At 33.1% G+C, this 72,089-nt stretch overlaps 1 protein-coding gene across 1 annotated transcript; it reads right to left on the reverse strand.

Annotated features, from left to right (window-relative positions):
- Positions 1 to 27,110: 27,110 nt before the first annotated feature.
- Positions 27,111 to 28,349, reverse strand: LOC131037297 (secreted RxLR effector protein 161-like). Its single transcript, XM_057969376.1, has 3 exons — positions 27,902 to 28,349; positions 27,234 to 27,431; positions 27,111 to 27,136 (listed from the first exon to the last, which is right to left on the reverse strand). Exons 1-3 carry the CDS (start codon positions 28,347 to 28,349, stop codon positions 27,111 to 27,113), a joined length of 672 nt encoding a protein of 223 aa, XP_057825359.1.
- Between the last annotated feature and the right edge of the window lie 43,740 nt (positions 28,350 to 72,089).

Here is a 72,089-nt window from a genome sequence, read left to right on the forward strand (position 1 = left end):
GAAACATAATCATATAAGGAATCCAAGTAAAGATAGTCCATTCCTAACTTAACAATTATTTCCTTACGCATATAGAAAAATGCCAAATTAACTATTAATTAATATACGCATTTATTAATCCATGATTAATAAAATACAACAAATTAATAATTAATAACACTATTAACAAATCAAGTAATTAATTAGAAAAATATGTATTAATAATAAAATAGGATTTGAATATTAATTAATGTATATTTAACATTATCCAATTAATTAATAACAAATTAACTATTAATTATTACTTAATGAACAAATTAATCATAATTAAAAAACTTTATAAAAACACATTATTAAAAATACTGAATATATATATATATATATATATACATATATATATATATATATATGTATATACATATGTATATATACATATATATATACATATATATATATGTATATATACATATATATATACACACACACATATATATATATATATGTATATATATATATATATAAATATTAAAAAAACAATTTTAAAAAAAAAACAGAATAAAGAAAGGAGGAGGGTACCCACATGGACCCCCACGTGCCCCCCCCCTTGGTAGCTCACGCTACCCTTAGGCAATGCTGCTACCCAAAGGTAGCAGGCGCTACCAAGGGCAACGATGCTACCCTTGGAGCACACCCTACCCCTCCACGTCGTGGGGGAAACTTTGCCATGTGGGGGGGGGTATGATATATATATATATTTTTTAATATATTATATTCACTATTAAAAAAAATAGCTCCCAGCCAAAAACACAGTCTCAGCATAGACTAAAAATAGATAAATTTTGTTTTTCCAGCAAACGTGGGTATTCTCCCATTTGCAATTTCAAAATACCCAGACCCAGGAAAGGGAAAATTTCTTCCAATCAAACATCACATTGGCAAAATATGATTGATTAACATCCATATATTCAAACACAGGCAGATTTCTCTGATAAAAGCTTGAATTTGAAAGCATTTATTTGGAAATTTAACAAATTTTCATTGTAAACAGCCAATCTCAAGTTTATTTTTGATTTTAAAAACAACCAGAGCAACCAAAATCTAAACTTGGAATGGAAAAAAAATAAGAGAGGATCGAATTGGAATTACAATTACAACTCTTTCATTTTCCCCAAATAAATGAGATTTTTAATCTTCACAAACAGGTTTCTTCATAAATCCAAAATAATTTCTTTAAAACAAAGAAAACAATGAAATTAACCAGAGGCCTACCTGGCTTAGCAATCCTGGCAAAATTCAAGAAGAGCCCAATTCTACAGCTCACGAAATTCCCTCTCTTCCCAAAACCCTCAAATTTTCCATCCAAAAATATTTTCCAAAAAAATATTTTTCCAAAATATCCATCTCTCCCATATTTTTCCAAAAGCCTAGGTTAAATGGGAAAGGTTTGACCAAAAATTTAGTTTTTGGATTTAAAATTTTCATTTAAAATAATTCCTCAAAATCATTCTTTTAAGCTATATCAATAATTTAAACTTGCTCTTCAATTTAAAATTGATTTTCTTAATTAACTGAAATTAACCTTTCTATTTCAAAAATGCCAAAAAGATTAAATTAACTCTATTTCAATTAAATTTAAATCTTTCTTTTCCAACAACATAAACATATTAAGTTTAACATTAAAATTAACTATTTAATTGAACTTTCTCCCAATTTAAATCGATCAATTCAAATTAGTGATACTCGCATAAAGAAACCTTGTTAAATTTAGTCCCCAAAATATTAATGTGAAAACACACATTAAATCAAATTTAAAGATTAAGGATTAATTACTCAATTTAACCATACACACCAAACACGCAACCCAAGAGGACCACACAGACAGACGACCCGCATACCCAACCAGAGGGAATACCGATGACGACCAATGATGCTCACTTGAGCACGACTATGGTCAAACGAGGATCTTACGACCACCTAATCCAACTCTAAGGATTAAAGAGGTACACTCAAACCTGCAAAATCAGGCGGAGATGAACCATGCACCCATGCGGCACTATATCTGAAATGTCTTACAACCAAGAGTCATACATGCATACATATATAAACTTAATGAAAGTGTTATCCTGATATTAATAACACAAAATAGGAAAACTAATCAACTTGCATACCAACTGGTGCAAAAACCACATTAACAGGTATGCACTAAATCAAAACATTCGACCGTAACATTATATTATGATAAACTAACCAAGGTCAAACTGAGATTAGAAATTGATTAGGGTAGGGGTACTACAGAATGATTCATGTAGATGCATTACTAGAAAGGAAATTATGCATTGCATGTAAGGGATTGTTAAGTAAGAAGATTGCATTAAGATTCTTGCATCATGCATGTGGAATTAATGTTAAAATAAATGGTCATGTTAGGTAATTAGATGCAATTGAAGATTGAGTATACCTATGCATTCACATTGCATTATCATGGAAAAGGATAAACAGTATGTAGATAGGAAATGTTGGGTTAAATCACATTTAAAATTTGGTTCGTAGAAAAAATGTAGTTATAAGGGGGTTATTTTAGAATTGAAATGGTTAAATGTATCATCCTAGAAATATGTTAGAATAGTATGCATATCATATTGGATAAACATCATAGTAGATTGCATATCTCTTTAGGAAATGGATATAATGCATTAAGTTAGAATGGAATGTGATTATCATGTGATTAGGATGTCATTATGATAATTAATTAAGTAATAACATTGAATTACACTAGGGAAGGGTAAAAGCACAAACTTGTGTCTCACTTTCATAAAGGAAAAGGCTAACAACAACAAAACAATTCAACTTCAATGACACAAAAGTGATATTTCTATTTGGTATTTGAAGATGATATAAACTGATGAAATATGTAAAACCAGATAAAGTTTATGCCTATTATTTTTAAAACAAAATTGGAACAAGAATTGATATGTTTTTTAAATTATTAAAGTCAATTCTTTAATTATTTAAAAATACTACAAATCAGGGGTTTTACCTCCCACCACAAAACTATATGTAAATAATTCTTTTTTCATTTGATTTTGAAATATGTTTTAGATGACATCCATAGCCAATGCAAAAAAATAAAAAATCTGATTTTGATGTATATTTCTGTTGTTATAAAAAATCAAAGTCGAAGTTTCCTGAATTCAATAGTTTTTGTCTACCACCAAATTTCCCCCATCAAAACTATAGCAATCCAAAAAAAAACTATATATTCTTGAAGAGGACTCTCTCCTCTAGTGTTATATATAGTTTTTAAATTTTTCTGATATGATTTACTATTTTTTTTGTTTTTTCTGAATCAGAGTCTTCTCGTAGAGTTGTTGGGTGTTGATAATAGGAAAAGCTCAGGAGGTCATGTAAAATAAACAATAGTTGAAAATTTGCAAGATGCATTGTGTTGATGACTATGATATCTAGTAAGAGGTTGTCACATAAAAGACAAGTTACAACAATTTCTGAATTACTACATATATCTAGAAAAATTATTCAAAGATATATTAGGAGGAGAAATATGTTAGATGAAAACATTGAAATGAATTGGGTAAATATTTGTAGACTTCCTTGAAAAGACACAATTTTTGAAGATGTAAGAAGACTGGTCATTGAATATTGGACTAGGAACTCTTGTGTTTCTTCCAATAGAAGAGACACTATATAGATGAAAGATGAAGAGATTGGTATGAAAATTTCACATCCTAAACATTTTGTAGATACAACACAAAGAGAATTACTTGGAGTTTTCAAGGAAGAATTTTCAAATGTGAAAATATGTCAGAGAATGTTTGAAAGGTTGCACCCTTTCTTTGTATACATAAATAAGGTACGTTAAACTTGTTTTTCTCGAAATCATGTTGAGTTTCATCTATACTTTGAGTCATATGAAAAAGCTATGGTAGTACTTAATCCATATATGGTCATCCTTGGAAGGACGAAACAATTTGTGAAATCAATTTTATGTGATAAATTAGAAGATTTAGATGAATTCAATGTAAATTGTATAAAAAGTACATGCATTGATTGGGGAGATTTGCAAAAATTTCCATTACAAATTGAGAATATTGATGTTTCAATGCCAGTTTTATGGAAGAGATTTCAATATGAGACATATCTAACTAACATAGGAGATGGATCCAAAAAAATTGCATTGAAAGAGAGTGAATTTCCATACCTTGAATTTATGAATAGATTTTGTACTATGATTTATCCACACATCCAACATTGTCATGGTGCATGATGGCAAAATAAACAATTTTGTGATTCCAAAAATTGTTTTCCACTTGGTTGTATTCTTTCAATTTTAGATTTCTCTGAGAACTATACATTTGCCCCTCAATTGAAGATTCAAGCGTAATATTATCATTCTGATCAAATTGCAATATTTGTGCAAGTGACCTATCGACATGCACAATTTTATGTGGATGGGGTACAAAATTTTACTGATCCAAATGAATGCATTATCATCAAGGAGGTTCATTTATATATTAGTGCTGATATGGTTCATGATAGGAGTTATGTAGCTCATTGATTTGCAATGTTTTTTGGAGATCTTGTAAATCATGGGATAAATGTTTCACAACACTAGATTTGGTAGGATGATTGTGCAGGTGATTACATAAGTTTCAATTCATTTTCATTTATATCTAAATTTGTAGTTGATTTCAATTTGATAAATTTAATTTTAAATGTTCAATTGTACATGTACATGACATAGAAGTTTATGGAGAAGGACAATTTAAATTTGCAAATGCCTTTAATTGGCTATCCATGAAACATGGTATACACAATGTTAAGTTTCTGTTGAACTTCTTTGAAGGTGGACATGGAAAAGGAGAGCACAATGTAGTAGGAACATGTGTGAAGAATTCACTTCGCCAGCATGAACTTGCAGGTACTGTTAATTTTATTTTCGATTTGTTGGTATCTATTTCTTAATATAATTTCATATAAAAATAAATGCACATAACAACATCTCTAAGTTCTTTTATGTAGGTAATAGCATAGAGAATTCAAACAAAATTGTTGAATGGTGTCAAAGTCATTTTTCTAGTTAGGACATGTCATACAACAAACATTATTTTTGGGAAATGAAAGGTAAAATATTTTTGTTCTCAAGAATTCTTAAAAAATTTCATTAGCTCTGCATTTCACTTTTATCATAAAGTTGTTGATCTTAAAATGTGCAAATTTCATTTCATATTTGTAATAGGTATTGATCGATCTAATCCTTACAATTGTCAAACAATTGTTGGTATCAGAAGTTTACATCAAGTGATGACTACAGGACACCACAAGCCTCCATTGATTCAAGTAAGAGAAAATTCATGTTTTTTTGTTGACTAGGTTGAGGACGATCCAATGAGTCAATGCGATAATATTGCAAATGGATAAGTCTCACAATGGGATATGAAAGAGTTAATCAGAATGCCTCCTTATGAAGATGATTAATATGACATAGACATTCATGATCCTATATATTCAGTTGATTATGAACGTGTTTCTGATTTAGTCATTACAAGTGTGTGTGTGCATACATGTTCTTTTATTTAGTTTTAATTTAGATCATGTAGTCACATGTTCATATTTTATCTACATCTTAATTTTGTTTTAAATTTATATGGTGTCATGTGGATGTACATACGTGTAGGTCATATTTTTGTTGTGTATAAGGATCCTGACAATGTGGAAGGTGTAGATTATTATCTACCAAGTTGCATGAAAGCAAAATTGAAATTGTCAGAAGTAACTATAGATGGTGATGGACAATGAAATCCAACTGGTTCAGTTGTTATAGAAGGCGCCTATTATGAACAAACTAAGATAGACAAAACTGATGTTTAATTTATTGAATACATGCCTGGAAAAATAGTTCTACATTACAGTCAATTGGTTATAGTGACAAAGTTGCAATTTGAGACATTACCAAAAAAAGGATGTGGCAACCAAAAGTGGAGGTTACCTTTTGAAGAACATGAATTTTTTTTGGAGATAATAAAAGATAGAGAGGATCTAGACTATATGTATCAGAAGCTAACTTAGGCTATCTAAGTTGTTTTTGTAGCTCATACTTTTATATTTGAACTAGAATTTGAACTCATGTTTAATTTGAACTAGGACTGGATATATATTTTTGGACCATATTAAAACTTAGAGATGATTTTTTAATATTGGATCATATCTAGTTTTTTATTTTTGATATGGTGAACAATGGTTTTCATATATTGTTATGCATGCTCAAGGTTGAAATGCTTTTATATTTATGATTTTATGTATTCTTCAATTACATACATACATGCTTTTACATATTATATATCCCCTCCAGACATATGCTTTGGACATCCCCTTAACACATTATCTTTTGACCTCGCCTTAACACATCCCCTTATGTTAAGTATGCTAAATTATATAAATTGTTACATATGCATGCTTGGTTGAAAATCTTTTAAATGTATTGTTTTATGTTATACATCCCCTTAAGACATCCTCTTTTCCCATCCCCTTAAGATATCCTCTTTGGACATCCCCTTAAGACATCCTAATAGGTCCTAATTTTAGATCCCCTTATGAACTAATTATGATAAATTATATATACATTGTTATTTGATTTTTCATGCATTCACACACATGTAAATTCCTTTCTTTATTAAATTAGATTATTAGTGATTATTTATATTACTTGAATTATATTATTAGTAATTATTTATATTGCTCGATTAATAAATTATGTACATATTTTTTGAAGTTTTAAACTCAAGACTTTTTCTTGATTTAGAACATGGCACTAGTCATAATTGCATTATTCATATTTATTAGTGATTATTTATATTACTTAATTTAGAAAATACATTTTGATTTTTCATTGACATCCCCTTCAGACATCCTTTTCAAACATCCCCTTAAGACATCTACATAAGAAAAGTTAGGTATAGTCCTAGGATGTAGTTTTAAATAATGTTAGACTCTAGATTAATATCAAACTTATCTCTTAGATCAATACTAGTTGTGAAGAAAAGAAAGCATCCCATACTACTTGTGGTCATCACCATTTAAGTAAGTGTTACAACAAACACAACATATAATATTGTTAATAATATTTCCACAACCTACTGAAATGATCCATAAACCTATATAAATTAGGTCCCGTGGTTCTTGAGGTTAAGTTACAAGTACAAAAACTTAACAAATTGAATCCTCATAATTTGTCCTTTACTCAAACACAAATGCATAAAATAATACTAATTCTTAAAGATATCAAGGTCTATACAATTCAATCAATTTATATTTAGAGACTAATTATTTACAAGATAAATATTATCTCATAGTGGTCATATTAAATAATATCCTAATTATGAGTGCTAATTTTTTATAATACCAACCATAAAACCTAGTATATATCATCATCTACCAAACATATATAAAGATAAAACACCATACTATATCTTTTAATACTTACTATTAGTTAAGTAAATATGTCAAAGAAAGTCAAAACTAAACATGAGTTTGGCTACATATCTAGATTAGGTAGATTCTTTATACTTATTAAGATTTTCTAGTGCACCATCAATTTATAATGGTTGAATTCAACATTATCACTAAATAAAAAGTTATTAGGTTTCATTGAATCATTGTTACCTATGTTATGTTTATGTTTATCACACCCTTGAAATAATAGACCTCCCTAGCATGTATGGGAGAAGAAATGATTTGCACATATCCATCTAAATGAAATGTAGAAAATTTCTTCTTAGTTAATTTTAATAATAAAACATGTAGAAGTGTAGAAATAATTTGCATATCAATCTAACTGAAATGTAACACATGAAATTTGAACATTATAACACATATAATAAACATGTAAATCAGAATTATGAAATTTATATAAACATGTAACACAACTAAGTAGACAAATCCAATAATAATGAGTTCAAAGAAATTTAATACTAATTTAGTATGTATTATGATCCCCTTAAGACATCTTTTTCGACTAAATTATGCAGTAAATAATAAATTATAAATATTAAGGAAAGGTGTTGATGAATTAGGAGAGTGAGAGTGTGCACCTAATTCAAAGTGAGAGCACATTGTGACACATAAAATAAACATGTGAAACACATGAAATGTCTATAAATAGGTAACACATGAAATTTCTAGATAAACATGTAACATGTATGAAATCTCCAGGTATAATGTCTAAAATATGGGTAAAAATGCAATGACCATAGTTCATGTATAATATCTAAATGTCCACAACATGTATGATAGAAATCGAGTGCATAATAGAAATATAATGTTCACAACATGTATAATAGAAATGTCTACAACATGTATAATAGAAATGTCAGATATACATAATAAAAGAAGCAAGAATGTATATAACAATAATGAGCTATGTTGTGCCCTATCCCGATCCCCGATCTGATCCATCACCTGCTCCAGGGGCCTACACTATGTACATAATTTTCATGTTAAAAAAATTATATACATATAGTGGATCTTGATGAATGGGAAAAAAATAAGATGCATCAATTAAAATTTAAATTTAAATATAAATTTACCTATGTATCCTGATGAATAGGATCACCAGGTGCCTACAAATCTCCATATCTTGCAACCATCATAATCTCCTATAATATATATTTAAAATTAAAAAAGTATGGCAGTGGTAGTGAATACATAGAAACTTTATATATACAACTAAGTTAAAATTAAAATTTATTTAATTACCTTATTCCTCTGCTCGAATGCACACCTAATGCTAGATATCTCCAAAGAGTGTAATGACACAGCATTTGGATCAATAAAGTCATCCATAAGAAGAGATGAAAAACCTCATCATCGAGCTCCTAGATTGTATGGTGTAGGATGCACTGTAGTCTCAGGAGTTGTAGGAGGTATCAAAATATCCTCCTTCCTGGAACTACTAGGCTCTGCATCTCCTCCACCATGTCTGGTACTAGTCAAGGATCTCTGAAGTACTTGTCCAATGAACTTAGGAAGTTGATAAGGAGTGATCCCATGTAATGTAGAGAGAGCTTGATAAGCATCCACAAGATCACTCACTAAATAGGATCTTATCTAGCATAGATGATCTACCAGTAACCATGTGATCTCTATAGGAAACAGTAGCTCATAACAAATATATGGGTCACAAAATGGATCCGTCTCATCAAAAATAGGGGTAGTACGAGAACACAAAATATATCTCCCCACGTGATAAGAAGTTATCTCATCAACCTGAGTAGAAATGTTAGCAATGCTACAATACATGCAAACACGTGCCTCCTTAGCTGCCATATCACCAACACCACCTGTGACTAAATCCAAACCTTTCAAAAAAGGTCAAAGGTTCTGACCCACCATTGCCCTCTTACTAGGGTGTTGTGTATCATGCTATCTAAATCTGTCTACAAATCTACCCCTACCCTACCCACAATGTCATGGAAACTCTATGTAATCAACATCATATCCTAGATGAAATTATGCATACAATTATTTACATAAATATTGTGGTAGCTCATCTTTTTGTGACCACCTATGATGTGTCGCCAACCATCTAGGATATATGAATGGTGCAACAATAGGATCCTGACATCTAGTGACCCGATATCCTCTAACCACAACCATTTTCATGTAAAATGGGAACATGGATTTCACATTCACTGCAGAAACATCTCTATCTATTGTTTTCCATTTAACTATGCCATAGATAGTGTGAGATAAAGTCCTATAAAAATTTTCAATGTGAGGGTCATTATATGGGTTGTATGATTGAGCAAACTCAATCATACACATCAACTCATCTCTAATACATTCTAATTTATCCCTATCGGCCAGCACATGAGTGTTATTTAAATTCTATTGTAATTGTTCTAGAGAGTACTGCACTCTCAAAATAGTCTGAGTACGAGCAGTCTTTGAATTATTAGGAGTACTCTCAGGAGTCTTAGACCTATGTGAGGTCTAGTGAGGATCAGGATGCACACTCTTCTTAGAATAAAAATGTTGTAAACCACTAGAAGCCATATCTAGATGTGATGTGAAATGTATGAATGTGTGTGTGTGTTTGTGTGTGTGTGTGTGTGTGTGTGTGTGTGTGTGTGTGTGTGTGTGTGAATCTACATGTATACATTAAATTGAATTAAAAATAAGTTAATATAGAATGTATGCCACAAACAAGATGAAACATTGTACAAATATGCAAGTTAAACATTTTAAACAAATCGAATCAAATGAACCGCACCATATAGACATTGAAACTTAAAGATTACATTACAGAACAAATTACATGAACATACACATGAACTTATTTAACACAAAAATTATAATATACATATGTGAGTACAGCATTATAGATAATGATTATGATGATTTTATTAAACTAGAAAATTACACCAAATATCAATAATAATAATCATTCTAGCATAATTGAACTTCAAATATAAAATTTAGTAATAGGTATATAATGTTGGAGTAAAATAGAGAAACACCTAATTTATTAATAAATCATTAATTAGGTCTCCTTTTACTTTATCTAGGGTTTTCAAATTTTCTTTTATAAGCATTAGAAAAAAGCACATTTTAAAACTAGATATAAAATTTTACATTTCACATTTTTACACCATGTTAATGTTCTATCTATAAGTGCTTCAAATCTTTACCCAAACTATAGAAAATTCTCCCCTTTAGGATATTTGTTAAAAAAAATTCCCATTTTCTAGCCCATTACCATATAGTTATCCAATAAACCCACTAGCATACTCCCAAAACCATGGTAATATGACAAACCAAATCAAACTCACACAAAAGGATTGAAGAAAAGATCAAAGGACCAAAAACATTTAGGAAATGTCAATGAAGCTATTAAAATGTTCTAAGATTTATAATTAAAATAATGATTAATGGGAGGGAACCAACATTTAGAATCATGATTTGGGGGTATAACTTGAGAGAAGTAGGGGATATATGGAGCCAATATTTAAATAAATTTATCATTAGAAGTTTAAATGATGAAGCTGTTAGGATAACACAACTAAGAGGGGGGGTGAATCAGTTGTTAATAGATTATAACTTTGAATCCACAATACAACCTTAAAAAAATTAAGTATTGGTAAAGCACAAATAGATGGTGGTAGGAACAAATAGCGGTAAAAAATACAACTTAACAATTAACTAGATAATCAATGCAAAGAAACCATACCACATAAAACCATAATTTGTACGTGGAAAACCTGGAAAGGGAAAAACTATGGTGGGAAACCTATCCATGATCAGATGATACTTCTGCTGAAAGTATGTGTTACAAGAGGGGCCTGCACTTGCAGGAAGGCATACTGCCTAGAGCATACTGCTCATTACAAAAGAGTCTCACTGACTACAAAGAGGCGACAACCTTCTCAAGATAAATGGACAACAATCCAATAGAGTTAACTACTCGAAATAGTATCTACCATGCCTCATTACAGTCTCGGTTAAGCTCAATGCCAGATGACTAAATCCTCTTCTGAATCCAATTCGATCACCAATGATCAATCAACTCCTCTATCTGAATGATATTACAACATTCGCACATTACATTTCTTGACCATGACCTTTTCAATAAGCATGATACTTTACAAAGAGTTTCTACCTCTTATTTATACAAACCCTAAGGCTTAAACCAATTAGGTCGGCCACCTAAATATATTACAATAATTTCATTACATAATTCCATTTACAATGATATGCCATGTCGTCTTAAGACCAAAACAATAATAACAAATCCATAAAAATCTCGAATCATCCCGATAACGTGTAGAGTACACATTAGAATGATTCTAGTCTGTAACCTAGATAGGTACCAGACCTATTCTCGGTCCACCACACCAAAGAAAAGTCTTCAAGCATTTGAATCATGATCAAAGAACATCTTCAACATCCTAAAGTCCATGAAGAAGCTATACCAACACCAAGTATGCATCTTGTCACAATTCATCAATGAAAGTTCTATCAGTAAAGCCTTAAACCAGTGCTGGTAAGGGTTTACTAGAGTGTATGATAACATCCAATTACCAAGCCAATACCAACTGACCAGAACATGCTCATGGAGCATATAACACATGAAATCCAAAATACTTCACTGATCCAAACATGCCAGAAGTGTCAACTAACAATCTCTTATGTCGATAACACTAGATATTCTACCAATAACCAAAACGTGTCTATCGGTAACCATCCATATTAGCTAGTGTTGACATAAATGATAGAACATCAATGCAACACATAATCAATTCATCCATAATGCCAACAATCTCCCCTTTTGGCATTTATGGCAACACTAGATGTGAAAAACATCTAAGTACCAAGAGATTCCAAACAAATGTCCCCTTGTGGAAGATAACCTACAATAAATAGCTCTCCCCCTATGAATGATATCTCTATAAGGTTCAGAATTATTTTTCACATTACTATCTCTCCCCCTTTGACATCAATGCCAAAAATATGACAAACACATCAAAGGAATGATATAAACCTCTGAATCTCAAAGCTGACTACTCCCCCTAAGTAGTAGCACCACTCATCAATGCTAGAATGAATAATTTTTCTAATAATACATGTCCCACTGATGAGATACTTTATCAATCAATTCTCTGTCGAAGGGGCAAAAACTACTAACTTGTCTCTTAAATATTCAAATGATTCCTTAGACAACAATTTAGTGAATATGTCTACAATCTATTCTTTAGTGTTCACATAAACCAATTTGACTTCCTTTGCTTCTACCTTGTCCTTTAGAAAGTTATACTTTATTGAAATATGCTTAGTCTTAGAATGAAATACTAGATTCTTAGACATGTCAATAGTTGCAGATTTATCATAGTGGATAACTAATGGTTCACTACAATTTACTTTGATATCCTTCAACAATTACTTCATCCATAAAACTTGAGTGCAATTAGTTGTTGTTGCAACATACTTAGCTTCTATAGTAGATAAATAAATGCATGACTCTTTTTGGCTTATCCATGAAACCAATTTCTTTCCAAGAAAGAAAGCTCCACCACAAGTGCTCTTCCTGTCATTTGTATCACCTGCTCAATCTGAGTCAGTATATGCACATAAAGTGAAATCATCATCTCTGGAATACCATAAACCATATTCTATTGTTCCTTGAAAATACTGAAATATTCTCTTTACTACACATTCATGATTTTATTTAGGATTACTTTGATATCTTGAAATAATACTTGTTGCATTCATAATATCAGGTCTAGTTTGAGTTAGATATAATAGACCACCAATCATAGATTTATACTTTGTCAGATTTACCGGTATAGAATTATCCTTGATAGATAATTTCTCACTTTTAGCCATACGAGTACTTACTAGTTTGGAATTCTCCATACCAAAGTTTTTCAATAATTCCCTTAGTTACTTAGTTTGATAGATAAAAATGCCTTTGTCAGTTTGATTAATATGCAAACGTAAGAAAAATTTCATCTCACCAATCATGGACATATCAAATTCATTCTTCACATTGTTAGAAAATTCCATGCACACTTTATCTTCTCCTCCAAAAATGATATCATCAACAAAACTTCAATAATCAGAATATCATTATCAGAAATCTTATAATATAGATTACTATCAACGCTGCCTTTAGTAAAACCAAGCTTCAAAATATATTTATCCAACCTTGCATGCCAAGCTCTAGAAGCCTATTTCAAACCATATAAATATTTCTTCAATCTACAAACCATGTCTTTGTCATCTCTTGGTGAAAATACATCAGGTTGCTCAATGTAAACTTCTTCCTCAAGCTCACCATTCAGAAATGCACATTTGAGATCCGTTTGATAAACCTTATAGTTCTTATAAACTACATAGGCAAGAAAAAGTCTAACAACTTCAATTCTATCTACATGTGCAAATGTCTTACCATAATCAATTCCTTCCATTTGAGAATATCCTTTACAAACCAATCTAGCCTTGTTCCTTATAACTTGACCATCCTCATTTAGTTTATTTCTAAAAACCCACTTAGTTGCAACAACATTCTTATTTTTAGGTCGGGGAACTAAAGACCAAGTTTCATTCTTCTCTGTTTGATCTAATTCATCTTCCATATTTTTTAACCAATGTTTATCCTTACAAGATTCAATAACAGTTGCTAGTTCAAATTGAGAAATAACACATGCCTCTTCATTTTCCAATTTTCTTCTTGTCATAACTTCCTTGTTTCTATCTCCAATAATTTGATCTTCAGAATGATTTAATCTTACATACCTTAGCATCTTTTGAACTTCAAGTTCACCTCTCTGATCATTAGTCATAGTTGAATGTTCTAATTATGCCGATGTAGTTCTCTCAGCTTCCTATACCAGTTGAGGCATTGCCAGTTTAGTTATGATCATTTCCATTACTGGTTCCCTGTCATATGATATAGAATGATTTCTATATTGTTCATCCGCTTTCACATTAGCACTTTCTAAAATTTTTTGCAATCTTTTGTTATAACATCTATATGCTTTGCTTTGAATTGAATAACCAAGAAATATCCCTTCATCACATCTAGGATCAAAATTTTCAATTGTATCATCTTTTTTGATATAGCATTTACTTCCAAAAATTATAAAATACTTAACAATAAGTGTATCTCCAAACCATAGTTCATAAGGGGTCTTCCCGGTTTCACCTTTGATGTGAACTTTGTTGAATGTGTAGACTGTTGTACTCACTGCTTCTCTCTAGTAGACATGAGGCAATTTAGCTTCCATCATCATAGACACCAATTGACATTCCTTACATACCGGATTACGAGGCTTCATAATTCTTAGGTATATCTCTAACTGCCTTAGTTGAACTGATCTTAATAATGAAATCAAAATTAACATGACACAACCTCTTATGCCATAGAAAACTCTCATCAATATGAGAAATCAAACATGTCTTATTACCAGTGTTCAAGTGAAAATTATTAATTCCTTTCAGAATACTGGTTGCAATTTCCAAACCAGTCTTGTTAATGATTTTACATTTTCTATCTTTAAACTGAAGTTGAAAAGCCTTATCAACTAATTGACCAACACTCAAAAGATTATGCCTTAAACCCTCTACATAATAGACATTATCAGTGTTATGCTTGCCATCCAAAGAAATAATACCTCTACCTTTGATCATACATACCTTTTCATCTCCAAATCTAACTTTACCACCATTGTATTCTTGCAGGGACAAAAATTTCCCTTTATCTCCAGTCATATGATGTGAGAATCCACTATCAATTACTCATTCATCTTTATCTTCAACTTTTGCTGTCAGGACCTTTTCTTCATTTTTGATAGCCAATTCCAGTTCATATTCCTTCAAAGCATAGAAAACACATTATTTTCCATTTCTAGATCCACTAGTAGAGTCTTTTGTTGGTTCATCTCCAAAGGCATTAGTTACTCCATCCTCATCTACTATGGAGCATTGTTTACTTTTCTTAAATCTATATCTATTCGGGTTAGGCTTAAAAGTTTTCTTAACTCTTTCCCCAAACCTTGCATTCCTTTCAAGACATCTAGATGCAAAATGACCAATCTTATTACATGCTAAACATTTAAAAGGTGTTTTTCCTTCATACTTACTTCCAGTTGGTCCTTTAGGTATTCTTCTAGCAAATAAGGCTTCAAGTTTCTCAAGCTCTTCATCTTCTTTCCTCATGTCTTCCATTTCTTTTGCATATAGGGCTCTCTAATCACTCTTGCTAGTAGATGTTGATGATGATGCATGAAAAGAAGTTTCAGACTTTACAACTCCAAAAGATCCAAATTCTTCAAGCTCAAAAGTAGATAATTTTCCAATCAGAATGTCTCTATTGAGTGAAGTGTTTTCCTTTGTTCTTAAATAATTAATTGTAGTTGCCTTCATCTTGTAAGCTAGTGGAAGGGCTCTCAAGACTTTGGAAACTATTTCATCTTCAGTTAGAAATACTCTACAACATTTGATTCCCATAACAATCTCATTTACTCTTTCCATAAACACAACAATTATTTCACTATCTTCCATCTTCAAGTTTTCATATCTTGCTTGGTAACCATCAAGTTTAGAAATTTTGATAGTAGGTTCACCTTCATTCAGAGTTTGCATTTTGTCCCACATAACCTTAGTCGATGATTTGTCAGTCAATCCCATAATCTGTTGATCAGTAAGTGCACACAAGACGGCTTCTCTAGCTTTGCAATCATTTTCAATATTCTTATCCAGGTCTGCAGAAGCAGGATTGCCAGATGTCGGATCATAGGGAGTGTATCCTTTCTCAGTGACCTCCCAAATATCCTTATCAATATCTAAGATGAGTCTCCATTCGAATATTCTATATCCCATAATTTGTTCCATCAAGCTTAGGGATCTCTCTTATGAAAATAGCTAACGGTAGATTAGTAGTGTTAGTTGCCATAGGATCTACCTCAAGCGGTTAAGCTTCTACAAAAGAGGACCAAAGCTCTGATACCAATTGTTAAGATAACCTATGAAGAACTGAGAGTGGGGGTGAATCAGTTGTTAATAGATTATAACTTTTAATCCATAATATAACCTTAAACAAATCAAGTACCGATAAAGCACAAACAAATTCTAGTAGGAACAGATAGTGGTAAACAATACAACTTAAAAATTAACTAGATAATCAATGCAAAGCAACCATACCACATAAAACCATGATTTGTACATGGAAAATACAGAAAGGGAAAAACCAAGGTGGGAAACCTACCCATAATCAGAATATACTTTTGCAAAAAGTATGTGTTACAAGACAGGCCTGCACTAGGAGGAAGGCACACTACTTAGAGCATACTTCTCATTACAAAAGAGTCTCACTGACTACTGAGAGGCTACATCCTTCTTAAGATAAATGGACAACAATTCAATAGAGTGAACTGCTGGAAATAACATCTACCATGCCTAATTACACTCTTGTTTAAGCTCAATGTTAGAGGACTAAATCCTCTTCTGAATCCAATTCGATCACCAATGATCGATCAACTCCTTTGTCTGAATGGTATTGCAATATTCACACATTACATTACGTGACCATGACCTTTTCAATAACTATGATAGTTTAGAAAGATTTTCTACCTCTTATTTATACAAACCTAAAGGCCTAAACCAATTAGGTCAGCCACCTAAAGATATTACAATAATATCATTCCATAATTCCATTTACAATGATGTTCCATGTCATCTTAAGACCAAAACAATAATAATAAATCCATAAAATATCTCGAATCATCCCAGTAACATGTAGAGTATATGTTAGCATGATATTGGTCCATAACCCAGTTAGGTACCAGACCTATTCTGGGTCTGCCATGCCAAAGAAAAGTCTTCAGGCATTTAAAGCATGATCAAAGAACATCTTCAACATCCTGAAGTCCATGAAGAAGCTGCATGAACACTAATGATGCATCCTGTCACAATTCCTCAATGAAATTTTTGTCGGTAAAGCCTTAAACCAGTGTCAGTAAAGGTTTACCAGTGTATGATAACATCCAATTACCATGACAGTACCAACTTACCAAAACGTGCTCATGGATCATATAACACATGAAATCCAATATACTTCACTAATCTAAACATGTTGGAAGTGTCAACAGATAATCTCTTCTGTCGGTAACACTAGATCTTCTATCGGTAACCAAAACTTGTCTGTCGGTAACCATCCATGTCAGCTAGTGTTGACATCAATGACAAAACATCAATGAAACACATAATAAATTCAACCATAATGCCAACAGAAGTTCACTATATAGTATTTATCGCACCAAAGGGTTCTAGGATCTCAAAAGGTGCCACAAAGTGAGATGTAAGTTTGGAAGACAAAAATTAATCAAGCTTGTCAGTGGCTAATTTATTAGAAACACTCTCTGATACATGGCTATTTTGATGTATATATTTTTGTCATTTATAAATTTAATAAAAAACCACTACATTTCCCAATTGATAATCAATATAAGTTTGGTCTTTCCTGTTTTCTAGTTCATTTGTATCCACAACTACCATGTTCGAGCCTATTTGTTAGTCATACAATACTTGCTTAGGAACCTCCAATGAAGAAATGATAAGTGTGTTTATGGTTAGTGTTATCATACGAAAATTCAATTAATGGTAAGTAATTTCCCATCCTTATTATTGAGTCCTAGATTCTACATCAATAACAAGTCCTCAAGAATTTGGTTCACTCTCTTTTTGTTGATCAATCTTAAGGTCATGGGTTGATCTATAGTGGAATTTACTTCCAAATTCTATGTAAGGTTTTCCAAAACCTTGACATTATCTAGGTGTCTCAAATATGATCTTATCAAACTTACCTTTATTAAATATCATATTCTTTGGTACTCCATGAAACTAAAAGATATCCTAAATAAACTACCATTTCAAACAAACAAAGTATTGAAGGTTCTTGAAATAATTTTGCTAGGATTAAGGCACCATTGACTATACAAATGTACAAATGTTATGTATCTCCAAAACTCTTAGCTTGGAAGGTATACATGGATACCTGAATAAAGTTAGAGAGATTGTTTGTAAATTATATTCTCTTATATTGTTTGTAACTATATGTTTTTTTGGTTGTATTTTCCATTTGAGGATACATTGATTGAGCCATTTAAAATCCTTGAATGTATTTACTATTGTTAAAAGATGTTTTTGAAATCCCTCTAGACTTAATTTTAAAAAATTAAAATAATATATATACATATATTATTATTAAAATAATAAAAAAATTAAAAAATGTATACATATAAATTATTAAAACCTTAAAAACAAAAAAAAGTAAAAAAAAAAAAAAAGCCTTTCGGCCCTACCTTGCTCAGCTGAAAGATTTCTTATCCCCCTCCCGCTCCAGCTATTTTGGACTATGGAAATGGGGGGCTAAGTGTAGTCGACGAGTATATGTAGGGCTGAGTACTACTTGACAGAGTAGGACTCAGTCGAGTCCTACTCAACTAAGTATACCCCGCTAGCCATCATCCATGTAGGCACCACGTAGACTCAGTCGCGTCCTACTCAATGAATTAGGATTTTTTTTCGCTCACACGTAGCTAAAAGTGTGACACAACACTATACTTTCACCCAAAAATTCTGCTAAGACCAAAATCCAACATGCTTCACCAACCGGTAGAAACCCTTAGTGAAGTAACATAGAAAGTCTAACCAGATCCAAATAGGACCACCATAATAGCATGCCATCCAATGTAAAGTCACTAAAAACTCAAAATATCATCAAGAAGAACCTTTAGCATGATAAAAATTAATTCTATAAGCTGAACCAAAATCGACTAACAAAAACACCAAATATCACTTACTAGTAAAGCTAACCAGTATCAGGAAATACCAATAAGGAACATAAGAGATAGTTACCAGAGCACCAAAAGATGAACCAATAGAATTTGGAAAACAAATAACCATCGAAAACTACTTCCAGAGATATGATCATACCGGATCAAAATCATTGCCAAAACCAAGATGATCACCAGGACTAATCGAGACAGGTCCAACCAGGATAGCCTCCAACTAGGATACAATGTTGACATCAATGACAACACTTAACTAAATCCAACATATTGCTAACAATCTCCCCCTGTGGCATTGATGACAACACTGAGTGTGAAAAACATCCAAGTGTCAGGGAATGCCAATAATCTCCCTCAAAGTTATGACTGATTTTTACATGAATACCACCTCTCCCCCTTTGATATCAATGACAAAGGATGGATACCAGATCAAAAATATTGAACCAAATATTTCACTACTCCCCCTAAGTAGTAGCATCATCTCATAAACCTAGATCAAATAAAATATCTGATAAGATTACTAGATTGATGCATTCCTGCATCTCTAAGTCTCTTTCAGAGGGTTGGTAACCCCCAGCTAATCTATGAGATATTCAAAAGTATCTTTAGGCAATAGTTTAGTTAGAATATTTGCAATCTTCTCCTTAGTAGGCACATAAACCAATCTCACTTCCTTTGCTTCAACGTTTTCCTTCAAGAAATTGTACCTTCTAGAAATATGTGTTGATTTGGAATAAAATACCAGATTCTTTGACATATCAATAGTAGCAGTTTTATCAAAGTGGATAACAATAGGCTCATCATAACTTACCATTATATCTTTTAGCATTTGTTTCATCCAAAAAAATCTGAGTACAGTTGGTAGCAACAGCTACATATTCCGCTTCAGCAGTAGAAAATGAAGTACATGATCATTTCTTGCTATACCATGAAACTAATATAATCCATAAGAGGTCGTTAAACCATGTCACAAACTCGAGTCTTACTGTTGTCACCTTTTATGTGTACTCTATTGAAAGTGTATACAATTTTATTGACAACTTCCCTCCAAAAAATATTAGACGATTTAGCTTCTATCATCATAGTTCTTGCCGCATCCAATACAGTTATGTTCTTCCTTTCCACCAATCCATTCTGTTGTGCATTCCTAGGTGCAGAAAGTTGCCTTTTGATTCTATTCTTCTCAAACAATTTAGTCCTTTCTGGTCCACATAGATCAGTATGAATAAGATCAATAATTTCATTAGATTTATCATGCATGCTTCTAAAAGAAGTCTTGACTTACTTACCCATTTGACATTCTCTACATACCGAATTATGAGGGTTGACAATATTGGTCAAATTTCTAACAGCCTGTGTTGAACTGATCTTAATGATGAAATAAAATTTACATGAGACATCCTCTTATGCCATAACAAGATTTCATTAATCTAAGCGATCAAGAAACATTTCTCACGGGATTTCAAATGAAATATGTTTCCATTGGTTTGAGTTTTGGAAGCAATTTCCAATACAAATCTATTGATGGTCTTACATTTCCCAACCTTAAATTGTAAATGAAATCCTCTATCCACCATCTAAACTATACTTAAAATATTACACTTTAAGCCTTCAACATAATAAACATTATCAGTGTTAGCCTTACCATCCAATGATATTGTTCCCTAGCCTTTGATCCTACATGCCTTGTTGTCTCCAAATCCGACTAATCTGCCATCAAATTCTTGTAGTGATAGAAATTTTCTCTTGTCACCAGTCATGTGATGTGAGCATCCACTATCTATAACCCATTCATCCTTTTCTTCAATTTTAGTAGCTAAAACCTTTTCCTCAGTATGAGTTTCTTCAATGATAGGATTTGGAGAATCATCCTCAATAACAATAAAAATTCAATCCTTACTGAAGGAAACTCCATTACTATTTCCACTCATAGGTTCATCATCATTATCATCATCAGTAATACCAAAATCATCATCACCAACATAATAATATAATTTATCCTTATTCCGTCTGAATCTAGGTCTGTTCTAATATTGCAGATTGGGATTATAACTCTTCACAAATATTTCATGACTCCTAGTAGCTCTCTCAAGGCATATAAAAGTGAAATGACCTATCTTACTGCATGAAAAACATTTAAAAAGGATTTTTCCTTCATAATTAATTTCAGCTAATTGTTTAGAAATTCTTCTAGCAATCAGGGCTTCCAGCTCTTCAAGTTCTCTTTCTTTTATTTTAATGTCCTCCATATCTTTAGGATACAACTCCTTCCAATTTATCTTTTGTTTATTAGAGGCAGATGCTTTGAATGCAGTCTTAGTTTTAGTAGCAGTCTGATCTCCAAGTTCCTCAAGCTCAAAACTAGTCAATTTCCCAAGTAGAGTATCTTTGGTAATAGGGGTACTTGACATTGTCTGGAGTTCACTGATTGCAATAGCCTTCATCTTATAAGCCAGAGGTTGAACTCTTAGAACCTTTGACCATATCTCATCCTCACTAACTGATCGCTATAGTATTTGTTTCCCATAACAATCTCATTTACTCTATCCATGAAAGAACTTGTCTTGTCATCTTCTTCAATCTTCAAAGTTTCATTCCTTACCCAGAAACCTTCAATTTCTACAATTTTGTAGCCTGGTTGCCTTCGTAAAGAGTTTCAAGATTTGTCCAGATCAGCTTTGCATTCTCCAACTCTATTACATTCAATAGATTTTCATCAAATAGGGTGCTTAACAATTCTTCGTTTGCTTTGACATCTTTTCTAGCCTTCTTTTGTTGATCAGTAGGTGTCGGTGTTACATTACATAGTATCACTAGACCAATATTATGATTTACATTACATAGCATGGATATAAATCAAGTAACCAAACAATTCCATCCACCAGAAATTCTGCTAAAACTATAATCCAACACGCTTCACCAACTAGTAGAAACCCTTAGTGAAGTAACACAAAAAGTCTAATCAGATCCAAGTAGGACCACCATAACATCACGCTAGCCAATGCAAAGTCACCAAATACTCAAAATATGATCAAGAAGCACCTTCAGAATGATAGAAACTAATTCCATAAGCCAGAACAAAATCGACTGACCAAAACACCAAATATCACTTACCGGTAAAGCTAACCAGTACCGAGAAATACCAACCGAGAACATAAGTGATAGTAACTAGAGCACTAAAACATGAACCAATAATGAAAACAAATAACCATCCAGAGTAAGCATTCAAAATAGATTACAAAGATCTGATCATATTGGATCAAAATCATAGCCAAAACCAAGATGATCACCAAGACTAACTGAGATAGCCTCCAACCGGGATATAGTGTTGATATCAATGACAAAACTTAACCAAATCCAACATATTTGCAACATATACATCACCATCCTCTATTTTCTTCTCTTGGACTATGCTTTCCCTTACCTTTCCAATAGCTTGGGATATATATTTCTAGTTATCTTCTACCTAATACCTAACTTACCCAGGTTCTTGATGGTCTTGTCCATAATGTCAATACGCTCTTCACACTTCTTATCAAAATACCACCCTCCCCATCACTAATTTCACCTTATTCTATAGCCTTCAAAGGTCATATTATATCCATATCTAGAGAATAGGACGACCTCTATTTTGGAGGTCAATTTCATGCTACTTCTAGAATTGAGGATTAATTGTGTACGCGATAATGATATGTATCCCCTCAACTATAGTATTAATTCGAATATTGTTCTTTTCCTCTATCATGGCTAAATAAATCTTAGGCAGACTATTTTGTGAAGGCTCCCTAGAAATATCCTCTTTTCCTTTTATACAATCTCCTCCAAGAGCTTTCTTTTGGGTGATGACTTGATTTTTACTTTTCTAAGGATTCATATCATGATTTCTATATCTCTTTGTAGCAAAAGGATTAGTAATTAAGCTCACCAATATTGGGTGCCAATCGTTTCCATGTTAACCTTTTGTTTCCATCGCCCATTTCGTGTAATAATTTCACACCTCTCAAAAAACATCTTTCAAATAAATCTCCATAGAGAGTTTAATGTAGGATTTGAGCTTGCCTTTACAAAAATATTCATCAACCCTAACAAAGGACTCAAATTCATTTCAAAATATCTGGAGCAAATGCTCATTCCAATATTTAGAAGGAAGAATGTAAAGCCTAATACAAATTGGAGCCTTTCCTATCTCATGGCTAAGTGGATCAAAATTTGGCTCTCAATATTTGAGATATTGAGGAGCCCCGTCCTAACCATTTATGAAAAAAATCATACTCTCTATGTGAGCTATATTCAAATTCACACCTATTGCAAGAATCACAATATTTTTTCACTTAGGATGTTTCTTAATCCTTTATCCCCCCTACTAGTTGTATCATCACGTCTCCTTCCATAGTAAATCTCCTCTTGTCTAAAATTTCTAAGGACCCTAGATTGTCCATGTCCCTATATATATCTACCCTACAATCATATTAGGCTGAAACATGTCTCCTTCTTAGTTGGATAAAATAAGAGCTCATGTTGCAAAGGAAGGGACATATGAACCACCATTCCTTTAGTCTCCTTGATATTTGACTTGAAAACAATCCAAATTTTGCCCTCTACTCCCAAACATCCAATTTCAATTATATGGCATATCGCCACTGATTATGCCCTCTAATAAATATTAAAATTGAATGATATAAAATATTATATCAATATGATATATAGACATATAAACACCCTTGACATTAATTTATTTTTTTTATTTTTTATTTGACAATATAAATCTTAACACTACTAATGCAATAAATTTTGAATGCTTAGGTGGATAAGAATACTTATAATAGTACGAGATAGGTAATATTGTGTGTGGATAAAAATTAGTAGAAATAATTTTGAGGATCATATATATGTCAACAATTCAATTTTCTCTGGGTGAAAGGGGTGTTTCAGGAGTGTTGTAAGGAGATTGGTAGATGTCGGGTTTTCCTGTTCTGGCACATGTAGGTCTCCCCTCCAATGCAAGTTATCTGTGTTTAGGTTGTCTTGGGCAGCGAGGGTATAGACTTCAATATGGCATATATGATGTCTTCTAATGATATTTAAAGTCTGCTAGGCTATGTGTATTCATGCTCAGGTTATTGGCTTTTTGAATTCTGATATTCTTGATACATTGCATCGGATAGTGATTGATATAAGCCCTGTGTTAAATAGGGGTCTGATAGCACTGGTTTTTGTTTCGTTGATTGTGGTACAGCAGTGGATTTTATAGTGTATCATAGTATTGGATTTATCTTGTTTTTTAGATTCCCCTTATTTATCGGGTGGGGGTCATTCGAGTTATTACAATCTACTGAGCAATGGATGGTATGTTTTTTATTTTTGTAGTGGTTTGTGGATGGAAGTAGAGGTCAGTCCAGGCTTAATCATTGATTCAGATTTGTAGTAGGTTCTATTGGATTAGACTCTGTACAGGTCCTTTGCTCTTTTGTTGTTTTACTCCTATCTCCAAGCATATATATTTCTGTGTGCATTTTTACATATTCATGATCCTGGCAGACTCTATGATAATCTCGCACATTGACATTTAAATGTACATACATATATATATATGATTTTATTTATGTTTTGGAGTATCAGATGTCTGCTGTGTTAAAAGTAATTAAGGAACTGTTAGAAATTGATCCTTTCCATTTGTGTAGGCAGAATTGTAGCCTGGATAATCTCTTAATTTGAAACCTAAAAGGTTAAGATGGTTTCAAGCTAAGGGATATCCAGGCTACAATCCTCTTATATAAAATTAGAAAAGATGTTATTATTCATTGAATGTTTGTTACAAATTATCATGTTTACTATGCTACTAACAGTCTGGCAAAGTAAGTTGCAATAAGGTTTTGCAGATTCGGGATACAGCACAAAAGTTAAAGCTCGAAGTATTAGGGGATTCGCCATATTTGTGAAGATGGATCCAACCAGAAAGTGTTGCAATATTTTGTTGGAAGTGGAAAACACTCTGAGAGGGGGGGGTGAATCAGAGTGTGACAAATTTTAATGAGTTATACTTTTATGGACCTTGATAATTTTAATTCACTGTGTGCACAGATGGCTGAGACTTAACACATTGTTGAAACACATTAATGCAGTATGAAATATACCATTGAACCAACTAAAACATTTGATTCAGACCTTGTTTTAAAACAATGGTATTAAAATATTACACAAACTTGAAACACTAAAACAGTACTTTCAATATTGCATTACATAAATCCAACTAAACAGAGTATGAGATAAAGAGGACTAAAAATATGATGTATCAGAGCATACACTAGTAAAACAGAATGAAACACGACAATGCACATAACACAATATTTTTCATGAGTGGAAAACCCTCTTGGGGTAGAAAAACCACTCGGAAGATCCCTTATATTGATTCAAAAAGAGCACCAACTCAGTTCACATGTTTTAGAAACCACAAGGCCTCAAGGAGCACCAACCCCTCTTCTTATCAATGAATATTTCAACTCGAGCTTACAACCACTGGTGTTTTTATGCATGCATTTTATTCTTGCAGTCACAAAACCATCAGGGATTGAAGCGAGAATATTTTACCAGTCTGTACATATGAATAATTTTGCAAAAATATTCTTCAAGGATAAAATTAACACTATCCAATCTCTGACAAAAAATCTAGTTTCAAATCATTAAAGCCTCATATGCTCTGAACAATATGGTTTCGAAAAACCTTGAACAATATGGTTTCACATCAACAAAGTTTCATATACTCTGTAACAAAAACAGAGTATTGATTCTTAAGAAACCCCTCGGCTGTGACTGGTAATCTACTGCACTGTTTAAAATGTTATTACTTTCTTCACACTTGTCTCACTGTATCTCACTGTTTTTCACACATCATCTGTTCTGAGAATCAAACGTTTTATATATGCCAAAAACAACAGACAAGTCTTCATAAGAAACTCACGAAGTAGTTTGCAAAACCCATGTTAGGGTTGAGAGAAAGAAACTATTTTACGGTACATAGTTACAGCAACTGTTTTCCTTTCATTTTAAATAAACAACTCTTCTTCAACTAACAGAAGATAAACAACAATAACTCTTTCATTCTTTTTCATTTCCAAAATAAAACCGGAATGAACAAAACATTTACCATAACTGATTCAAAAAATCACCAGAGAGTAACAAGTTTTCTCCATTTCGTCCATTAATTTGCTCTTGTAAAAAATAAAGTTATAGAGAATACCTGTCATTGAAGACCATTAAAAAAACTGTAGAAAAGTGACGGCCGAATCCACATAATCTTCATTTTATGCCAACGAACAGAGTAAAAAATACTATCAATCGAAAGCTTGCACTGGACTGGTAAACATATCAAAAACCCATATGCAGATTTCAAGGAAACGTTCCACATTTTCCGCATAATATACAGTGATAGCTAGGGTTTGAAGAATGAAGAGATGAAATGCGAACAATCAAACTGCTTTTCCAAGCTTAACCAAGACTGAGCATCCGTAACAAATGAAAAAGAAACTTATTTGAAGTCCACATTACGTTGCCCACCACGTGGATCATTATTTCCAAGACATAAGTGCTTAGTCAAATAACATGTGCATTTATCCTTTACTGCCACGCAACCATCCATATTGCCCGATGGGAGTCAAAAACTTAACCATGATTAGGAATTAGCCACTACGTATACTTTTTGGCATCAAGGTCAAATCAGGGTCAACAAACTCCCCCTTTGTCCTTGATGACAAAAACCATACCAACAATGATCTAAACAGAATAGGCAATCTGGAAAACTGTAATCATTAAAAAGATCAAGTGTCAAAGAAAAAATGACACAATATACTGCCCATAAGACCTGTTAGATATCAAAATCTGTGATGCAATGATAACCTGTATAGCACCAAGCCCAAAAACTGTGCTGAGCAAACAATTGTCCAAAATCTGAGCTGAATACAAAAACTGTAACATGATCAAAACCTGTATAGCCTTTAATCCCAAAACTGTAACATGAATACAAAACTGTAACATCAAAACCTGTGTAGCCTGAATCCCAAATGATCAAAACCTGTATAGCCTTTAATCCCAAAACTGTAACATGAATACAAAACTGTAACATCAAAACCTATGTAGCCAGATGACAATTTTCTCCCCCTTTTTTGTCTCAAGGACAAAGAATATAGAGTACCAGATAACAACACATTGCTGCGCAGAAGAGAGCTATGCTCCCCCTTAATATGTGCAGGGACTAAGAATGGAAGACTGAGAGAAGACTCCCAACCGATCGCGAAGCCTCTCAAATGTGTCTTTAGATAAAGCTTTTGTAAATATATCAGCAACTTGAGCTTTTGAAGGAACAAACACTAATTGAAACTCATTAGCCAACACCTAATCTCGTAAAAAATGGAGTTTAATGGCAACATGTTTAGTACGAGAGTGCATAATAGGATTTTTTGAAAGATCAATTGCACTAGTATTGTCACAATAGATTGAAATGGGCTTAATAGTAGAAATGCCCATATCAGTAATTTGATGAGACATCCATATCAGTTGTGTGCAACATGCAGTGGCTGCTATATATTCTGACTCTGCGGTGGACAGAGTGACACAATCTTGCTTTTTACTGTGCCACGCAACAAGACAATCACCAAGAAAGAAGGCAGCTCCACTGGTGCTTTTACGATCATCTAGACAACCGGCCCAATCAGAATCAGTGAAGCCAACAAGAGTGAAGTCATTAGTACGGGGATACCAAAGACCATAATCTAGTGTGCCTTGAACATATCTAAAGATTCGTTTTACAGCATTCAAATGAGATTGTTGAGGTGCAGATTGAAAGCGAGAGACTAGACAAACTGCAAACATTAAATCTGGTCGAGATGCAGTTAAATATAATAGACTTCCTATCATTAACCTGTACTCAGATTGATTTACTGCAGGTGAGTCATCAGATTTGGTCAATTTACAGACTGTTTCCATTGGAGTGCTGACTGGTTTACACTCTGCCATATTAAATTTTCTAATCATCTCTTTGGCATATTTAGTTTGTGACAAGAAGATACCTTGCTGAAGTTGTAACACTTGAAGACCAAGAAAGAAATTCAGTTCCCCAAACATAGACATTTCAAACTCAGATTCCATAATTTTAGAGAACTTTTTGGATAAAGAGTCATTATTACAGCCAAAAATGATATCATCTACATATATCACAACCACTAGGACATCATTACCTTCGAGTTTAACATATAAGTTGCTATCTATAGCACCTCTAGTGAATCCATTTGCTTTAAGATGATTATCCAGTCTAGAGTACCAAGCTCTTGGAGCCTGTTTAAGGCCATAGAGTGCTTTCTTTAATCTGTATACATAATCAGATTTGTCTGCAACTTCAAAACCTTCCGGCTATTCCATATAAACTTCTTCATCAAGATAACCATTCAGAAAGGCAGTTTTGACATCCATCTGATAAACTTTAAATTTTTTATAGCAAGAGTATGCAAGAAAAATTCTGATGGATTCTAATCTAGCTACTGGTGCAAATGTTTCTCCAAAATCTATTCCTTCCTGCTGAGCATAACCTTTACACACAAAACGAGCTTTATTTCTAACAACCTTCCCAGATTCATCAAGCTTATTTCTAAATATCCATTTGCCTCCTATCACATTCTTATCATCTGGCCTAGGTACTAATTCCCAAGTTTGGTTTTTCTCTATTTGATTGATTTCATCTTTCATTGCATTTAACCAACATTCATCAGATAAAGCATCAGAAACATTTTTGGGTTCAAAATCAGTTACCAAACAAAAATGTTCAGCCAGTTGAGCTTGTTCAGTTGTTTTTGCCCTTCTCCTAGTCAAAATACCTGCATCTATATTGCCAATAACTTGACTTTGAGGATGTCTCTTTGTTATAATTTTTGAGGGTGTATAATGAAGAGTACCTGTCTCTGCATTTGAATTCTCTGTATTTTCTTCATCAGAACTTGATGAATTATTTTTCTTTTCTGTTTCTGCAGGTTTAGGAACTTGATCAACCTTTGTTAAAGTAATTTCCTCTTCCTCAATATCCTGCAAATCATTACTTAACAAAAATTGTTCATCAAACCTTACATTTATTGTTTCAACAATTTTATTCAGTCTATTATTGAAACATCTATAGGCTTTGCTATGAGTAGAGTATCCAAGAAAGATACCCTCATCAGTTTTAGCCTCAAAATTTCCTAGATTTTCTTCATCTCTTTTTAGATAACATTTGGCACCAAAAATCTTGAAATATTTGATAGAAGCAGCTTTTCCATACCAAAGTTCATAAGGAGTAAAGGTAGATTTTACCCTAATTTGTACACGATTCAAAATGTAAACAGCTGTGTGTACAGCTTCTTTCCAATACCTATCTGGTAGATTTGCTTCATTAAGCATTGTGCGAGCCATTTCTTTGATTGTTCTATTTTTTCTCTCAACTACTCCATTCTGTTGAGGTGTACGAGTAGCAGCATATTGTCTCTTAATACCATGTCTTTCACAGTAACCAATGAATTCTTGTGAAGTGAATTCACCACCCTTGTCTGATCTCAAGCATTTCAATTTTAGATCAGATTCTCGTTCAACCATTTTTCTGAAAATCTTAAACCTATCAAATGCTTCGGATTTGTGTTTAAGGAAAGTGACCCATACCATTCTGGTATAGTCATCAACAAAAAGCATAAAATATTTTTCACCATTTATAGACTGTGTCCTTGTAGGACCACATAAGTCTGTGTGAACAAGCTGTAATGGTCTAGTAGAAGAATGTTCTTTAGGTTTGAAAGACACTTTTGTTTGCTTTCCTTTCAAACATGCTTTACAAACTGAATTGAATGGTTTATTCAAAATAGGCAAACCTCTAACATTCTGATTTTTACTGATTCTAACCAGATTGTCAAAATTTATATGTCCTAGGCGTTTATGCCATAACCAATTTTCTTCTATTTGACCCATAAGACAAATGCCTTCATTATTCTCATAGTCAGTGGAATCAAGCAGACTATAGACATTGCCAATTGTTCTCAAACCAGCAGCAACAGTTTTACCAGATTTATTTTTGATAGTACAGTCTTGAGAACTAAAAGATACACTATAACCACTATCACAAATTTGACTGACACTCAATAAATTGTGCTTTAACCCTTCAACAAAGTACACATCATGAATAGGAGTATCATCATTTAGCAATAATGTACCTTTACCTCGTACATAAGCTCCTGAATTATCCCCAAAGCGTACAAAGCCACCATTAAAGTCTTCAAGATGCAGAAATTTATTTCTATCTCCTGTCATATGGTGTGAACAGCCACTGTCCAACACCCATAAAGATTTCTTATTTGAGAAAAGTGCAGTTTGCACTATCATTGATTGCTCAATACCAGGTACAAACTTAGGTTTCCATATTTTATTAGGACTTGCCTTTGTTTTGCACTGTATAGTAGTATGCCCAAAAGTATTACACTTATTACACTTTAACGTGTTTGGAAAGTCATACCCTTGATTGTAACCAAACATAGGAGATCTTTGTTGCAGAAATCTGCAAGTATTAACCTTATGACCAAACCTATTGCAATAAAAACAGTATCCATGAAAGAAGCCAAACCTAAAAGGTTTTGTTCTGTTATAAGTCTGAAATGTTTTTCTAGTTGCTGACTTAGTGTTCTGTCTTGATGATTCAGCTTTATCAAACCCCAAACCAGCCAAATCTTTATGCAACTTTTGCTTGCTCAAGATATCATTTAGATGTATTGTACTTTCATACTGTTCAATTTGTTTTTGAAATTTTGTGGACTGTTGTTCTAATGTTTCAATTTTCTTTTCTCTTTCTTCAAGAAGGGACTTCAAGTTTGAAGTCACTAAATTTGCATCATTTAACTCAACTTGTAAAATCTGATTTGAATTTTCATATGAGGCTACAAGTTTTTTTAACCTCTTTATTTCTTTTAAGGCACATAGCAATTCTCCTTCAAGATCTATTTCTCCTTGATCTAGATCTTCAAATTCATTTTTTGTTTTGCTAGTTACATCTTCTAATTCTGCCATAAATAGAGTTTCATCACCTTCACAAGGTGAATCATCTGATTCATTTCCAGAGTCTTCTTTAGTAAAAAAACTCTTCTTTTTCTTGAAGGTATTAAATCTCCTTTTAGAATTCCACATTTTCTTTTTGTAGAATTTTTCTGGTTTTTCCTCTTCACTGTTTTGATCACTTAGAGGACATTGAGCAGCAAAGTGTCCAGCTTTGCCACAATTAAAGCACTTAAAAGGTAATTTACCCTTATATTTCTTTTTTAGTTTTCTAACAAGAAGGGCTTCTATAGCATCTGAAAGTTCAGATTCACTATCAAGTTCTTCTTTCTTTTCTACTTTAAAAGCTGTTTCTTTTGAAGAAGAAGGATTATTACCTATCCTCATCTCATAGGCAGTAAGAATGCTTTGAAGGTTATCAAGTGTCATGGTAGAAAAACTTTTCTTTTCTTCTAAGGTTGAAACCTTAGTTTCAAACTTGGGTAACAAGGTTCTAATCACTTTATTGACAACTTCCTTTTCTTCAACCTCTTCACCAAGACCCTTTCTCGAATTTACAATTTCATCAACTCTAAGAAAATAGCTTGCTACTGTTTCATCTTCTTTCATTCTTAAAGATTCAAACTGATTTTTGAGTGTAAGGATTTTAGACTCCTTAACCTTAGCATCCCCTTGATAAATGGTTTCAAGTTTTTTCCAAATTTCATAAGCAGAAGAACAGTGCATGACTTTAACAAAAACATCTTTAGTGAGACCACATAAGAGAGCATGCTTAGCTCTGGCATTTAACTCATACTTGGTTTTATCATCAGGATCAGTAGGAATAATGGAAGGAACTGTGTATTTTGTAATCACAATATTCCACACATTAAGATCAACTGAAATGAGATAAGTTTCCATTCTAATCTTCCAGAACACGTAATCAGTTCCATCAAAAAGAGGAGCTCTTGAAAGTGAAGCACCTTCCTGAGTTTGAGCCATAAAAAAAACTTCCAAATGACCAGGAACAATCCCTAGGACAGACCTATATGAGGGACCCTAGGCTCTGATACCACTTGTTGGAAGTGGAAAACACTCTGAGAGGGGGGGGTGAATCAGAGTGTGACAAATTTTAATGAGTTATACTTTTATGGACCTTGATAATTTTAATTCACTGTGTGCACAGATGGCTGAGACTTAACACATTGTTGAAACACATTAATGCAGTATGAAATATACCATTGAACCAACTAAAACATTTGATTCAGACCTTGTTTTAAAACAATGGTATTAAAATATTACACAAACTTGAAACACTAAAACAGTACTTTCAATATTGCATTACATAAATCCAACTAAACAGAGTATGAGATAAAGAGGACTAAAAATATGATGTATCAGAGCATACACTAGTAAAACAGAATGAAACACGACAATGCACATAACACAATATTTTTCATGAGTGGAAAACCCTCTTGGGGTAGAAAAACCACTCGGAAGATCCCTTATATTGATTCAAAAAGAGCACCAACTCAGTTCACATGTTTTAGAAACCACAAGGCCTCAAGGAGCACCAACCCCTCTTCTTATCAATGAATATTTCAACTCGAGCTTACAACCACTGGTGTTTTTATGCATGCATTTTATTCTTGCAGTCACAAAACCATCAGGGATTGAAGCGAGAATATTTTACCAGTCTGTACATATGAATAATTTTGCAACAATATTCTTCAAGGATAAAATTAACACTATCCAATCTCTAACAAAAAATCTAGTTTCAAATCATTAAAGCCTCATATGCTCTGAACAATATGGTTTCGAAAAACCCTGAACAATATGGTTTCACATCAACAAAGTTTCATATACTCTGTAACAAAAACAGAGTATTGATTCTTAAGAAACCCCTCGGCTGTGACTGGTAATCTACTACACTGTTTAAAATGTTATTACTTTCTTCACACTTTCTCACTGTATCTCACTGTTTTTCACACATCATCTGTTCTGAGAATCAAACGTTTTATATATGCCAAAAACAACAGACAAGTCTTCATAAGAAACTCACGAAGTAGTTTGCAAAACCCACGTTAGGGTTGAGAGAAAGAAACTGTTTTACGGTACACAGTTACAGCAACTGTTTTCCTTTCATTTTAAATAAACAACTCTTCTTCAACTAACAGAAGATAAACAACAATAACTCTTTCATTCTTTTTCATTTCCAAAATAAAACCGGAATGAACAAAACATTTACCATAACTGATTCGAAAAATCACCAGAGAGTAACAAGTTTTCTCCATTTCATCCATTAATTTGCTCTTGTAAAAAATAAAGTTATAGAGAATACCTGTCATTGAAGACCATTAAAAAAACTGTAGAAAAGTGACGGCCGAATCCACATAATCTTCATTTTATGCCAACGAACAGAGTAAAAAATACTATCAATCGAAAGCTTGCACTGGACTGGTAAACATATCAAAAACCCATATGCAGATTTCAAGGAAACGTTCCACATTTTCCGCATAATATACAGTGATAGCTAGGGTTTGAAGAATGAAGAGATGAAATGCGAACAATCAAACTGCTTTTCCAAGCTTAACCAAGACTGAGCATCCGTAACAAATGAAAAAGAAACTTATTTGAAGTCCACATTACGTTGCCCACCACGTGGATCATTATTTCCAAGACATAAGTGCTTAGTCAAATAACATGTGCATTTATCCTTTACTGCCACGCAACCATCCATATTGCCCGATGGGAGTCAAAAACTTAACCATGATTAGGAATTAGCCACTACGTATACTTTTTGGCATCAAGGTCAAATCAGGGTCAACATATTTTATGTACAAAAAGAAACTAAAATGTCTTAATAAGACAGCCACCATCCTCAGATGAGGAATTGTAAAAATTTACAGTTGTTTTTGTTATCTGATCCCATATGGGATCTGGGCTAGACCGGAGGTTTTCTTATCTCCATTCTTTCCTACCGGTGCCCACACTCAATGGAGATGTAATAATTTTATAAAAGAAATAAAATTTGGCTTCGGCCTTTTATCGATCAAAAAAAAACAATTCAATTTTCTCAATTACAAATTTATATAAAAATAACACAAACACAAATACATGAAATTTGGTCAAACAAATTATTTAAAATAAATATAGTAATATTAATTAATTATTATTTAATTATATGAAAATAGTCATCTTCCTTATTTAACTATTTTTATCACTTTTTTAGCATACAAAACTAAAAAATTATTTATTTCCTTTTAGAATAAAATAAATTCAAGTCCAATATCACATTTAAAGGTTAATTTAATTTAATTTATTTTGATAATTTCTTTGTCATTATTCTCTTAAATAAAATAAAAAAATTAAAATAGTATTTCTCTTAGCTATTTTAAATAATCATTGGTTGATTTATTTGCAAAAACAATAAGTTTTGTTAGAAAATTATAAATGCAATGAGAATTTTTCTTTTTTTTAATTATTTTTCTTACCTACCCTAAAAGATCATTTCTTTTTCTTAAAGAATAAATTTAATCTAAAATTCTAAAATCTCTTTTGGAAAACTAAATTTTCCCATTCTCCCCTTTAAAAAAAAATGAAAATAAAATAGTTTTTCCTTGCCTAACCAACAACTATCTCATCACTTATTTGCCCTAGGGCATAAGTTTGGTGGAAAATTATAGACACAAATCCTTGGAAATCTTAACTACCCTACGTAACTATTGAATCATTAGATACACAACTCTTTGAAAATTGAGACCATTATTTTGCCCTAAAAGTAAAATAATATTTTTCTTACCTATCCATCTTAAATAATTGATCACATTTTATCGACTATTGTATCAGGAGAAAGGAAACTCTTTGAAAATTGAAACTATTGATTTTTCATAAAATAGATTAATGTTTCTATTACCTGCCCTTCTTAACTATTGGACCACATATGTCAAACAATTTATTTTCTTTACCTACCCACTACCTACTTTGAGTAATTTCCATTTAGCCATTCAATTATTTATTTTTCTCCATGTGTACTCTATATAATGGCATTTATTTGCTTGAATAACTGATAAGATGCGGGCTTGTGGATTTCCTCCAATGTGTACTCTATATAATGGCATTCATTTGTTCTGTACATCGGCACATTAACTTGTTTGAATAACCAAGAAGGTGCAAGTTTATGGTTTAGGATTAGAGAGCACTGAAAAAATTTATGTTTCCGAGCAATGGCAATTAATATATTTGAATGGATCTAAGTTGGATCATTAATCAAGTGTAGCAGAGAACACTAACAATAGGGAGAAGAGAAGAAGTAGAAGGGTGTCCACAAGAGGGAGACCAACAAAGGCAGGTATTATGTTTCCTTTATTTCCAATAGTTTTCTTTCCAGAAAAAATTGTATTATAAAATTCATATATACTATTTCATGGTCATGCATATTTAGGATGGAGAAAAGAATGGTGAACTTTAGAAAAATTATGCAATATATATTTTTAGTTGACAACGTTAGAATTATTTTCTTTGTGGTTAAGAATAATTGTTATCAAGATTGTCAATAGAAATAATAAATTTATTCACTTCATTCTATAATGACCCTTCCCTTGTAATTTAGAGTTTTTCATTTTCTGATTGCTTATAAATTTCAAATGACTTCAAATAATAGATCTCTTCTGCAAATTTACTAACACAAAAGGACTTAAAAAAAATTGAATTCAAAGCAAATAAATCATTTGTAAGAAAGAGAAGATATGCAGAGATAGACATAGATATGAAACATCTCATATTGCGCATTTATCGTAGAGTTTTCTCTCTTTCGAAGAGCTACCATCTCTCTATATTGCTGCCACCTAATCAAAACATTAGGACAAACATTAGGTCAAATCTAGGTAAAATCTCTTTATATTGCTACCATCTAATCAAAACATTAGGACAAACACCAAGATGGTAGTGTTTTTAATGGCTGTGAGAGATTGCATTTTAATGGTTTGCTATCATTAATTAATTTATTAAAGGAGGCTTCTATTTACTTTTAATAAATTTTTTTATCAATATTTTAAATATTTGTTTCTTTAATTTTGTTAATTCATAATTTTAATTTTTAATTTAAAATAGATTAAAAATGAATAATATAATAAAAATATGTATTTTATTTATATAATAAATTGCAGCATCATACTTGACTCTTTCTTTATTTTGTTGACCTAATTTCAATAATGAATTTATTTTGGTAATCTTTAAGGATTTGATCCACTTTCATATTCCCTTAGCTCATTAATATTTATATGCACCTCAGACATTAGATTTCATCTATCCAAGATCTTATATAGTATCTTCAACTAGGATCCTCAAAGTAATAGAATTCAGTTTTTTTGAATTTTAGATTATGTTTCTCTTTTGTCTTCTTCAATATTTTTTGTTCATTTTTGGTATAGGTTCTTTCAGCATTGGGAGCATATGGAAGTCAATCAAAGAAAAAATTAGTCTATTTACACTAGTGGAAATAAAAATTGTAGATTAAATCAAATGGAGGACATTACCAATAATCTTCAACACTATGGTTCTTGTTTTTCTACCTACTGATAGTGTTGATGATTAATGGTAATGTCCTCACTTTGTTCTGATGTAGGATTTCTATTTCCGCTCATGTAAATAGATTTGTTCTTCCATTGGCTTTCATATGCTTCCAACACTGAAATAACCTATACAAGAAATGAATACAAATATATGAAAAACTGAATTTCAATACTTCAAGATATTGCATAACACTAAAACAGATGACATGGGATGTTTGGGGTGCATATAAATAATAAACAAGTTAGGGGAATACAAAAGTGGATTAAATTTAAAGAGTACTAAGGTAAGACTAGGGTTGGAATTAGGTCAACAAAATAATAAAGAAGGGGGTAATTGATATGGTGCAATTTGTTATATGAATAAGTATAATCTCTATGTTTTTTTGTAGTTTATCTGAAAGTAAGTAAATCGAATTTCCTGAACATTTTTACTTGTTTGATATGAAAATCAATGCATTATTAAATCATAACTTTGTCCATTCATTAATCAAGAAGAAATGCAAAGAACCTTAGAAATATTCCCTCTCCATCGTGATAGAGGTGGTTTACTATATGGTCACATAGAGTTTATTGTCCGATAAACCACCTCTATGGAATGCATTTGAAATAGTTGTAAAGCTCTCTGTGCTTCTTGTTTTTCTTGATTCTGGACATAAATGGACAAAGTTATGAAATGAAATGCAATGATTTTCATGTCAACCAAGAAAACAAATTCAGTAAATATTGTCATTAATTTTTTGATTTTTTTTCCCCTTTTCTCATTTTATCACAGTGGTGCCCAACATAATTCTTCCATTGACTGTAGAGGAGTGTGCAAAGTGTAGGGATATACTTCAATACAAAAGAGTGCAACTCAATTTTTTTTCCATCGGTTTCTGCTCGAGAAAAAACGCAAGAATGAAAAATCACAAGCTAAAAGCATGTAATTTTCCTACTGATATAGTTTTATACACTGTTACAGAGTTATATATAAATTACTGATAAAATTTTATGCAATACAAATTGAAAAATTTCATATATGTATAATCTCTATATATTTTGTAGTTTATCTGATGATAAATCACTGAGTTACAATTTGAAAAATTAAATAGAATGCATGCTGAGTTAAAATCCATGAATTTAGTAAGACTATTTACTATTTAGCATATAAGGCCATGCATGCTGAGTTAAATCCATGAATTTAGTAACACTGTTTACTGTTTAGCATATAAGGCCAGGCTAGGGTAATCAGCCTGAAAAATGTGGCTCAATCTTTTCTTGTTTAGATTTTTTTCTCAGAATTATCCAGTTTATATAGAAATATATTTTTCAGATTTGAATTGCTTGTACAATCAAAGTAGTAGGAAGACAAGGTTTATGTGAAAGTAAGTAAATCGAATTTCCTGAACATTTTTACTTGTTTGATATGAAAATCATTGCATTATTAAATCATAACTTTGTCCATTCATTAATCAAGAAGAAATGCAAAGAACCCTATAAATATTCCCTCTGCATCATGACAGAGGTGGTTTACTATATGGCCACAGAGAGTCTATTGTATGATAAACCACCTCTATGAAATGGATTTGAAATAGTTGTAAACTTCTCTGGGCTTCTTCTTTTTCTTGATTATGGACATGAATGGACAAAGTTATGATATGAAATGCAATGATTTTCATGTTAAGCAAGAAAAAAAATTCAAAAAATTCCATTACTTACCTAAACATAAACCTTGTCTTTCAGCTGCTTTGATTGTGCAGGGAAACCATAATTAAAAAATATATTGAAATCTAAACAGTAAACTATTGGGCTACATGGTTCCTTTCAAACTGATTAGCCTAGCCTACACCTAGCTTGATTGCTAAACATTAAAAGTCTTCCTAAATTCATGCATTTAACTCTCTATGTATTCTATTTATTTGTCAGATTATACAGATTTTATGTTAACATACAAACTCTAATTCAAAATTGAAAAATAAATTTTTACATAGATTATTTCAATTTCTTCCATTTGGGATTGTAAAAGTTCCATTATATATAATTCTATAACAGTATACAAAACTACTATATCAATAGAAAAATAACATACTTCTAGCTTGTGATTGTTGATTCTTGCTCTTTTCTCGAGTATGTGTTTAGAAACTAATATAAAACATTTTATGGGTTGGACTTGGGCTCCGTATTCCTGTAACATAGGAGTAATCTCTGCTATCTGTTATTTAGAAGGTTTTGTGTTTCCAGAAGTCCACAGACTCTAACATCTGCTTTTGTTCCAATATTGACCTCCAACTGTTACTTCTCAGCACTCTTGAATATTGAAGCATCTCCCTTCGCCTTACACTTTCCTCTACACTCAATGGAAGAATTACCCAGGGCACTACAGGAAACAATAAAATAAAATGAAAAACCTCATTGTAATGCCGAAAAAAGGGAAATAAAATTCAAAATTGAAAAGGTTATTTACTGAGTTTTAGCACATCTGCAGACTTCCCTTGATCCATTGAGAGCTCTCAAACCTTCACCTTCTATGTCGTTCGAACAAGTGAACCCTATACAATTACAGTAGATGAGAAGACATTAAAGAAAATGGACATGGCTAGAGAATATAAATAGGTGTAGACGAGTCTATAATAAAAATTGTGTTTTAGGGTTCTATAACAGCTCTCAATGGGTCGAGGGAAGTTTATAGGTGAGTAAAAAATGAAGTAAATATTTTCATTAATTTTTTTTTTTTTTTCCCCTTTTTTCATTTTATCACTGTAATGCCCAACATAATTCTTCCATTGACTGTAGAGGAGAGTTCAAAGTGTAGGGAGATACTTCAATATTCAAGTGTAATGAAAGGAGAAAATGCAGGGCAAATTTGGAAGAAACACAAATATTAGAAACAAATATTAGACTCTATTTGGCTTTCTGGAAATAGAAATCCTTTTAAATCAGATAGCTGACACATATCCTATGTTACAGGAATACAAAAGAGTGCAACTCAATTTTTTTTCCATCGGTTTCATAAACACAAATGCTCTAGAAAAATGCAAGAATGAACAATAACAAGCTAAAAGCATGTAATTTTCGTACTGATATAGTTTTATACATTGTTACAGAGTTATATATAAATTACTGATAAAATTTTATGCAATAAAAATTGAAAAATCTCATATATATATAATCTCTATGTTTTCTGTAGTTTATCTGATGATAAATCACTGAGTTACAATTTGAAAAAGAAAATAGAATGCATGCTGAGTGAAATCCATGAATTTAGTAAGAAAAATGTCATATATGTATAATCTCTATGTTTTTTATAGTTTATCTGATGATAAATCACTGAGTTACAATTTGAAAAATAAAATACAATGCATGCTGAGTTAAATCCATTAATTTAGTAAGATTGTTTACTGTTTAGCATATAAGATAGGCCCAGGCTAGGGTAATCAGTGTGAAAAATGTGGCTCAATATTTTCTTGTTTAGATTTCTTTCTTAGAATTATCCAGTTGATATAGAAATATATTTTTCAGATTTGGATTGCTTGTACAATCAAAGTAGTAGGAAGACAAGGTTTATGTTAAAGTAAGTAAATCGAATTTCTTGAACATTTTTACTTATTTGATATGAAAATCATTGCATTATTAAATCATAACTTTGTCCATTTATTAATCAAGAGCAAATGCAAAGAACCCTAGAAATATTCCCCCTGCATTGTGACAGAGGTGGTTTACTATAAGGCCACAGAGAGTTTATTGTATGATAAACCACCTCTATGGAATGCATTTGAAATAGTTGTAAAGTTCTCTTTGCACTTCTTCTTTTTCTTGATTCTGGACATGAATGGACAAAGTTATGATATGAAATGCAATGATTTTCACGTCAAGCGAGAAAAAAAATTCAAAAAATTCCATTTCTTACCTAAACATAAACCTTGTCTTTCAGCTGCTTTGATTGTGCAGGGAAACTATAATTAAAAAATATATTTCTATATCAATTAGATAATTGAATAAAAGAAATCTAAACAGTAAACTATTGAGCTACATGGTTCCTTTCAAACTGGTTACCCTAGCCTACACCTAGCTTGATTCCTAAATATTCAACAGTCTTACTAAATTCATGCATTTAACTCTCTATGTATTCTATTTATTTGTCAGATTACACACATTTTATGTTAACATACAAACTCTAATTCAAAATTGAAAAATAAATTTTTACATATATTATTTCAATTGCTACAATATAATATTGTAAAAGTTTCACTATACATAATTCTATAACAGTATATAAAACTACTATATCAATAGAAAAATAACATACTTCTATCTTGTGATTGCTCATTCTTTCTCTTTTCTCAAGTATGTGTTTAGAAAATAATATAAAATATTTTTTGGGTTGGACTTGGGCTCTCCCGTATTCCTTTAACATAGCAGTAATCTCTGCTATCTGTTATTTAGAAGGTTTTCTGTTTCCAGATCGCCTTACACTCTCCTCTACACTCAATGGAAGAATTACCCAGGGCACTACAGGAAACAATAAAATAAAATGAAAAACCATCATTGTAATGCCGAAAAAGGGGAAATAAAATTCAAAATTGAAAGGGTCATTTGCTGAGTTTTAGAACATCTGCAGACTTCCCTCGATCCATTGAGAGCTCTCAAACCCTCACCTTCTATGTCGTTCGAACAAGTGAACCCTATATAAATACAGTAAATGAGAAGACATTGAAGAAGATGGACATGGCTAGAGAATATAAATAGGTGTATACGACTCCATAATAAAAATTGTGTTTTAGGGTTCGTTAACAGCTCTCAATGGGTCGAGGGAAGTTTATAGGTGAGTGAAAAAATTCAGTAAATACTTTCATTAATTTTTTGATTTTTTTTTCCCCTTTTCTCATTTTATCACCGTAGTGCCCAACATAATTCTTCCATTGACTGTAGAGGAGAGTGCAAAGTGTAGGGAGATACTTCAATATTCAATTGTAATGAAAGGAGAAAATGGAGGGCAAATTTGGAAGAAAAGCAAATATTAGACTGTAATTGGGTTTCTGGAAATAGAAATCCTTTTAAATCAGCTGATTACAGGAATACAAGAGAGTGCAACTCAATTTTTTTTCCATCGGTTTCAAAAACACAAATGCTCGAGAAAAATGCAAGAATGATCAATCACAAGCTAAAAGCATGTAGTTTTCCTACTGATATAGTTTTATACACTGTTAAAGACATATATATAAATTTAGTAAGAAAAATCTCATATATGTATAATCTCTATGTTTCTTATAGTCTATCTGATGATAAATCACTGAGTTACAATTTGAAAAATAAAATAGAATGCATGCTGAGTTAAATCCATGAATTTAGTAAGACTGTTTACTGTTTAGCATATAAGATAGGCCCAGGCTAGGGTAATCAGCCTGAAAAATGTGGCTCAATCTTTTCTTGTTTAGATTTTTTTCTCAGAATTATCCAGTTTATATAGAAATATATTTTTCAGATTTGAATTGCTTGTACAATCAAAGTAGTAGGAAGACAAGGTTTATGTGAAAGTAAGTAAATCGAATTTCTTGAACATTTTTACCTGTTTGAAATGAAAATCATTGCATTATTAAATCATAACTTTGTCAATTCAGTAATCAAGAAGAAATGCAAAGAACCCTAGAAATATTCCCTCTGCATCGTGACAGAGGTGTTTTACTATATGGCCACAGAGAGTTTATTGTATGATAAACCACCTCTATGGAATGCATTTGAAATAGTTGTATAGTTCTCTCTGTGCTTCTTCTTTTTCTTGATTCTGGACATGAATAGACAAAGTTATGATATGAAATGCAATGATTTTGGTGTCAAGAAAACAAAAAAAATCAAAAAATTCCATTACTTACCTCAACATAAACCTTGTCTTTCAGCTGCTTTGATTGTGCAGGGAAACCATAATTAAAAAATATATTGAAATCTAAACAGTAAACTATTGAGCTACATGGTTCCTTTCAAACTGATTACCCTAGCCTACACCTAGCTTGATTGCTAAATATTAAACAGTCTAACTAAATTCATGTATTTAACTCTGTATCTATTCTATTTATTTGTCAGATTACACAGATTTTATGTTAACATGCAAACTCTAATTCAAAATTGAAAAATAAATTTTTACATATATTATTTCAATTTCAATTGCTTCCATTTGATATTGTAAAAGTTTCATTATATACTATCTTGTGATTGTTCATTCTTGCGCTTTTGTCAGTTATGTGTTTAGAAACTAACATAAAACATTTTTTGGGTTGGACTTGGGCTCTCCCGTATTCCTGTAACATAGGAGTAATCTCTGCTCTCTGTTATTTAGAAGGTTTTGTGTTTCCAGAAGTCCTCATAGATTCTTCTATCTTCTTTTGTTCCAATATTGACCTCCAACTGTTGCTTTTCACCACTCTTGAATATTGAAGCATCTCCCTTCGCCTTACACTCTCGTCTACACTCAACTGAAGAATTACCCAGGGCACTACAGGAAACAATAAAATAAAATGAAAGGAGAAAATGGAGGGCAAATTTGGAAGAAAAGCAAATATTAGACTTTATTTGGGTTTCTAAAAATAGAAATCCTTTTAAATTAGCTGATTACAGGAATACAAGACAGTGGAACTCAATTTTTTTTCCATCGGTTTCAAAAACACAAATGTTCGAGAAAAACCCAAGAATGATCAATCACAAGCTAAAAGCATGTAGTTTTCCTACTGATATAGTTTTATACACTGTTACAGACATATATATAAATTTAGTAAGAAAAATCTCATATACGTATAATCTCTATGTTTCTTATAGTCTATCTGATGATAAATCACTGAGTTACAATTTGAAAAATAAAATAGAATGCATGCTGAGTTAAATCCATGAAGTTAGTAAGACTGTTTACTATTTAGCATATAAGATAGGCCCAGGCTAGGGTTATCAGCCTGAAAAATGTGGCTCAATCTTTTCTTGTTTAGATTTTTTTCTCAGAATTATCCAGTTTATATAGAAATATACTTTTCAGATTTGAATTGCTTGTACAATCAAAGTAGTAGGAAGACAAGGTTTATGTGAAAGTAAGTAAATCGAATTTCTTGAACATTTTTACTTGTTTGATATGAAAATCATTGCATTATTAAATCATAACTTTGTCGATTGATTAATCAAGAAGAAATGCAAAGAACCCTAGAAATATTCCCTCTGCATCGTGAGAGAGGTGGTTTACTATATGGCCACAGAGAGTTTATTGTATGATAAACCACCTCTATGTAATGCATTTGAAATAGTTGTATAGTTCTCTCTGTGCTTCTTCTTTTTCTTGATTCTGGACATGAATAGACAAAGTTATGATATGAAATGCAATGATTTTCGTGTCAAGAAAGAAAAAAGAATCAAAAAATTCCATTACTTACCTAAACATAAACCTTGTCTTTCAGCTGCTTTGATTGTGCAGGGAAACCATAATTAAAAAATATATTGAAATCTAAACAGTAAACTATTGAGCTACATGGTTCCTTTCAAACTGATTACCCTAGCCTACACCTAGCTTCATTGCTAAATATTAAACAGTCTTACTAAATTCATGTATTTAACTCTGTATGTATTCTATTTATTTGTCAGATTACACAGATTTGATGTTAACATGCAAACTCTAATTCAAAATTGAAAAATAAATTTTTACATATATTATTTCAATTGCTTCCATTTGATATTGTAAAAGTTTCATTATATACTATCTTGTGATTGTTCATTCTTGCGCTTTTGTCAATTATGTATTTAGAAACTAACATAAAACATTTTTTGGGTTGGACTTGGGCTCTCCCGTATTCTTGTAACATAGGAGTAATCTCTGCTCTCTGTTATTTAGAAGGTTTTGTGTTTCCAGAAGTCCTCATAGATTCTTATATCTTCTTTTGTTCCAATATTGACCTCCAACTGTTGCTTTTCACCACTCTTGAATATTGAAGCATCTCCCTTCGCCTTACACTCTCGTCCACACTCAATGAAAGAATTACCCAGGGCACTACGGGAAACAATAAAATAAAATGAAAAACCATCATTGTAATGCCGAAAAAAGGGAAATAAAATTCAAAATTGAAAGGGTCATTTACTGAGTTTTAGAACATCTGCAGACTTCCCTCGATCCATTGGGAGCTCTCAAACCCTTACCTTCTATGTCGTTCGAACAATTGAACCCTATATAATTACGGTATATGAGAAGACATTGAAGAAGATGGACATGGCTAGAGAATATAAATAGGTGTATACGACTCCATAATAAAAATTGTGTTTTAGGGTTCTTTAACAGCTCTCAATGGGTCGAGGGAAGTTTATAGGTGAGTGAAAAAATTCAGTAAATACTCTCATTAATTTTTTGATTTTTTTTTCCCCTTTTCTCATTTTATCACCGTAGTGCCCAACATAATTCTTCCATTGACTGTAGAGGAGAGTGCAAAGTGTAGGGAGATACTTCAATATTCAATTGTAATGAAAGGAGAAAATGGAGGGCAAATTTGCAAGAAAAGCAAATATTAGACTCTATTTGGGTTTCTGGAAATAGAAATCCTTTTAAATCAGCTGATTAAGGAATACAAGAGAGTGCAACTCAATTTTTTTTCCATCGGTTTCAAAAACACAAATGCTCGAGAAAAACGCAAGAATGATCAATCACAAGCTAAAAGCATGTAATTTTCCTACTGATATAGTTTTATACACTGTTACAGACATATGTATAAATTTAGTAAGAAAAATCTCATATATGTATAATCTCTATGTTTCTTATAGTCTATCTGATGATAAATCACTGAGTTACAATTTGAAAAATAAAATAGAATGCATGCTGAGTTAAATCCATGAATTTAGTAAGACTGTTTAATGTTTAGCATATAAGATAGGCCCAGGCTAGGGTAATCAACCTGAAAAATGTGGCTCAATCTTTTCTTGTTTAGATTTTTTTCTCAGAATTATCCAGTTTGTATAGAAATATATTTTTCAGATTTGAATTGCTTGTACAATCAAAGTAGTAGGAAGACAAGGTTTATGTGAAAGTAAGTAAATCGAATTTCTTGAACATTTTTACTTGTTTGATATGAAAATCATTGCATTAATAAATCATAACTTTGTCGATTCAGTAATCAAGAAGAAATGCAAAGAACCCTAGAAATATTCCCTCTGCATCGTGATAGAGGTGGTTTACTATATGGCCACAAAGAGTTTATTGTATGATAAACCACCTCTATGGAATGCATTTGAAATAGTTGTATAGTTCTCTCTGTGTTTCTTCTTTTTCTTGATTCTGGACATGAATAGACAAAGTTATGATATGAAATGCAATGATTTTCGTGTCAAGAAAGAAAAAAAAATCAAAAAATTCCATTACTTACCTAAACATAAACCTTGTCTTTCAGCTGCTTTGATTGTGCAGGGAAACCATAATTAAAAAATATATTGAAATCTAAACAGTAAACTATTGAGCTACATAGTTCCTTTCAAACTGATTACCCTAGCCTACACCTAGCTTGTTTGCTAAATATTAAACAGTCTTACTAAATTCATGTATTTAACTCTGTATGTATTCTATTTATTTGTCAAATTACACAGATTTGATGTTAACATGCAAACTCTAATTCAAAATTGAAAAATAAATTTTTACATATATTATTTCAATTGCTTCCATTTGATATTGTAAAAGTTTCATTATATACTATCTTGTGATTGTTCATTCTTGCGCTTTTGTCAATTATGTGTTTAGAAACTAACATAAAACATTTTTTGGGTTGGACTTGGGCTCTCCCGTATTCCTGTAACATAGGAGTAATCTCTGCTCTCTGTTATTTAGAAGGTTTTGTGTTTCCAGAAGTCCTCATAGATTCTTATATCTTCTTTTGTTCCAATATTGACCTCCAACTGTTACTTTTCACCACTCTTGAATATTGAAGCATCTCCCTTCGCCTTACACTCTCGTCTACACTCAATGGAAGAATTACCCAGGGCACTACAGGAAACAATAAAATAAAATAAAAAACCATCATTGTAATGCCGAAAAAAGGGAAATAAAATTCAAAATTGAAAGGGTCACTTACTGAGTTTTAGAACATCTGCAGACTTCCCTCGATCCATTGAGAGCTCTCAAACCCTCACCTTCTATGTCGTTCGAACAAGTGAACCCTATATAATTACAGTATATGAGAAGACATTGAAGAAGATGGACATGGCTAGAGAATATAAATAGGTGTATACGACTCCATAATAAAAATTGTGTTTTAGGGTTCTTTAACAGCTCTCAATGGGTCGAGGGAAGTTTATACGTGAGTGAAAAAATTCAGTAAATACTCTCATTAATTTTTTGATTTTTTTTTTCCCCTTTTCTCATTTTATCACCGTAGTGCCCAACATAATTCTTCCATTGACTGTAGAGGAGAGTGCAAAGTGTAGGGAGATACTTCAATATTCAATTGTAATGAAAGGAGAAAATGGAGGGCAAATTTGCAAGAAAAGCAAATATTAGACTCTATTTGGGTTTCTGGAAATAGAAATCCTTTTAAATCAGCTGATTACAGGAATACAAGAGAGTGCAACTCAATTTTTTTTCCATCGGTTTCAAAAACACAAATGCTCGAGAAAAACGCAAGAATGATCAATCACGAGCTAAAAGCATGTTATTTTCCTACTGATATAGTTTTATACACTGTTACAGACATATGTATAAATTTAGTAAGAAAAATCTCATATATGTATAATCTCTATGTTTCTTATAGTCTATCTGATGATAAATCACTGAGTTACAATTTGAAAAATAAAATAGAATGCATGGTGAGTTAAATCCATGAATTTAGTAAGACTGTTTAATGTTTAGCATATAAGATAGGCCCAGGCTAGGGTAATCAACCTGAAAAATGTGGCTCAATCTTTTCTTGTTTAGATTTTTTTCTCAGAATTATCCAGTTTGTATAGAAATATATTTTTCAGATTTGAATTGCTTGTACAATCAAAGTAGTAGGAAGACAAGGTTTATGTGAAAGTAAGTAAATCGAATTTCTTGAACATTTTTACTTGTTTGATATGAAAATCATTGCATTAATAAATCATAACTTTGTCGATTCAGTAATCAAGAAGAAATGCAAAGAACCCTAGAAATATTCCCTCTGCATCGTGACAGAGGTGGTTTACTATATGGCCATAGAGAGTTTATTGTATGATAAACCACCTGTATGGAATGCATTTGAAATAGTTGTATAGTTCTCTCTGTGCTTCTTCTTTTTCTTGATTCTGGACATGAATAGACAAAGTTATGATATGAAATGCAATGATTTTCGTGTCAAGAAAGAAAAAAAAATCAAAAAATTCCATTACTTACCTAAACATAAACCTTGTCTTTCAGCTGCTTTGATTGTGCAGGGAAACCATAATTAAAAAATATATTGAAATCTAAACAGTAAACTATTGAGCTACATAGTTCCTTTCAAACTGATTACCCTAGCCTACACCTAGCTTGTTTGCTAAATATTAAACAGTCTTACTAAATTCATGTATTTAACTCTGTATGTATTCTATTTATTTGTCAAATTACACAGATTTTATGTTAACATGCAAACTCTAATTCAAAATTGAAAAATAAATTTTTACATATATTATTTCAATTGCTTCCATTTGATATTGTAAAAGTTTCATTATATACTATCTTGTGATTGTTCATTCTTGCGCTTTTGTCAATTATGTGTTTAGAAACTAACATAAAACATTTTTTGGGTTGGACTTGGGCTCTCCCGTATTCCTGTAACATAGGAGTAATCTCTGCTCTCTGTTATTTAGAAGGTTTTGTGTTTCCAGAAGTCCTCATAGATTCTTATATCTTCTTTTGTTCCAATATTGACCTCCAACTGTTACTTTTCACCACTCTTGAATATTGAAGCATCTCCCTTCGCCTTACACTCTCGTCTACACTCAATGGAAGAATTACCCAGGGCACTACAGGAAACAATAAAATAAAATAAAAAACCATCATTGTAATGCCGAAAAAAGGGAAATAAAATTCAAAATTGAAAGGGTCACTTACTGAGTTTTAGAACATCTGCAGACTTCCCTCGATCCATTGAGAGCTCTCAAACCCTCACCTTCTATGTCGTTCGAACAAGTGAACCCTATATAATTACAGTATATGAGAAGACATTGAAGAAGATGGACATGGCTAGAGAATATAAATAGGTGTATACGACTCCATAATAAAAATTGTGTTTTAGGGTTCTTTAACAGCTCTCAATGGGTCGAGGGAAGTTTATACGTGAGTGAAAAAATTCAGTAAATACTCTCATTAATTTTTTGATTTTTTTTTTCCCCTTTTCTCATTTTATCACCGTAGTGCCCAACATAATTCTTCCATTGACTGTAGAGGAGAGTGCAAAGTGTAGGGAGATACTTCAATATTCAATTGTAATGAAAGGAGAAAATGGAGGGCAAATTTGCAAGAAAAGCAAATATTAGACTCTATTTGGGTTTCTGGAAATAGAAATCCTTTTAAATCAGCTGATTACAGGAATACAAGAGAGTGCAACTCAATTTTTTTTCCATCGGTTTCAAAAACACAAATGCTCGAGAAAAACGCAAGAATGATCAATCACGAGCTAAAAGCATGTTATTTTCCTACTGATATAGTTTTATACACTGTTACAGACATATGTATAAATTTAGTAAGAAAAATCTCATATATGTATAATCTCTATGTTTCTTATAGTCTATCTGATGATAAATCACTGAGTTACAATTTGAAAAATAAAATAGAATGCATGGTGAGTTAAATCCATGAATTTAGTAAGACTGTTTAATGTTTAGCATATAAGATAGGCCCAGGCTAGGGTAATCAACCTGAAAAATGTGGCTCAATCTTTTCTTGTTTAGATTTTTTTCTCAGAATTATCCAGTTTGTATAGAAATATATTTTTCAGATTTGAATTGCTTGTACAATCAAAGTAGTAGGAAGACAAGGTTTATGTGAAAGTAAGTAAATCGAATTTCTTGAACATTTTTACTTGTTTGATATGAAAATCATTGCATTAATAAATCATAACTTTGTCGATTCAGTAATCAAGAAGAAATGCAAAGAACCCTAGAAATATTCCCTCTGCATCGTGACAGAGGTGGTTTACTATATGGCCATAGAGAGTTTATTGTATGATAAACCACCTGTATGGAATGCATTTGAAATAGTTGTATAGTTCTCTCTGTGCTTCTTCTTTTTCTTGATTCTGGACATGAATAGACAAAGTTATGATATGGAATGGAATGATTTTCGTGTCAAGAAAGAAAAAAAAATCAAAAAATTCCATTACTTACCTAAACATAAACCTTGTCTTTCAGCTGTTTTGATTGTGCAGGGAAACCATAATTAAAAAATATATTGAAATCTAAACAGTAAACTATTGAGCTACATAGTTCCTTTCAAACTGATTACCCTAGCCTACACCTAGCTTGTTTGCTAAATATTAAACAGTCTTACTAAATTCATGTATTTAACTCTGTATGTATTCTATTTATTTGTCAAATTACACAGATTTTATGTTAACATGCAAACTCTAATTAAAAATTGAAAAATAAATTTTTACATATATTATTTCAATTGCTTCCATTTGATATTGTAAAAGTTTCATTATATACTATCTTGTGATTGTTCATTCTTGCGCTTTTGTCAATTATGTGTTTAGAAACTAACATAAAACATTTTTTCGGTTGGACTTGGGCTCTCCCGTATTCTTGTAACATAGGAGTAATCTCTGCTCTCTGTTATTTAGAAGGTTTTGTGTTTCCAGAAGTCCTCATAGATTCTTATATCTTCTTTTGTTCCAATATTGACCTCCAACTGTTGCTTTTCACCACTCTTGAATATTGAAGCATCTCCCTTCGCCTTACATTCTCGTCCACACTCAATGAAAGAATTACCCAGGGCACTACGGGAAACAATAAAATAAAATGAAAAACCATCATTGTAATGCCGAAAAAAGGGAAATAAAATTCAAAATTGAAAGGGTCATTTACTGAGTTTTAGAACATCTGCAGACTTCCCTCGATCCATTGGGAGCTCTCAAACCCTCACCTTCTATGTCGTTCGAACAATTGAACCCTATATAATTACAGTATATTAGAAGACATTGAAGAAGATGGACATGGCTAGAGAATATAAATAGGTGTATACGACTCCATAATAAAAATTGTGTTTTAGGGTTCTTTAACAGCTCTCAATGGGTCGAGGGAAGTTTCTAGGTGAGTGAAAAAATTCAGTAAATACTCTCATTAATTTTTTGATTTTTTTTTCCCCTTTTCTCATTTTATCACCGTAGTGCCCAACATAATTCTTCCATTGACTGTAGAGGAGAGTGCAAAGTGTAGGGAGATACTTCAATATTCAATTGTAATGAAAGGAGAAAATGGAGGGCAAATTTGGAAGAAAAGCAAATATTAGACTCTATTTGGGTTTCTGGAAATAGAAATCCTTTTAAATCAGCTGATTACAGGAATACAAGAGAGTGCAACTCAATTTTTTTTCCATCGGTTTCAGAAACACAAATGCTCGAGAAAAATGCAAGAATGATCAATCACAAGCTAAAAGCATGTAATTTTCCTACTGATAAAGTTTTATACACTGTTACAGACATATGTATAAATTTAGTAAGAAAAATCTCATATATGTATAATCTCTATGTTTCTTATAGTCTATCTGATGATAAATCACTGAGTTACAATTTGAAAAATAAAATAGAATGCATGCTGAGTTAAATCCATGAATTTAGTAAGACTGTTTACTGTTTAGCGTATAAGATAGGCCCAGGCTAGGGTAATCAGCCTGAAAAATGTGGCTCAATATTTACTTGTTTAGATTTGTTTCTCAGAATTATCCAGTTGATATGGAAATATATTTTTCAGATTTGGATTGCTTATACAATCAAAGTAGTAGGAAGACAAGTTTTATGTGAAAGTAAGTAAATCGAATTTCTTGAACATTTTTACTTGTTTCATATGAAAATCATTGCGTTATTAAATCATAACTTTGTCTGTTCATTAATCAAGAAGAAATGCAAAGAACCCGAGAAATATTCCCTCTGCATCATGACATAGGTGGTTTACTATATGGCCACAGAGAGTTTATTGTATGATAAACAACCTCTATGGAATGCATTTGAAATAGTTGTAAAGTTCTCTTTGCGCTTCTTCTTTTTCTTGATTCTGGACATGAATGGACAAAGTTATGATATGAAATGCAATGATTTTCATGTCAAGCAAGAAAAAAAAATTCAAAAAATTCCATTACTTACCTAAACATAAACCTTATCTTTCAGCTGCTTTGATTGTGCAGGGAAACCATAATTAAAAAATATATTTCTATATCAATTAGATAATTGAAAAAAAGAAATCTAAATAGTAAACTATTGAGCTACATGGTTCCTTTCAAACTGATTACCCTATCTTACACCTAGCTTGATTGCTAAATATTAAACAGTGTTACTAAATTCATGCATTTAGCTCTATATGTATTCTATTTATTTGTCAGATTACACACATTTTATGTTAACATACAAACTCTAATTCAAAATTAAAAAATAAATTTTTACATATATTATTTCAATTGCTTCCATTTGATATTGTAAAAGTTTCATTATATATAATTCTATAACAGTATATAAAACTACTATATCAATATAAAAATAACATACTTCTATCTTGTGATTGTTCATTCTTGTGCTTTTCTCAAGTATGTGTTTAGAAACTAATCTAAAACATTTTTGGGGTTGGACTTGGGCTCTCCCGTATTCCTGTAACATAGGAGTAATCTCTGCTCTCTGTTATTTATAAGGTTTTGTGTTTCCAGAAGTCCTCATAGATTCTTATATCTTCTTTTGTTCCAATATTGACCTCCAACTGTTACTTTTCACCACTCTTGAATATTGAAGCATCTCCCTTCGCCTTACACTCTCGTCTACACTCAATGGAAGAATTACCCAGGGCACTACAGGAAACAATAAAATAAAATGAAAAACCATTACTGTAATGCCGAAAAAAGGGAAATAAAATTCAAAATTGAAAGGGTTATTTACTGAGTTTTAGCACATCTGCAGACTTCCCTCGATCCATTGAGAGATCTCAAACCTTCACCTTCTATGTCGTTCGAACAAGTGAACCGTATATAATTACAGTAGATTAGAAGACATTGAAGAAAATGGACATGGCTAGAGAATATAAATAGGTGTATACGACTCCATAATAAAAATTGTGTTTTAGGGTTCAAATAGCTGACAAATTTCCTATGTTACAGGAATATAAAAGAGTGCAACTCAATTTTTTTTCCATTGGTTTCAAAAAGACAAATGCTCAAGAAAAACGCAAGAATGAACAATCACAAGCTAAAAGCATGTAATTTTCCTACTGATATAGTTTTATACACTGTTACAGAGTTATGTATAAATTACTGATAAAATTTTATGCAATACAAATTCAAAGATCTCATATATGTATAATCTCTATGTTTTTTGTAAGACCGTTTACTGTTTAGCATATAAGGTAGGCCCAAGCTAGGGTAATCAGCCTGAAAAATGTGGCTCAATATTTTCTTGTTTAGATTTCTTTCTCAGAATTATCCAGTTGATATAGAAATATATTTTTCAGATTTGGATTGCTTGTACAATCAAAGTAGTTGGAAGACAAGGTTTATGTGAAAGTAAGTAAATCGAATTTCCCGAACATTTTTACTTGTTTGATATGAAAATCATTGCATTATTAAATCAAAACTTTGTCCATTCATTAATCAAGAAGAAATGCAAAGAACCCTAGAAATATTCCCTCTGCATCATGACAGAGGTGGTTTACTATATGTCCACAGAGAGTTTATTGTATGATAAACCACCTCTATGTAATGCATTTTAAATACTTGTAAAGTTCTCTGCGCTTGTTCTTTTTCTTGATTCTGGACATGAATGAACAAAGTTATGATATGAAATGCAACGATTTTCATGTCAAGCAAGAAAACAAATTCAAAAAATTCCATTACTTACCTAAACATAAACCTTGTCTTTCAGCTGCTTTGATTGTGAAGGGAAACCATAATTAAAAGATATATTTCTATATGAATTAGATAATTGAAAAAAAGAAATCTAAACAGTAAACTATTTAGCTACATGGTTCCTTTCAAACTGATTACCCTAGCCTACACCTAGCTTGATTGCTAAATATTAAACAGTCTTACTAAATTCATGCATTTAACTCTGTATGTATTCTATTTATTTGTCAGATTACACTGATTTTATGTTAACATACAAACTCTAATTCAAAATTGAAAAAACAAAATTTTACATAGATTATTTCAATTGCTTCCACTTGATATTGCAAAAGTTTCATATAACAGTATATGAAACTACTATATCAATACAAAAATCACATACTTCTAGCTTGTGATTGTTTATTCTTGCGCTTTTCTCAGTATGCGTTTACAAACTAATATAAAACATTTTTAATCTCTCTTATTTGTTATTTAGAAGGTTTTGTGTTTCCAGAAGTCCACATAGACTCTAATGTCGGCTTTTGTTCCAATATTGACCTCCGGCTGTTACTTCTCACCACTCTTGATTTACACTCTCCTCTACACTCAATGGAAGAATTACCCAGGGCACTACAGGAAACAATAAAATAAAATGAAAAACTATCATTGTAATGCCGAAAAAAAGGAAAAAAAATTCAAAATTGAAAGGGTTATTTACTGAGTTTTAACACATGTGCAGACTTCCCTCGATCCATTGAGAGCTCTCAAACCTTCACCATCTATGTCCCTCGATCCATTGAGAGCTCTCAAACCTTCACCATCTATGTCGTTCGAACAAGTGAACACTATACAATTACAGTAGATGAGAAGACATTGAAGAAAATGGACATGGTTAGAGAATATAAATAGGTGGATACGACTCCATAACAATTGTGTTTTAGGGTTCTTTAAAAGCTCTCAATGGGTTGAGGGACGTTTATAGGTGAGTAAAAAATTCAGTAAATATTCTCAATAATTTTTTTATCACTGTAGTGCCCAACATAATTCTTCCATTGACTGTAGAGGAGAGTGCAAAGTGTAGGGAGATACTTCAATATTCAAGTGTAATGAAAGGAGAAAATGGAGGTCAAATTTGGAGGAAAAGCGAATATTAGACTCTATTTGGATTTCTGGAAATAGAAAGCCTTTTAAATCAGATAGCTGAAACATTTGGAATACAAAAGACTGCAACTCAATTTTTTTTCCATTGGTTTCAAAAACACAAATGCTCGAGCAAAACGCAAGAATGAACAATCACAAGCTAAAAGCATGTAATTTTCCTACTGATATAGTTTTATACACTGTTACAGAGTTATATATAAATTACTGATAAAATTTTATGCAATACAAATTGAAAAATTTCATATATGTATAATCTCTATGTTCTTTGTAGTTTATCTGATGATAAATCACTGAGTTACAATTTGAAAAATAAAATAGAATGCATGCCGAGTTAAATCCATGAATTTAGTAAGACTGTTTACTGTTTAGCATATAAGGTAGGCCCAGGCTAGGGTAATTAGCCTGAAAAATGTGGCTCAATATTTTCTTGTTTAGATTTCTTTCTCAGAATTATCCAGTTGATATAGAAATATATTTTTCAGATTTGGATTGCTTGTACAATCAAAGTAGTAGGAAGACAAGGTTTATGTGAAAGTAAGTAAATCAAATTTCTTGAACATTTTTACTTGTTTCATATACCTATAACTAATACTCTGTCTGCACGAAAGCAACGTCTCCATGATTTACAGATATGTATTAATCAATTTCATATAATCATTGTCCTAATGTTTCACTCCTGCAAATTATTATCTGAATGTTTTATTACTGATTATTGATGTACATTCATGTTTTTAAAAGTTCATCTTTAGTATAATTGTTCTATAAATGTTTTGAAGGTTCATTTAATATAAAATAATATAATATTTATGAGTGATTAGTTTATCATTATCTTGAATAATTACTTCTAAAACTTTATTAAAATATTGTGTAAACATTTTATAGTAAATAATAAATTAAACACTTTTCTTTTAAATTATTTATATTAGGTAAAAGGTTAATTACATTAGATTTAACTTAATATTTGATTTATTGGGATAATGTTCCATGTACTATTTATTGACCAGTCTCATTTTCCACCTCATGATCATCCTCTCCTTCGTCAAAACCTTGCATGCATGAAAAATATTATTACACAATATACTTTTAGCTAGTAAAAGATGAATCTACTATTTCTTAAAATATTCCTTTTCCCCTCATTTGCATCCTCTCCTTTGTCAACACCTTGCATGCATGAACAAGCTTATAACACTTGGCGTTTCTAGATAGTAAAATATGTTGTCTTCATTGCACTCTATGACATTCCTAGCATTCAAATACTTTAGAAGGAGAAGTATAATTAAGATAATATTGTTGTTATAAGTTTGAAGCCTCTAGAAGATGTTGTGCATGTACCAAATGAAAGATAGGTTCTTATTAAAAGAAGCAAAATCTAACTCTCAATACTATTTTTATTACTTTGAAGTTTTTAATTCGTATAGCAAGTATTTTCTATAAAGAATAATTTATATTATTTTTTAATAATGATTAAATTTTTTTTTAAAAATTTAATATTTTAATCTTCCTAAACATAATTTATGTAATTCCAAAATATATTCATCTAATCTATTTTTTAAATATTTCATATATTAATTAACAATATATAGATGAAAAAATCAACAAACATTTAACAAACAATGTCCATTCTTATATATCAACAAACAATGTCCATTCCTATATATCAACAAACAATGTCCATTCTTATATATCCATAAAATTTGTTAGGAACAATACATTGTATTTTTAAATTTTAATTATCTAACACATTCATCTTTTATGGGTCAAGGTATATAGGAAAGTAAAAGTAAGACTTAGCTACATTTTAACATAATATAATTAATTATATAAGAAAATAAATGTATATAGAAATAGTTTGGTGCAAAAGCTATGTGTATTAAACTATTGAATCACATAATACAATTCTGTCATATCTATTATAGCATCTTATGTGAATGTAACAAACATCAATTCACATAGACATGATACGTTCATTCTAAAATTAGTATTCTACATCGTTGTGATGCAGAACGTGAATACTACATTGGTATGATGGATGAAACAATAATAATTCCCAAGGCATCCTTTTGAACATGAATATCTACATGGTTCTCGCTCATGGCTTGTGTCGCTCCTGTATTTTAAATTTCCCCTTCCTGCAATATTGTCCTATATTGGATCTAGTCATTCATTTAGGTTTTGTGGGTGTTTATACTATTTTTTAGTCTCCTAAGTTTTGTGTTTGTTGTGGGAATTTTGAGATGGAAAATGCTACCAACAATGGGGCTACTTCAAGTGGTTCAATGAGGACTATCTCTAGTGTCTTGGGTGCTACTATGGATGGTCATACTAGGGCTTTCTCTAGGAATGGTGTTGTCAGGTCTGGTAGTGTTTTTGTCCCTTTCTCTCCTTTTGCAATCTTGTACCTTTGACCCCACCTCCCCCAAGGTGGTGGTTCTAGGACAAGAAGTTAGTGATAATGAGATTTGTTTTAAATAGGCTTTGTCTATAGTTTTTTTATTTTATTTTTGACAATCTCTACCACATTTGAATAGCTAGAACTCTATTCATTGGCTTCCTCTAGTGGATAGTAAGATAGAGATTTGTCCCTGTGATTAGGGTTTCTTTGTTCTTCTTGAAGGTGGTGAATAAACGTGGTGTTCAAACCTTCTCTTACTTCATCCTTGGTCACTTTCCTTTAACCCTCTTGATGAATCAATTGATATTTCTCCTTTTTAGGGAAAGCTACCTTATCTAGTTTTGGTGTAAATCTACCTATGAGGCAATTATAAATTCTTCGAGGCATTCTTTATGGGTGGGTATTGCTACTACTATTGTTTTCCACACCTCTATTATTTTTGTAGCTAGTCTTTGCTAGTCTAGATTTACTTCTAAAAATATAATGGTAAATGTTGGTACTAAAGATTCTTCTATGTATTTTACAATGGTTGTTTATCAGATTGAGCTAGGCAAAATAATGGCTACTTCTAGGTTTCATATTGAGGTTAATATTTTTTTTCTTTTTTCTTCTAATAAAATTATTTTCCCTAATGGTGTCTTTATTTTTTATATTTCTATGTAATGCACCTTCTTTTATTGTTTCTTTTTCTAGGGTTGTTAGTGAAGTTTCATTAATCCTTTCATTTATATGTGTTGATGACAAATCTGGTTGGACAATAGTTCAAAGAAAGAAGAAAGATGTAAAGTTGGCTATGGTTGCAAGGATACAATTTGATTACATGGATTAAATATTGGACTTTGATCATTGAAACTCCTAGAGTATGAATGTCTCACATGACTATTAATCTTTTGGACCTTTGAGATAATTTTGGTCTTTCATGTTGGAAGAAAGTAATTTCTCCCATATTCCATGTACATATCTATTGAAACTGAACTGCAAGTCCATGTCTTCAGTCTGGTAGGTTGTAGTGTTCCATTTGTATTTAGGTTTTTGAGTCTGAGTTTGAGTTAAGTCCTCTATAAATAAGAGATGGTGTAATCTGTTTAATAATTAATAAAATTTGTTTCTATGTGCAGTAGCAGTTGTGTTAATTTATATTTTTCTCAGTTTACCAAAAGAAAAATTTGAAAATGTTGAATGTTGAAAGCACATGTGGTTGAAATTATGATATGTTGGAAAGAATTAATTTCTCCCACTCCATATAGACAATCAAATAAAATTGAACTACACTTAATGGCTACCCATTAAGTGTGTCTTCCCATGTTTCCTTAAACATCTGCAAGATCCATTCAAGTTTGTTTTTAGCATTTACTCAAAACACGTCGATCTATCCTCCACATTTCCAATATGTTACGTTATAGTGTTCTATTTTATTTTGTGTCTTTAAACTCTATTTAAATGAGAGACAATGTAATTATTTTAATAAATAAATAAAAAATGTTTTTTTTTGTTTTTTGTTGCAAATGTTTTAGTTTCTACTTTCTCTTCTTTCAAATTATTATCGAAGCCAATTTCTTTCAAAGAGTGTTTTAAGTTTGGTGCAATCAAGGGGGGTCGAGGCTTTGGCCTCGACAGACCTAAAATCCCTTTGTAGTAATGAGTGAAATTGTAAGTGCCCAGAAAGTTGTGTAAAGAATGCAAAATTTAAGGTGAAGTTGTAGCTGAAGAAGAGAGAGCTTGCATTGCTATTCATTGCATGAGGTCCAAAAGAGATCAAAGAGTAAATTAAATATTTAAATCTAAAGGGATTAGAGATTAGGAGAAATTTGATGCTTAAGTAGAAGGCCCAAATCAAATTGTGGGTAATCTGAGGAATTTTTTTTTTTGTAGCAGCAGCTACTACAAAGAGAATATTAGTTGTTGCTAAAGGAGAAGCTCTCCAATTTTCACAAATTTGGAGGAAATTATAGCCACTAGAAGGAACCTGTAGTTAATACAAGATTAAGATAAAGAAGGTGCCAAAATCTTATCAAAGCCTAATTATTTCAAACGTGTTGGTAGCTACCAAAGCTAATAAAGATTGATGTTCCTTTTGTCAAAGTTGTTAGAGGTTGCAACCAGGAGAAAAGAGAATTGACTGTACAAGTCATCTCACAAGTCTGAAACATAATCAACGTAGCAAAGGTTGAAAATGGAGAGAAAAAAAAGTGAAATATCTCTAGCATGTACTACTATAGAAGAAACCACCAGAAGGCCATAGGTTGTTGCCACTACAATTAGGAAATAGTTGAATGGAGTTGAGTCGCCACCATACTTTAGGTGATGAAAGATTTTTCAAATAATGTGTATTGCAAATATGTTTCTCCATCATGATAGTTTTGTGGTCATCTGAAACCACTTGTGTGTTAAGATTTATGGTCATCTGAAATCACTTTTATGTGAAGTTTTTTATTAAGGAAATCGGTTTTCCTTGTTTAATTGCAACTTGTGAAAGTATAAAGGAAGGCAATAAGAAGAATAGTAAATTACTATATTTTCTAGAGCAAGAAGAATCTGGTGAAGTGTAAGCCAAAGTTGCAGTAATATGTTGTTTTCTATAAAATATTTTTTTAATGGAGGAAGCTTCTCAAGAAGTCAAGTTGAGGCCCCTAGCAGTAGGCCAAGAGTTCAGTGTGCACAATCATTTAATGATAAAAAGTCTTTTGGAGAAAGCCCAATCTGAAATATTTTTTGAATGCCCAGACAACTGAGAGGGGGTTAATCAGTTGTCAATTAAACTTTAAATTATTTCACAAATTTGAGATAACCAATATTTAACATGAATAGATATAAATATGAAAGAACAAATATTCACAAATAAATAATACACAATGAACATCAGATATGACATGAAAAATCCAAGAAGAAAAAAACCACGAAGAATGTTTTTCATTATATAAGTAGGGAGATGACCCTAAATCGATAACAACAGAGAATTACAAAGTTAAGTCATCAGACAAAGGACAACCAACTAGAGACCAAAAAAAAAAAAAGCCCACCCTTCAAAAATAATCAAAAACTTTCATAGTTCTGTAGCTATTTTGCACATCCTAACTAACCTCCAACTTGAAGACTTGACATCCCACTTATAAACATCATCTATAAGCATACTACTAAAGGTATTTACAATAACATCTGTAGAAATAATATTACTAAAAGTCTTATCAATCCTATCATAATAAAAGTTAACATTAAAGGGTACGCAAACCCAACATGACATCCATAATATGATCATAAGCAAAAAGGAACAAAAAACCAAAACCTAAAGAGCAGCTAATCCTTCTTAACAAGATTCCAACCCCGTTGGAGTCTTTTGAGATTGAATTCCTAGGTACCCATCTGCTCCTCCTTATTACCCACAGCTTGCTCCATATGACCCTGCTTCACCAACTTCTTCTCGTTCTTTTTAATCCTCCCCTAACCTGAAACTGTGCCCGAAACAACATTCATCATAACCCCATCTATAATGCAGCAAAGGGAGCTTAAAGCATCACACAGGTTTTGGATCTTCAAATTTTTTTCCTCATTTTTTTGTCTCAAGAGTAGAAACTCTCTCCTTAAGCTCTTGTAAATGCTCGTACAAATTATTGTTGTCATCAGTCTTAAGAGGGGATTCCTGGGAACAAGGGACCATCTCCTCATCACCTAATAAATTATGGATCTCAGGGCTTCGTTTCAGGGTATCTGAGTCCTTATCAGTCTTGCTGATTGCATCCCCTTTTTCATCTTCTTCCATTTCCTCTTTGAAATTCTCTTTAGAGTTATCTTCCTCCTCCTAGAAATCCTCATCCTCAGGATTGTCCATAGAATTATCATCCTCCTCTAGATCATAAATTTCCTCCATATTTTTAACATTGGTTGTGTTATCAAATTTTATGTTTTCCTATTTTCTTTCCTTAACCTAAAGCCTAGCCGACCTCCTTTCCCCCGAGATGCTTTCAATTTTTTCTTATTCCAAAGGTTTTCCCTCCTCAACATCTTGATTGTGCAGGTCTAGCTCTATGGTGATACTTTTACTAGCTGACTCTTTGCCAATTTTTTTATTGTTAATGAGGTAATTCTTGGGGTTTGAAGATTCATCTTATCTAGGTTCACATTTAGCAGAGAAATCTCCAGGGATTCTTTATCTAGGAGAGAAAGAGTTTGTTTTCCTCTATTCTTAGCAGAGGTGGAGCTAAGCAAACACTTCGACATAGGGTTGACAAGAACAAGCTTGGAGGACTTACCAAGATTTTTCTGAGGGTTTTCTTAATTCTCAAGCATAGGGAATAAACTATTAAGGCTGGGAGAGTGGTCCACAACAAACTTGTATAGAAAATAGATAAGGCCCTAGTGGAGCGGGGGCTTAGAGCCTTTTTGAATGTAGGATTCTACGGAAGAAAACAAAAAGAAAGGCAAATTGATTTTCTCCCCATGCATAATATGATTGAGAATAGGAAAATGATAACTGAGCACAATGGTGTATCTACCTTCTAGCGTAAAATACTTCATATCATAGTAGCTAACTATGGGGAATGGTTTAGGTAGATCCAAGCAACCATACCCATTATGAATCACCTCTAGCTTCTCCCTTTTCTCAAATAATTTTTTCATAAACCCTTTGTACTCACCACTGCTGCGTCTTTCCACCCTTTCACCATCATTCGGTAGATCGGTGACTTCCGAGATGTAATTCGGTGTCAAAGTTAGGGAGATCCTCCTGATACTCACAACACCATTCTACCAAGAGTTGCAGAACTGCATCGTCAAGGCCTTATTGTAACCCTTCAAAAGAATAAAAAAGGGGTAAAACCAACATTCTGAAACAACTCCAAAATCTCCTCATTGTCACGTAGCCCATCACAATTTTTAGGCTTAGTTCTCTTAAGAGGGCCCCCCATGTGGTGCAAGAGCACCCTTCCAAACTCTTTCTCTTTCTTGTTTTGTTGGTGTTATGCTTCTTATGAAGCCATTGTACATAAAATAATGAGCCATGTGCTCATAGGTCCTAGTTAGGGTCCTAGTGGAGATCTTAGGGGTCATAAGTCAAGATTGTGATTTTCTTGACAATGGAGGGTATGTGTGTCCTGGAGGTGTTTAGGGGTCCTTCACATCATGGTGGTGTCCTTAGGTTGGCCCATTGTGGGTCTAGCAGTCATGAAGAGCAACATTGGGAAAGTTGCTCAAAAGTTGCAAAAGTTGCATGACAACTTTTAAAAGTTGTCAAGCAACTTTTCCACCATGATGTCAAATTCTTTAGGTTAGCGTGGAAAACCCTAATTTGGGAACACAAATCAAGGAAAAGGTAGTATAAGTACTTGTAAACCCTAAATTCATGGGTTGGATGTCAGACACTGTACGGCCCTAGCAAAAATATCAGACTGAGACTGTAAAATTGTTACGAGTCAATTTGAATGAAGGAAACAAGCAAGTTAATGGATTGAGGAACATCCAAAACTATGTGGAATGTTTTTCATGGTGTAAAAACTTTCATTTAAAGCAATTAGCTTAGGTTTTTACTTGCAGATTGAGTGTGTTTGTAAATAGTTTGTAAATTGTCTTCTTACTATCCAGTTTTGGACGGGATTGTGTAAATGGCTGCATAACTCCATTCCCCATTGTGGAACCACCATGAAACCATGGGGAATGAGAGTGAAGACCTTGTAACATACTACAAAACAAGAAAGGCCCTTAAAAATGTAGGAAGGTCAAGCAAAGACCCACTCCTAGGTGAGACTAGATAGTGCCCGGTTAGGAGAGGTCAGATTGCAGAGGTCTTGGAGAGCAAGGTTGAATAGTGGAAAGTGAATCCTTTGGAGGAGGTGTAGAGGAGTGTTTGAAGAATAATTGGTGTGAAGGAGGAGCTTCCACCAATCCAGACAAGGTGGCTAAAACTCAAAACCTTCACTGTGACCCAGGTAGACCACAAAACCCTCACAAAACCCTTAAAAACCCTTAAAAACCCCAAAATTCGCCCTAGGCACTGTACGACCACTTGGAGGCCCAAAACCTAGAAAATCCTTGAGCCCTTGCCAATTGATTGGTAGTCCATTTTGGGAGTTTGGGTTGGGAATGCATCGTTTGTGAGAAAAAACCCTAAAGGACCAGGTAGGAGGCCTAATTGGTCCTAATCCTTGTAGCCCTGTTTTGTAAGCAAAAACACAAAACAATGAAATTGGTAGAAAGGATGAAGGTAGAAACTTATTAGGGGCACATGGAGGGATGTAAAACATGGTTTGAGACCTGATTTAACCTTGCTAAGACCTTGGAAAGTGTGGAATAATCCTTACCCCTTATTAGCCATAGTAAGGGGTTTTGAGTCTCATGAGTAGGTGAGACCTTAGCAACAACATAGGAACTCATTGGTCGGTGGATTGGGAAAGGTCAATGGATTCCTCAAGAATAGGGAGTCCTAGAGACCCTAGGGTGTGAGGAGAACACCAGGTGATCCAAGGAAAGGATCCAGGAGCATAGACTAGGCTAGTCTATCCCAAACCCCATCCCATCAGATTGGTATCAGAGCAAGTAAAAGACTTGTTGGACTATGTATGTCTCTATATACTGGTGAATCAATAGGGGAGAGCAGAATGGTTACTAATGTAGAGCTGGCTAGAGAGGTGGAAGAGCAGAAGGAGAAGAATAGACTCCTTGAAGCAGCAATGAGTGAGATAAGGGATAAACTGCAGGAAGTGGTGGATCAGAGAACACATGAACCTTGGGATGAAGACACCAAGGGTTAAGGCAAGAGAACTATAGACATAGATGACATAATTCCTGAACCAGATCCCTTGTTCAATGAAGAACCTTTTGTGAAGGCTATTAAGGCTTTGAACACCAAAGCTTTTGAAGGATTGCCACATTTCAGTGCAAGAATGGACATAGAAACTGTTATGGAATGGATTGAGGGCATGGAAAACCACTTTGAGTGTGAAGGAGTGACAGAGGCTTAGAAGGTTAAAGTTGCCAAATCAAGATTAAGGGGAGCAACTTTGATATGGTGTTAGTACTTGCAAGAAGAAAGGGTTAGCATGGGGAAGCTACCTATTGCAAATTGGAAGGCTATGGTGAGTAAGATTAAGGAGAACTACTTACCAAAGGATTATGAAGTCCAACTTCATAAGAAGAGACAAGGATTGAAGAAAAAAGATCTTGATGCAACCTCCTACACCGAAGAGTTTCAAAAGCTATGTCTTAGATCTAAAGTTCAAGAAGATGAATCTATTAAGGTGGCTAGGTATCTAAGCGGCCTAAAGTGGAACATTCAGGAGGAGATTAGCCTATGGACTCCTACTACTATGCATAAATGTCATCACCTTGCTGTCAAGGTAGAAGAGAGGAACAAAAGGAAAGGAGACTCCAATAACAGGGGTAGAGGCAGAGGTAGAGACCAAGTGAATCACCGAGGTGGTTACCAAAGAAAGACAAATGAGCAGAGGAACCAAGGAGAAGCCAAGTTGACTGAGCATGTTAGTGAAACCAATCTCAGAGGAGGACATTCTAGAGGAAGAGGTGCACAAGGTGGTCCAAATAGGGGTAGAGGTACCAGCAGAGGTAACTCCTATTTTGCAACTATGAAGTGTTACAATTGTGGACAATTGGGACACCCAGCATATAGATGCCCTGACAAGCCTACATCATCAAACAGTGGAAAGACGGTTGTTTATGCACAAGAAGACTCTTCAAGTAGCAAGACACTGGATGTGGACCAGATTGAATCAGAAGTTGATGAGAATCTGATGTTCAATAGGATTTTGATTAGACAGCCGGTTAAGGAGGAACCCAAACATAGGAGAGCATTGTTTAGGGTGAGATGCAAAGATCTTGGTAAAGTGTGCAGGGTGATAGTTGATACAGGCTCAACTGACAACATCATCTCAGAAGAGGCAGTTAGGAAGTTGAAACTCACAAGAATACCCCACACCAATCCTTACAAAGTGACTTGGTTGAACAAAGGACAAAGTGTGCTAGTCAATGAGCAGACTTGGGTAGAGTTTCTATTGGAGGATACAAGGACAAGATCCTTTGTGATGTGTTGCCTATGGATGCATGCCACTTATTGCTAGGAAGACCCTAGCAATTTGATAGGAAGGTGATCTATGATGGAGAGGAGAACTCCATATCCTTTAAGAAGGACAGCAAGACCTTCGAGATTCAGTCTTTGACAGAGGATGAAGAGAGAACTTCAAAAACACATAGTGTTTTAATGGCTACTGGTAAAGAGTTCCTAAATTTACTACATGAGGAGGAGATAGTGAAGTGTGCCATCTTCATGAAGCCAAGTGAGAAAGCAAACAAGTTGTAGGCAGAAATACCTAAGGAGGTGAAGCAAATGTTGCAAGAGTATAAGGATATAGTGAGTGATGGAGCACCTGCAACACTCCATATCCTTTAAGGAAGACCCTGAAAATTTGATAGGAAGGTGATCTATGATGGAGAGGAGAACTCCACATCCTTTAAGAAGGATAGCAAGACCTTCAAGATTCAGTCTTTGATAGAGGATGAAGAGGGCACTTCAAAAACACCTAGTGTTTTAATGGCTACTGGTAAAGAGTTCCTAAATTTGCTACATGAGAAGGAGATAGTGAAGTGTGCTATCTTTATGAAGCCAAGTGAGAAAGCAGACAAGTTGCAGGTAGAAATACCCAAGGAGGTGAAGCAAATGTTGCAAGAGTATAAGGATATAGTGAGTGATGGAGCACTTGCAACACTCCCACTAAGAAGGTCTATAAGTCATCAAATAGACTTTGTTCCTGGTGCATCCTTACCTAACAAGGCTACATATAATCTCACACCTGATCAGAATAAGGAAGTAGCAAGGCAAGTGTAGAAGTTGTTGGATCAAGGACTGATTAAGAAGAGCATCAGCCCATGTGCAGTCTCAGTAGTGCTAGCATCAAAAAAAGGAGGTAAGTGGAGCCTTTGCACTGACTAAGAGAAATCAATAGGATTACCATAAGGTATAGGTTTCCTATTCCTAAAATAAAGGATCTAATGGACTATTTAGGAGGGGCTATGTATTTTACTAAGCTTGACCTTAAAAGTGGTTATCACCAGATAAGAATTAAGGAGGGTGATGAGTGGAAGACTGCTTTTAAAACCACAGATGGATTGTATGAATGGCTTGTGATGCCATTTGGGCTTACTAATGCTCCAAGCACCTTCATGAAGTTGATGAATGAAGTGTTGAAGGATTTCACAGGCAGATTTGTGGTGGTGTATTTAGATGACATTCTCATCTATAGCAGAACCAAAGAAGAGCACCTTGAGCATTTGAGGTTAGTTTTAGGAAGGTTGCATGAGGAGAAGCTATCCATCAACCTAGAGAAGTGTGACTTCTTGAAGCAAGAGCTGGTTTACCTAGGATTTGTGGTGTCTAAAGGAACCTTGAAGATGGATCCAAGCAAAGTGGAGGCAATCTTGAATTGGCTTGTACCTAAAATAGGGACTGAGGTTAGAAGTTTCCATGGATTAGCTCAATTCTATAGGAAATTTGTGAGGAATTTCAGTGGCATATGTGCACCAGTCCTTGACACCATTAAAGAAGGTCTTAAAACTAAGTTTAAATGGACTGAGCAGATAGACAAAGCATTTCAATTGTTGAAACAAGAAGTAGCCACAAAACCTATCCTTCTCCTACCTACGTTTGATAAGCTATTCACTTTGGAGTGTGATGCAAGTGGAGTTGCAGTAGGTGGTGTGTTGAGTCAAGAGGGAAGACTTGTGGCATTTTTCAGTGAGAAGCTTAATGAAGTAGAGAAGAAGTACTCAGCTTATGACCTAGACTTGTATGCATTAGTGCAGTCTCTAAAGAAATGGAGGCATTACCTACTTTGAAAAGAATTTGTAGTGTTTAAAGACAATCAGGCATTGAGTTATATAAACACTCAAGAGAAGCTAAGCAATAGGCATCTGAAATGGATGGAATACCTCCAATCCTTCAGCTTCAGCATCAAGCATAAGAAGGGGCAACTTAACAGGGTGGCAGATGCATTAAGCAGGAAGTTGTTGATAGTTCAAGAGTTACAGTTGCAGAGCATAGGAATAGAAGGTTTCAAAGACCTCTATGAAGGAGATGAAGACTTCTCAATAGCTTACAAGGTTTGCAAAGAGTTTGAGAACCATTTCCATGGTGAGTATGTAGATTACACTCTCCAAAATGGTCTCTTGTTCAAGGGTAACCAGTTGTGTGTACCTAGAGGATCTATGAGGGAGAACCTCATCCAAGAGAAACATAATGGAAGTTTGAGTGGACACTTTGGGATTAACAAAACCTTGGACTTAGTACAGAGGTACTACTATTGGCCAAAGTTGCCAAGGGATGTGAAAAGATATGTAGAACAGTGTGGTGTATGCCAAAGAGCTAAAGGTGGATCAAGCAATGTCAGTTTATATCAACCATTACCGGTCCAAAACAAACCTTGGGAATGTATAAGCATGGACTTTGTAGTAAGACTTCCCAAGACAAAAATAGGTATGGACAACAACATCTATGTGGTAGTAGATAGATTTTCCAAGATTAGTCATTTTATCCCATGTAAGACTACACATGATGCAAGCTATGTTGCACATATCTTCTTCAAAGAGATTGTTAGGATTCATGGACTCCCTTTAAGCATTGTTTTAGATAGGGACAACAAGTTCATGGGTCATTTTTGGCAAACATTATGGACGAGACTAGGAATCGACTTGTCATTTAGCTCAGCTTACCATCCACAAATAGATGGTCAAACTGAAGTCATCAATAGAGTGTTAGGCAATTTGTTGAGGTGTCTAACTAAGGAGTATGGCCAGACATGGGACCTCATCATTTCTCAAGTAGAGTATGCATATAATGACAGTGTGAATAGAACCACTAGTAGAAGTCCTTTTGAGGTTATCTATGGCAGACATCCAAGAAGAGCATGTGAGTTAAGAGACCTTGGTATTTTGGAAATGAAGAGTGGGCAAGCAGAAGACTTCACTCAAACCGTCAAGGAAGTTCAGGAGCAAGTTAAGCAGGCCATCCTTGAATCCACTCAAAAATTGAAAGCCAAAGTGGATGAGAAGAGGACAGAAGTTCAGTTCAAGGTGGGTGACTATGTGATGGTCAATTTGAGTAAAGCTAGGATGTAAGGAGGTAAGCCTACCAAACTACAGATGAGAAGAGTAGAACCTTGTAGAATCCTGTTGCAATATGGTAAGAATGCCTACAAAGTTGACCTGCCTTCAGATTTAGCTATATCACCAATCTTTAATGTAGCTGACCTGATCATGTACAAGGGTGAGATAGTAGGGCAGACTGAGAACTAAGCCAAGGTACTGTAGGACCTTGATGTTAATGTCTTACCACAGGTGAAGAAGCCTAAAGAAAAGGAGATCTTGGAATCAAGGGTAAATAAGTCAACTTGACACTAGGTCCACATGGAGCACTTAGCGAAATGGGTAGATCAACCACTATCTAAAGCTACATGGGTGGAAGAAAGAAGGTTCAAGGCACTTGGAATAGACCCGGCTCTCATCTCTTCTTCTATTTCTTAATTTTGTGCAGAGGGGGATTATGGTATAGGAGCACCCTTCCAAACTCTTCCTCTTTCTTTTTTTGTTGGTGTTATGCTTCTTATGAAGCCATTTTACATAAAATAATGAGCCATGTGCTCATAGGCCCTAGTTAGGGTCCTAGTGGAGATCTTAGGGGTCATAAGTCAAGATTGTGATTTTCTTGACAATGGAGGGTATGTGTGTCCTGGAGGTGTTTAGGGGCCCTTCACATCATGGTGGTGTCCTTAGGTTGGCCCATTGTGGGTCTAGGAGTCATGAAGAGCAACATTGGGAAAGTTGCTCAAAAGTTGCATGACAACTTTTAAAAGTTGTCAAGCAACTTTTCCACCATGATGTCAAGTTCTTCAGGTTAGCATGGAAAACCCTAGTTTGGGAACATAGACCAAGGAAAAGGTAGTATAAGTACTTGTAAACCCTAAATTCATGGGTTGGATATTAGACATTGTACGGCCCTAGCAAAAATATCAGACTGAGACTGTAAAATTGTTACGAGTCAATTTGAATGAAGGAAACAAGCAAGTTAATGGATTGAGGAATGTCCAAAACTATGTGGAATTTTTTTCATGGTGTAAATACTTTAATTTAAAGCAATTAGCTTAGGTTTTTACTTGCAGATTGAATGTGTTTGTAAATAGTTTGTAAACTATCTTCTTACTGTCCAATTTTGGACGAGATTGTGTAAATGGCTGCATAACTCCATTCCCCATTGTGGAACCACCATGAAACCATGGGGAATGAGAGTGTAGACCTTGTACCATACTGCAAAACAAGAAAGGCCCTTAAAAATGTAGGAAGGACAAGAAAAGACCCACTCCTAGGCGAGACTAGATAGTGCCCGGTTAGGAGAGGTTAGATTGTAGAGGTCTTGGAGAGAAAGGTTGAATAGTGGAGAGTGCATCCTTTGGAGGAGGTGTAGAGGAGTGTTTGAAGCATCATTGGTGTGAAGGAGGAGCTTCCACCAATCTAGACAAGGTGGCTAAAACTCAAAACCTTCACTGTGACCCAAGCAGACCACAAAACCCTCACAAAACTCTTAAAAACCCCAAAATTTGCCCTAGGCACTATATGACCACTTGGAGGCCCAAAACATAGAAAATCCTTGAGCCCTTTCCAATTGATTGGCAGTCCATTTTGGTAGTTTGGGTTGGGAATGCATCATTTGTGAGAAAAATCCCTAAAGGATCAGGTAGGAGGCCTAATTGGTCCTAATCCTTGTAGCCCTGTTTTGTAAGCAAAAACACAAAACAGTGAAATTGGTAGAAAGGATGAAGGTAGAAACTTCTTGGGGGAACATGGAGGGATGTAAAACATGGTTTGAGACTTGATTTAACCTTGCTAGGACCTTGGAAATTGTGGAATAAACCTTAGCCCTTATTAGCCATTGTAAGGGGTTTTGAGTCTCATGAGTAGGTGAGACCTTAGCAGTAGCATAGCAACTCATTGGTGGGTGGATTGGGCAAGGTCAAGGGATTCATAAGCATAGGGAGTCCTAGAGACCCTAGGGTGTGAGGAGAACACTAGGTGATCCAAGGAAAGGATCCAGGAGCATAGACTAGGCTAGTCTATCCCAAACCCCATCTCATCACCATGTCGGAAGTAAGACAAACAGAGTGTAGATTATCTCTATGAAAATGACCCAAGAAACAACTTGGGTTCTTCACAATGACAAGCAAACATAAAGAATTTTTTTTGGAAAGGTAATTTTTAAGCTATTTCTCATCATTGTTGTCACATGTGTTATTTCCTTTCAAATCATTAAACTTTAAGGATCCATGAAAATAAAAAATACCCCCTTTACTTCTCAAAGAAACCCAATCTAAAGAGATACATTCAAAATCATGAGCCTTTGTTCTTGTACTTGCCTCTAGATAGTTCAGTTTCTTGTCATCTTCATCATACACAATCCAACTAGAAAAAGAACATGTAAGCCTAAAGCTCCAAATCAGCCAAACCATACTTGTCATACTATAGGGGCCCACATAATTTTTTAAAATTTAAAAAAAGGTGGTCATGTAAACAAGTAATAAAAAACCAAACCGTTAAAACCCTTGCTGGTATCTGCCCTTCTTCCCCTATTTTCATTTAAGCCTTTCACGAGAAAGAATCTCTTTGAGATCCTTAGAGATTTCACTAAACTTAAAAAACCACCAATCTACATTTCTCAAACCCTAATTGGCAATAAAGTCAACTGCCATGCTTCCCTCTCTATAGGTATGTTGAACAATAATGATCTCTAAGATATTAAGGAGACATTTATATTTATTTATAATCCCTCTGATCTCCTAGGGGGGAGAAATGGAGTTATTAAGATAGTCAATGATCAACTTTGAATCTCGTTCCAAGATTACATTCTCTATCAAGTTATTGTTGGTGTAATTATTTATTCTTATAGTTTATAATTACACTTTACTTAAGTTAACTTAGGATAATGCATCTCATCATAGTTTGGATATGAGACACTTAGGGAAGCGTGCACATAGGGATGTAGCTTGTAGGATAAATTCAACCTTTTGTGGTCTTATCTTGATGTTACATTCCACATTTGGTGGGTGATCCACCTCTTGTGGAATATTATATTATCTCTCCTACCTACCCCTACTTTTTCTTACCTACCCTTATTTCTCATTGAGCCACATGTCATGATTGTGTGCTCACATATCCATTGGGCCTTGCCTATATATGCAGACCTATATTCATTGTATTGGTTAATCCAGTTGATCATTTGTATATTGATTAGAATACAATTTGTTCTTGTCATACTATTGTCTCTTTTTTCTACTTTTCATTGTGCCCTTGATCTTGCCAAAATGTCACATGGTATCAGAGTCATTGGGGCTTCATTGATTGGTTTTGAGAGACATCTTGGAAGGCTTCTATTTTCAGATCTAAGGTACTACGCATTTTGGAAGCATGCTAGAGAATTTTTTACCTCACCATTGCATCTAGGAGGCCATTTCCATAAACATCGAGTATAAACTTGACCTATTTTGGCGAAAGTCAAATTTTGGGTGTTGGAAGATTTTTTTGTCCAATTTGGGTGGTACAACCTGCAAGGTGTACTA

This window comes from Cryptomeria japonica, chromosome 3 (genome assembly GCF_030272615.1).
Source record: "Cryptomeria japonica chromosome 3, Sugi_1.0, whole genome shotgun sequence".
In the NCBI taxonomy this organism is placed as follows: Eukaryota; Viridiplantae; Streptophyta; class Pinopsida; order Cupressales; family Cupressaceae; genus Cryptomeria; species Cryptomeria japonica.

Coding starts and splice junctions, on each gene's coding strand:
- LOC131037297 (XM_057969376.1), bottom strand. CDS start 28,349: ATGGCAGAGTGTAAACCAGTCAGCACTCCAATGGAAACAGTCTGTAAA. Junction 27,432..27,901: donor ATATATAGCAGCCACTGCAT/GTTGCACACAAC, acceptor TTCATGTTACAG/TTTTGGGATTAAAGGCTATA. Junction 27,137..27,233: donor TTGGGCTTGGTGCTATACAG/GTTATCATTGCA, acceptor TAATGATTACAG/TTTTCCAGATTGCCTATTCT.